Here is a 60,948-nt window from a genome sequence, read left to right as displayed (position 1 = left end):
CGCTAAACTCGAACCTGAGGGTGACGACGCCATCTCAAACTAAAACAACTTCTATCTACAAAGCTCCAGTGCAGAAGAGTTACTCTGACCGGGGTGGAGTATTTCAGTGTAGTACCTTCTGATCGGCGATCAGCCTGCCATCATGCAGCTCACCTTCCGTCACCATGTCCTCCTTCTCGGCTGCACGTTAAATGCAGTCAAATGTTCACGTTAAATGCAGAGCCTAAGGATCCTCCACTGAGCTCTCCACACCTACAGGAACACAGGTCTTTTAAACTCACGCACTTCGTTGTACATCTAAACCGTTATCCATGGACAGAACACACACTCTCCCCAAACAATATAAACACAGTAAAATAAAACTCAAGTGATCGAGTCACTGATGAATCGTTAGAGAAGGACGAGCGCATTGGAGCGGTTGTGCTGCACGCGGGGACGAACGACACCAGGCTGCGGCAGACGGAGGTTCTGAAGAGGGACTTCTCCAGCCTGATCGAGACGGTACGAGGCAGATCACCCACCCCGAAGATCATTAGTCTCTGGACCTCTTCCCACATACAGACGTGGAGCAGAAAAGTTCAGTAGACTTCTAGCATTAAATGATTGGTTAGTCTCTTGGTGTAATGAGCAGAATCTGGTGTTTGTCAATAACTGGGATCTGTTCTGGGAGCGTCCTAGGTTGTTTCGTCCTGATGGCCTGCACCCCAGCAGCCTCAGAGCGGAACTGCTTTCAGACAACATTTCCAAGACACTACACTCCAAGTGACTGTCTACCGTAAGTACATCTTCCAATAATAACAACATTCAGTAAAATCAATGTTCAACTAAAAATCCAGGAAAGGTAATACATACTATAGAGACTGTGTCTGTTCCCCGAGCTATACAAATATATAGAAAATCTCGGAAAGTCTATCTTCGTAACTTAATTAACATAAAATTAAATCATATTGAATGCACATCCAGCACTTTTGATCTGAAGCTAGGACTATTAAACATTAGATCTCTTGCGTCTAAGGCTCTTATTGTTAACGACATCATTACTGATCAGGAATGTAATTTAATGTGTTTAACGGAAACTTGGATTAAACCAAACGAGTACATAGCATTAAATGAAGCCAGTCCTCCTGGATACAGTTATGTACATCAGCCTCGTTCAACTGGTAGAGGACGAGGTGTTGGTCTCATCCATAGTCAAAATCTAGTCGTCACACAAAAACCTAGTCATAAATTTAATTCTTTTGAAATTCTTTATACCAGTATAAGTTATGTAGCCACAAAAATAAGTCAATTCCTCTAATTATTATTTACAGACCCCCAGGGCCATATACTGAATTTCTTAGTGAATTTACAGACTTTATCTCAAACCTGGTTGTGTCTGTAGATAAAGAATTAATCGTCGGAGACTTTAATATTCATTTTGATAACCTGGAAGACCCTCTAAGAATAGCGGTTGTGTCCATCTTAGATTCAGTAGGGATTAATCAGAACGTAATCGGGCCTACTCATAATGGTGGTCACACTCTTAACCTCATACTAACATACGGACTAAGTATAGAAAATATTATCATTTTTCCGCAGTCTGAAGTTGTCTCAGACCATTATCTTATCTCGTTCATAATACGTATTGATCATAATATTTCCACCTCGTCTCGCTACCGTGTAAAACGTACCTACACATCAGCTACTGCACCGAGCTTCATAAATAACCTCGCAGAAACATCAGTTAGATTTGGATCACCGTCAGATCACACAGAACTCGATCAGGCGACTGAAAGCTTGGAGTCAACACTCCGCTACACGCTAGATAGAGTGGCTCCACTCAAAAGGAAAATAATTAGAGAAAAAAAATTAGCACCCTGGTATAACAATCAAACGCGAACCTTAAAACAGACAACTCGACAATTAGAACGTAAATGGCGTCAAACCAAACTGGTGATATTTCAAACAGCATGGAAGGAGAGCCTACTGAAATATAGAAATCTCTTGGCGATGCTAGAAAAATCTATTTCTCCACCTTAATAGGAGACAACAAAAACAATTCTACATTCCTTTTCAACACAGTAGCAAAATTAACTAGGAATAAAACCACTACAGAAAGAAACACTCAATCATTACATAGCAGTGAAGATTTCATGACATTTTTCAATGATAAGGTTGAAAATATTAGACGTGAAATACAGGCCATTAAATTAAAACCGGACAGTACTGTAATAAACCCATTACATGACAATGTAGCAATATCAGATCAATGTTTAGAGTGTTTTGCTCCGTTTAGAGAGACCGAACTAGCTACATTAATCTCTTCAGCCAATTCATCAACTTGCATACTAGATCCCGTACCTACATGTTTGTTTAAACAGATTGGTCCAGTAGTAATTGAGCCACTTCTAAATATAATCAATTCTTCCCTAAGCACTGGCTATGTACCTAAATCACTTAAATTAGCAGTTATTAAACCCTTGATTAAAAAACCTGATCTTGACCCGTCTCAATTGTCCAGCTATAGACCAATATCAAATCTCCCCTTCATCTCTAAGATTTTAGAAAAGGTTGTAGCAAAGCAGTTATGCTCGTACTTGGATAGGAATAACATTCATGAAATGTATCAGTCAGGATTTAGACCTCATCATAGCACAGAGACAGCGTTAGTTAAAGTAGTAAATGACCTTCTACTGACTTACGATCAGGGTTGTGTCTCGCTGCTTGTGTTACTCGACCTTAGTGCAGCTTTTGATACTATAGATCACACTATTCTCCTTGATAGATTAGAAAATGTTGTTGGTATTAAGGGAACAGTCCTCTCCTGGCTCAGGTCTTATCTGACCGATCGTTATCAGTTCGTAGATGTAAATGGTGAATTCTCCATGTGTACTGAGGTTACTTTTGGAGTTCCACAGGGTTCTGTTTTAGGCCCACTGCTCTTTACTTTATATATGCTACCCCTAGGTCAAATTATTCGTAAACATGGAATTAGCTTCCACTGTTATGCTGATGATACACAGTTGTATGTTTCAGCGAAGCCAGAGGACAGACATAAGCTTAGTAAAGTTGAGGATTGTGTAAAGGACATTAGACATTGGATGTTAATTAACTTCCTTCTGCTTAATTCTGATAAAACAGAAATACTTTTATTAGGCCCATGTGTAGCTAGAAGTATCCTTTCTGATCACATGGTTACTCTGGATGGGCTTTCTGTTTCATCATGTGCAGCAGTTAAAGACCTTGGAGTGATTATTGACTCCAGCCTATCATTTGATGCTCATGTAGATAATATTACTAGGATAGCCTTCTTTCATCTCAGAAATATTTCTAAAATAAGAAACATATTGTCACTACATGATGCGGAAATACTAGTTCATGCATTCGTCACCTCTAGATTAGATTACTGTAATGCCTTACTGTCTGGATGTTCCAGTAGGAATATAAATAAGCTCCAATTAGTCCAGAATGCAGCTGCTAGAGTCCTAACTAGAACTAGAAGATACGACCATATCACACCGATATTATCAATACTGCATTGGCTCCCAGTAAAATCTCGCATTAATTATAAAATACTCTTATTAACCTATAAAGCACTAAACGGTCTCGCACCACAATATCTAAGCGACCTTTTGGTTTTATATGATCCGCCACGCCTACTTAGATCAAAAGATGCAGGCTATCTGACGTTACCTGGAATAGTGAAGGCTACAGCAGGGGGAAGAGCTTTCTCTTATAGAGCCCCACAGTTATGGAACAGTCTTCCTATTAGTGTTCGGGACTCAGACACAGTCTCAGTGTTTAAGTCTAAGCTTAAAACGTATTTGTTTACTCAAGCCTACCCTGACTAGATTCTGTTCTACTTTCTCCCTCTCTCCTTTCGCCGAGCCCCACACGAATTTATGGAGATACTAGAGATCCAGATCCTTTCTGCCTCTGGATGGAGCTCAAATCTTCTTTAATTCCAGACTGCTGGGACTACGGCTGCTCCTAACGCCATACAGATTTCATATAAATCCATAATGAACTTTTTCACAATATCTGTTGTTACCCAGATGAGGATGGGTTCCCTTCTGAGTCGGGTTCCTCTCAAGGTTTCTTCCTCTTAAAACATCTTAGGGAGTTTTTCCTCGCCACCGTCGCCACTCAGTGTCTTGCTCAGTTGGGATAAATTCACACCTTTAATATCTGTATACCATGTTGATATTTCTGTAAAGCTGCTTTGAGACAATGTCTATTGTAAAAAGCGCTATACAAATAAAATTGAATTGAATTGAATTGAATGTAAGGAATAAACATGCAGTTAAACGAGCTTCATTTTGGTAAAATGTTAATATGATCATGTGTTTGACCTTATATACAGCCACAATACCAACTGTAACAGTGTTGACAGGTTTTTATATCCTGAAAAGTAACAGTGTGTCATATGAGGTTTCCACTTGAGAGTGACATGTACAGTGTCCTCCACTAATATTGGCACCCTTGGTAAATATGAGCAAAGAAGAAAACCTTTTGTTCAAAAAAAATTCACAAAAATACTCTGCTCCCATGGATAAACAATTGCAAACACCACAAGTTTATAAAAAAATATTTGTTAAATGAGTGTACAACAATCATTGGCACCCCTATGAATCCATGAGAAATGTATTTGAAGTATATTCCTCTTGATATTTTACTTTTTTGTACACTTGGGAAACTAGGAACAGGACATTGTTCAACCATTACTTCCTGTTTCACAGGGATAGGTAACGCATAAGCCAAATTCTCTTACTCATTCAGAACAATAAGTGAGGCCAAGATATATTCAGTGGTGCTTGAAGGTTTATGAACCTTTCAGAATTTTATATATATATATATATATATATATATATATATATATATGAATAAAGATGACCCAAAACATCAGATTTTTACACAAGTCCTAAAAGTAGACCAAGAGATCCCAGTTAAACAAACGAGACAAAATGATAATATTTGATCACAGACAGATTGTGCACAAATGGAGGAAATTCAAGACCATCATTACCCTCCCCAGAAGATATCAACCAACAAAGATCACTCCAAGAGCAAGACAAGTAGTAGTCTGTGAGGTCATAAAGGAGCCAGGGTAACATCTATGCAACTAAAGGCCTCTCTCTCACTGTAGTGAAGGTACGGAAGGGGCTACGGAAATCATTTGTTGCCTCAGCTGGTAAATACAGTAGCAAATGTACCAGGTCATAAATTGGCTAACGTATTGGAGAGACAATCCGAGGTGTTCAAAGAAGAGTTGGGTCCACTGCTGGAGAGAGAACTCCAGAGGCTGGTGGAAGACAAGATCATTGAACCAATGCAGTTTGCAGAGTGGGCAGCTCCCATTGTTCCAGTCAGAAAACTGATGGTTCTACCCCAATTTGTAGGGATTATAAATTCGCAGTAAATCCAGCTCTAGTGTGGAGCAGTATCCAATTCCCAAGGTAGAAGAATTATTTGCTCAGTCGGCAGGAGGAAAGAATTTCCAAACAGGACATGACCCATGCGCATCAGAAGATAATGCTGCACAAAAATTCCAATAAGTATGTTACATTCAACATGCACAAGGGATTATGTACTTACAACAGGCCACCATTTGGAGTTGCTTCAAGTCCAGCGATCTTCCAGTGCACAATAGAAGGGATTCTGCAAGACATCACACGCGTCACAGTTTATCTGGATTGCATTCTAGTCTCAGGGGCTAATGAACATCTGCAGAACTTGGATGAGGTACTAAGTAGGATAGAAAAGAGTGGACTGAGGCAAAGAAGGAGCAAGTGCAAGTTCATGGGAGAAGTAGAGGTATTTTTAGGTCACAAAATTAATGCCACAGGATTACAGTCGAAAGACAGGTCCTATATTATGTTTGAGACAGCTGGCATTGTAGCCGTGAAATCAGCTAACATTATGCTCCATGTAATGTTTGCGATATCCAGTTATTTGTTAAACGCTAACGCATTGTAATGTTATAAACTACCTCCTAATGGACCACCATGCATCTCCATTCAGCCCGTGTCCTGTCAGCTAAATGTAGCCTAATGTCACTCATAATTATTCACATGTTCATGCTTTTAATAAATCTTTTTATCCTGACACCGTATCAGTGAATTTAAACTAATGCTTGCATTCAGAGTATAAGGGGTGTGTGTGCGCGTTTAGGAGTGCACCTTAGCACTTATTAGTCATGGTCAGACAGTGTTTGAACTAAAATATCCGTCTCTCTCTCTCTCTGCCAGTATCAGCCAGAGGAGGATGTCCTCCAGGAGTTTTTAATTTTATCATTTTTTTAAATTCTTTTTTAAAAAAAAATAAAAACCACACCATGGTACTGAGCATCGTGTACATTTGGTGGTATCGGTACCAACGACTAGATTTTTGGTATCGTGACATCCCGAATATGTAAGGAAATAGGATCAACTCTGCATATAGGGAAGCTTTGTTTTAAGGGGGACTCACGTAGTGGTTCCACATCCGCGGCGTGCGGCTCTTCTAAGACATCTACACGAAACCCATCCGGGAATTACCAGGATGAAAGGCCTGGTGCGTAGCTATATGTGGTTGCCACACTTGGATGCAGAGGTGGAAGCATTGGTCAAATCGTGTGCAGTCTGTCAGGAAAACAGAAACGCTCCGGCAAACGCGCCACTGCATGCGTGAGAGTTACCAGAGCAACCATGGAGAAGGATTCACATTGATTACGGTGCACCGTGGATGGGTAGAATGTTCTTGATCGTGGTAGAGGCATTCTCAAAATGGACAGAGGCTTATCTGTTAATCAAGTCTACATCCACAGTTACCATTCAGTGCTTAAGACAAACCTTTAGCCAACACAGGATACCAGAAGTAGTGATGTCAGACCATAGCAGTTTCTTTGTTTTTTACCAGTGCTGAATTCCAAGAGTTTATCAAAAGAAATGGAATCAAACACAAGCACAGCACCCTACCATGCATCTTCCAGAAAGTCTCCAAAACTACAATCTGAAGTCACCTACATCACCACAAGCTGTTTGGAAAGGTTTCAAGAAAAAAGCCTCTACTCTCATCCAAAAACACACTCCGGTGTCTTCAGTTTGCCGACACTACTGGAACTTCAAATGGGATCGGGTTCTATGGTCAGATGAAACCAAAATAGAGCTTTTTGGTAATAAACACAGAGGTGGTTTTGAAGCACACAGAGAGGTAGCCATATGGAAAAGTACCTCATGCCCACGGTTAAATATGGAGGTGGATCTTTAATGTTTTGGGAATGTTTTTCTGCCAGAGGACCTGGACATTTCATTAGGATACATGGCATCATGGACTCTACCAAAAATCAACAGATATTAAATAAAAACCTGACTGCCTCTGACAGAAAGATTAAAATGGGCCATGGTTGGATCTTCCAGCAGGACAGTGATCCAAAACATACATCAAAATCAACACAAAAACGGTTTATTGACCACAAAATCAAGTCATTTAACACTAATGATCAGTATTAAAAATATTAACATGGATATCTGAGTCTGATAATAAAATTAACTTCTACTTACAGTCAAATTTTGTAGTGTTTAGGACATTTAACACCCTTCCGTCCAAAAGAAACCAAAAGGGGGTACAAACTTTTACACTCCACAGTATTTGGTTGAAATTGCACTTATAGAACAACTGAACAGCAACGTTTCCATACAGGTTTTAGTGAAGTGTTTAACAATAGCAACTCGACTTGAAATGGATGATGTTTCATTAGCGTGGCCTGTGCCCAAATCCTGCACGACTGCGTATCTAGGTACACTACACACGGTCTGAACGAATGGAGTCTCTACCGCACCTAGTGCACTAGAAATAGAGGTTCCATACAAGGTGATTTGGGACGGAGCCAGTGCACAGAAACCGTTTCCCTGCGAGAGGCGCAGGTGGAGCTGGAGCTGTGTGACTGATTTGTGCACCTGTGACTACAGAACTACCTCAGGTCTCCACACGGAGCGCTGTTCAAGAGAAAAACACTCCTAAAGAACAAATCACTGCGCCAGCGAGACATCAACCCTTTAACTAGACGTTCATCCCAATTCCACACAAATACCGCGGAACTATTTAGGGCTGAGAGACAGTTCAAAAAGCACTGAAAATAAAGTGTTAGTAACGAGACTGCGTTGCTGGTCACGCGCGGTGTAGACGCGCTGGTACAGAGTGTAGCGCGAGTAAGATCTGTAATGTCTAATTCAAACATTATGATCAAAAGTAAAATCATGTCTAAAGACACCGAGATACAGAAACCACAAGGTGCAGTGAAAGTGAGATTTTATTATTCATTTAGGACTGGAGTTTAAATCTGTGCTTTTTGTGCATCCCATAAAAAATAATAATGCTATCTATCTAACTCTATTTATAAATGTTTATATATATTTATCTTATTTAGTTAGTTTACATTTATATTATATAAGTACTTATGCATTATTTTTTTTATGGATTCACAAAAAGCACCGAATTAAACTACAGTCCTAAATTAATTTTATATATATATATATATATATATATATATATATATATATATATATATATATATATATATATATATATATATATATATATATATATATATATATATATATGTGTGTATGTATGTATGTGTGTGTGTATATATGTATATGAATGTGTGTATATATATATATATATATATATATATATATATATATATATATGTATGTGTGTGTGTGTGTGTGTATTGGGTTCTTTTCTGTTTTGGACAAACATCTGTGTAAAGTTTTAGTCTGAATTTATATTTGTAACACTCAGTTTGTGGATTTTATTTTAAATAAACAAAAAAAGGCACTGAAAGTTTGCCCCGCCCCCATCAGATTAATCGAAAAAAAATAATCGATTGTGAAAATAATCGTTAGTTGCAGCTCTAATAATAAGCTGCATCATGAAATAGATTTTTTAACAAAAAAAAATCTTGATTATTTTCAAAAATAGAGTTGTCTTTGAGAAGAAGAATGGAGTGTAATGGAGTGTGAATCATAAAAATTCTATTTCATTTCTATTTGTTTACAGAAAGGCTTCAGCAATAAAAGCAGCATTTTGCTGTAGTTGTTAAGGGGCCGTTTACACCACAACGTTTTCAAATAAAAACCGAAAACTTCTGATGCGGTTTGGCTGTTCGTTTCCATGACGACGGCGTTTCGAGGTCTGAAAACTTTGGAAAACGGGTTTCAAAGGGCAAGTTTTTGAAAACGATGCCGTTATCATCTCCGGTAAATCATGTAAATTATTATCCAGGAAAACCACAGCTCCTCCGTTTACTTGTATTTGTTTACAGCGCGGTCTTTCCCTCATCAATATGGCGGAGATGTTGACGTGAATTCTTACGTGCGCATGCGCGTAGTATTTCTTTACAAAGTGACCTCGCCAGCTACACACACACACATTTTGTCCTTTTTGTGTTTATTGTTGAGAAATAGAAGCTCGAATTTGCAGTGAATGTCCAATACATTAAAAACATTACAGAAATTTAAAGTTATTTTAGCTGCTAAATGACAGCCACTTTTACACTCACTGTTGTTTTAGTTGCTATAAGCAGGGAGCAAACAATGGATTTTAGGATAAATAAGGTTATACTTAAATAGTGCCGCTAAAACAGAATAACAAATCTCTCCCCATGAGTTACATAGTGCACTACATAGGGTGTAGACTGTCATTATTTCATCCCTAATGTAGTGCACTTAAACCGGAAATGACATCGATTTGGGATTCGGCCACACAGCTTCCGTTTAACTTACCTCGGGTTTAAAAACAGAACGGAGTTTTAATTCCTCAAACACAGACAAAATAACCAGCTTTTACTTTTAAACTGGATCAAATCTAGCTGTAAAACTGTCAGAAATAATTAAATCTGGAGATGATTAGTTCGGTGTAATAACTCAACTGCTCAGGAGATACCCGCTGCAGCTTTTTCTTCTTCTGTGATTTCTACTGGTCGGAGACGCAGCTGTTAGGCGCGTTACCGCCACCGCGTGGACTGGAGGATATAGTTCCAGGTTGGTGGAAGTCTATCCTAACAAACGTACACCAGTAATTTCCACTCATGGTTTTATTAGATCCTATTTATTATTCCAGTGGAGTTTATGACTTCTTCATGAATGCCAGCAGTGAGTCGTTCACTGTGTCTTACCCAGATATACTGAGTGAACTACTGAGTCACCACAACCTCAATCTCTAAATGTTTAACAGCACCAAAGCTTTCGATTCTGGTGACTTTGGGAGTATTTATTGATCATATAATGAAACAAACATTAACATAAGCATGTGCTGCACAACATTTCATTAGTTTAATTTTACATTTTAATTTACTGTAAAGCGCTTTGCTAAATTTTGCTACGTAAACTTTTTAGGTATTAAAACTGGTTACTGTTTGATTGATGACAAACTCCATATTTTTATACCTTGGAGCTGTGTTACCATGGTAATTTATAAACAATTACTAACAACATTAACTTCATCAATGCACGTTTACATTTTATTTGATACATGGCCATTGTTACGTCCTCAGTTGTATTTCTGTTTGTACTATGTTCCATTCGTGTGTCTATGTCGGGGGAGGGATGGGTGTCTTGTCTCCTCCTCTTTTAAGCCCAGTCCACTGCAATGAGTCATGTTCCTGCTTGCCATTGGACGATCACATCTCGTACATGCCTGCTCCCGCCTCGTGCTTTGGGATGAGTTGGCTGTACATTTCCGGACGTGTACTTAAGCCTCGTCAGTCTCCATATCCGGGGCAGATCGGTGCCGTTGCTTTGTACAGCAGATATTTGGTTACGTGTGTTGATTTCTCCTGTGTACGACCTTCTGCCTGTTCTTGACTTTGTTTCTGCTCTGCCCCTTTAAGTTTAATGATTCAGCTCCCAAACTGCTGGAAATGTGGGACGGGTTCTAACTCTTCACCAAGACTGCTTTATCCTGGAGAAGAGGTTTGAGGTGAGACTCCTGTCATACGCCAGTGCTGGTGAGTTTATTACCCTTAATGCTGTAAGACAGAGAAGAACATCAGTGTAAACACACATCAGCATAAACACACACACACACACACACACACACACACACATTATTCAGTATGATACAGTAGAGTAAAGAGACAGTAAGTCAGTAACTCACTGTAGTGTCTCCAGGTTACAGTGTGGATCCTTCAGTAGATCAGAGAGCAGCTTCACTCCTGATTCTCCTGGATTATTACCCTTCAGATCCAGTTCTCTCAGGTGTGATGAGGAGTTTGACCTCAGAGCAGAAGCCAGAGCAGCACAGCCTTCATCTGTAATACTGCAGTAACACATCCTGCAAGAAAGAAAACCTTCTCACACTTAACACACTCAGTTTTAGCTCTGAAAACATCAACTACACAAAATCTTTATATACACAACATTTAGTCTCATCTCACACACACAACAATGACAATATCACATCACTACAATTACAATCACCACAGAGGGAAACTGTGTGTGAGTGAGTGAGTGAGTGAGTGAGTGAGTGAGTGTGAGAGAGTGTGTGTGTACCTCAGTGTCTCCAGTGTACAGTGTGTGTGTGTGTGTGTGTGTGTGTACCTCAGTGTCTCCAGTGTACAGTGAGTGTGTGTGTGTGTGTACCTCAGTATCTCCAGTGCACAGTGTGTGTGTGTGTGTGTACCTCAGTATCTCCAGTGCACAGTGTGTGTGTGTGTGTGTGTGTGTGTACCTCAGTATCTCCAGTGTACAGTGTGTGTGTGTGTGTGTGTGTGTGTGTGTGTGAGTGTGTGTGTGTACCTCAGTATCTCCAGTGTACAGTGTGTGTGTGTGTGTGTGTGTGTGTGTGTGTGTGTGTGTGTGTGTACCTCAGTATCTCCAGTGTACAGTGTGGATTCTCCAGTCCAGCAGAGAGCAGCTTCACTCCTGAATCCTGCAGGTTATTGACACTCAGGTTCAGTTCTCTCAGTCTGGAGGAGTTTGATCTGAGAACTGAGGACAGAACTCTACAGCTTTCCTCTGTCAGTTTACACACACGCAGACTGGAAGAGAAATGATGAAATATCAGAACACTGACCTCAAACACACACACAGCCATAATACACTTACTCTTTACCATGTAACAGAAATGTGAGTGTGTTTCTCTCACACACACAAATCAGAGGACAGAACACCACATCAGCAGCATTATTATTATTATTATTATTATTATTATTATTATTATTATTATTATTATTACTACTACTATTATTATTATTATTATTATTATTATTATTGAAATGAAAACAGAAGGGTTTTTGTTTGAATAAATACTTTATTATAACTGAAACCATTTTTAAGGGACGTACATGTAAAAAAAAAGTCTGTGTGTGTGAGAGAGAAAGAGAGAGAGTTTGTGTGTGTATGTACCTCAGTATCTCCAGTGTGTGTGTGTGTGTGTGTGTGTGTGTACCTCAGTATCTCCAGTGTGTGTGTGTGTGTGTGTGTATGTATGCATATGTGTGTATGTATGTATGTATGTGTGTGTGTGTGTGTGTGTGCGCGTGTGTACCTCAGTATCTCCAGTGTATAGTGTGTGTATGTGTGTGTGTGTGTGTGTGTGTGTTTGTACCTCAGTATCTCCAGTGTTTGTGTGTGTGTGAGTGTGTGTGCACCTCAGTGTCTCCAGTGTACAGTGTGGATTCTCCAGTCCAGCAGAGAGCAGCTTCACTCCTGAATCCTGCAGGTTATTGTGAGTCAGGTCCAGTTCTCTCAGTCTGGAGGAGTTTGATCTGAGAACTGAGGACAGAACTCTACAGCTTTCCTCTGTCAGTTTACACACACACAGACTGGAAGAGAAATGATGAAATATCAGAACACTGACCTCAAACACACACACAGCCATAACACACTTACTCTTTACCATGTAACAGAAATGTGAGTGTGTTTCTCTCACACACACAAATCAGAGGACAGGACACCACATCAGCATTATTATTATTACTATTATTATTATTATTATTATTGAAATAAAATCAGAAGGGTTTTTGTTTGAATAATGGAAACCATTTTTAAGGGAAGTACATGTAAAAAAAGTCTGTGTGTGTGTGAGAGAGAGAGACAGTGTGTGTGTGTGAGTATGTGTGTGTATATATACATGTAAAAAAAAAAAGTCTGTGTGTGTGAAAGTCTGTGTGTGTGTGAGTGTGTGTGTGTGAGTGAGTGTGTGTGAGAGAGTGTGTGTGAGAGAGAGTGTGTGAGAGAGTGTGTGTGAGAGAGTGTGTTTGTGTGTTTGTGAGTGTGTGTGTGGAGTAAGTTGACGAGTTAGTTTGCTAACTGGAAATCCGTCTCACACAGTGCATGCATTATGTATTTGTTTGTTTGTTTGTTTGTTTATGGTAAATATTCACACATTTTTTGTTGGGGATTAAAGTTATTAACAGGACGTATCCCTTGATCTGCACAGAGGGATTATGATGATGTTTTTGCTAACTGGAAATCCGTCCTCGAGGACAATCCTCTTTCATCCTGTAAACTAATCCCACACCAGATCCAATCTAAAGAGAAAGTCTGATCGGTCCAAACCAAACAAGGTCGGTGTGAAAGTGAAAAAGCACAGAAGAGTTTTAATCAAGTTCTATTGTAAGTGTGTAGTGAGCTAGAAGACGTCTATGTGTTACTGAACATCAGGTGTTTTTCTGCATCTCTGTATGTCCTGTGTAAACGGAGTTAGAAGAACCGTGTGTTTTGTCTAAAGCAGCTTTACTCTGGCAATAAATGAGCAATTAGACATTCACCAGAACTGTGTTTCCAATCAAAGCCCTTTAAGCTTCAATACCAGTGTCACAATAACAGATCAGACTTCCAGGATGAAGTGTACCTGGCTGGGACTAAAGCCAGAAGGTCATTAAGGTATAAGGGGGAAATCTGGGACGGGGTAAAAATCCTGTCCTGATGAAACCTTTCAGAAAATTCAACGCAAGGCGCATGCGCTGCAAAAAATGACCTTGTCCCAATAAAACCTTTAAGAAAATCCAACTCACAACGCATGCACCACAAATGTAAGGTATCATATAGATATGAATAATTCATGAAGGCGATGGAGATTGGTTTGTTTTTAGAAAGAAGAGGTTAATGCCCCCCTAGGGATAATTTTACTGCTTCAGAAAAGTATATAAAGACGTGTGTGTGTGTGTATAATTCAGACTTTCTGCAGACTGTCTCACTTTGTTGTTTCAATAAAGTTTGATGACCTTTGGCATCTACAAACCCTCTGTCTCTGAAGTGTTTAACTTAGGTTGGAAAGATTGTTTTCCACGACACTCTCACGTGTGTTCCTCAGTGCAGATTGAGTGGTGTGATACGCTGATACACATCATAGGACCAGAAAATAGAATAATCAGTCATGTCTATTGATAGATATTTTCCTATATCCTCTATAACACCAGTGTCACATGCTGTATTCATATTGTTCCCATGGTGACAGTGTTCTGTTTCTCTTCTCGTTTGTGAAGTTCTGTTCAGTGTCACTTTCAAATGAAAGGAGAAAAGAAAAAGTGCCTTTCACTGGTGTTTAGATCACAAAATGATCAGAAAGCAGTGATGAATACATGCAGTTATTCTGTAGAGATCATTTCTTCATCAGTTTTAGAGAAAAGGTAATAAATGGTGATAGGAGGTTTTGTCCACATGGCCCCGCCCTCAGTGCAGATGTAACGTGTTGGTGTAAAAAGTGAAACTCTTCTGGAACAGTACCAGAGGTTTGTTTAAAGATGATTAGAGTAATTATTAACCAGCATTAATCCAAACAGTGCAGTTCAGTGTTACATTAAAATAATTAACCATGCAGTGATACATTTATAAATAAAAATACTCACACAGCTCTTCTGGAGGCTTTGACCACTGGCAGCAGCTTCAGAAGACATTCCTCTGATGGGTCATATTTACTCAAATCAAACTCATCCAGCTCCTGATCTGAGTTCAGTAACACAAACACCAGAGCTGACCACTGAGCAGGAGAGAGTCTGGTTCCACTGAGACGACTGTGACCTCCTCTGTTCAGGTAAGTCTGTACTTCCTGCACTAGAGAATGATCATTCAGTTCATTCAGACAGTGGAAGAGATTGATGGATTTCTCTGGAGATGGATTCTCCCTGATCTTCTCCTTGATGTACTCGACTGTTTCCTGTTTGCTGTGAGAGCTGCTTCCTGTCTGGGGCATTAAACCTCGTAAGAGAGTCTGATTGGACTCCAGTGATAGACCCAGAAGGAAGCGGAGGAACAGGTCCAGGTGTCCGTTCTCACTCTGTAAGGCCTTGTCCACTGCACTCCTGAGGAGATCAGACATGTCTGACTTGTTGAGAAGATCAGACAGATCAGTGGTTGGTTGTTCTGTTACATTTCTGCTGATGAAGGAGAGAAATGCATATAAAGCAGCCAGAAACTCCTGAACACTCAGATGTACAAAGCTGAACACCTTCCCCAGGTGAAGCCCAAACTCCTCTCTGAAGATTTGGGTACACACTCCTGAGTACACTGACACTTCTCTCACATCAATGCCACACTCTCTCAGGTCTTCCTCATAGAAGATCAGGTTTCCTTTCTCCAGCTGTTGGAAAGCCAGTTTCCCCAGTGCCAGGATACTCTTTCTGGTCTGCTGAGGATCAGGGTCACATTTCTGATGGTACTTTTGGTCCTTGTGTTTGATCTGAAAGATCAGGAAGTGTGTGAACATTTGAGTCAGAGTCTTGGGGATCTGTCCACTCTCTGCTTCACCCAACATTCTCTCTAGAACAGTGGCTGAGATCCAGCAGAAGACTGGGATGTGGCACATGATGTAGAGGCTTCTTGAAGACTTCATGTGTGAGATGATTTTATTGGCCAGGCTCTGATCACTGATCCTCTTCCTGAAGTACTCCTCTTTCTGAGGATCACTGAACCCTCGTACCTCTGTTACCTGGTCTACACACTCAGGAGGGATCTGATTGGCTGCTCCTGCTCGAGAGGTGATCCAGAGGAGAGCAGAGGGAAGCAGATTCCCCTTGATGAGGTTCGTCAGCAGCACATCCACTGAGGCTGACTCTGTCACATCACACAGTCTCTCATTCTTCTGGAAATTTAGAGGAAGTCGACACTCATCCAGACCATCAAAGATCAACACCACTTTGTAGGAGTCTATTAACTGTAGTTTTCTCATTTCAGGGAAAAAGTGATGAAGAAGATCCATCAGACTGAGATGTTTCTGCTTCATCAGATTCAGCTCTCTAAAGGGAAGTGGAAACATGAAGGTGACGTCCTGATTTGCTTTTCCTTCAGTCCAGTCCAGAATGAACTTCTGCACAGAGACTGTTTTTCCAATTCCAGCAACTCCTTTAGTCAGCACTCTTCTGATGGACTCGTCTTTAAAGAGATCATTACATTTGATGGGTGTCTCCTGTGCTGCTGGTCTCCTGGACGCTGTCTCAATCTGTCTCACCTCATGTTCATTATTGACGTCTCCACTCCAACCCTCTGTGATGTAGAGCTCTGTGTAGATCTCATTCAGAAGTGCTGAGCTTCCATGCTGTGAGATTCCTTCATTAATTCTTTTAAACTTCTCTCTCAGGCTGGATTTCAGCTTTGTCTGATACACAGAGGCGAGTTCTAATAAACAAAGTAATAACATGTTTTAATGTAAAATCACTGAACACAGGATTAAATGTAAAATTCAAACGCTGCTGTTCATTCCTGATTCATGTAGTAAATATTCCTGAAGGAACAGGACCATTGTACAGAGTCACCACACGCTGGACCACGAACAGAACAGAAACGCAGCAGATGTACATGATACTAAACTCGAACTTCAAACTAAAAGTGTTCCTATCTAAAACTATTTCCTCTCTCTGAAGTGAACCTGATGGAATAAAGCCATGACTCAGAGCTCTTACTGTTGTGCAGTGTGTTAGCGAGATCTGTGTGGTTCATGTTCTTCAGGACGTGCAGTGTGATCTTCAGCGCTCCGTCTCTGACACTGTGCAGATCCTCCTCATCCTCCACCTCCCTCTCAGTGCATGCTGGGTAATCTGGACTCAGGAGCTTCCTAAACCTCTTCAGCTCATTCTTTATCAGACTGATGACTTTGTGTTCCAGCTCCTGGTTAGAAACACACAGGAACACATCTAAATATTATAATGTTACACACTGAGAGATGCTTTTATTTTATAAAAAGAATAAAAGTCTCTTTCTATTCCCGCAGTTACAGCTGAAATTCTGCCTGATTACCCATAATGCTGCTGCACATCAATACTTCTATAAATTGTAATGATCTTAAATAAAAAAAACCTTCACCCTGCTCACACACAAGTTACACACATTAAAAAGACACACACCTTGAATATGGAGTCCAACTGATTTCTGCTGAGGTCTGATTTCTTCTGTTGTGGTCTGTGAAGAAATAAAACACATGATGTAATATAGACTATATGTATTCATAGCTGCACAACACACACTAATACATACAGAGACAGATATTTAACACTATCCTCTTAACACAATACACTGATTTCAGGATTTCTCACTGACACTAACATGTTTATGAATAAAATAGTGATCTAGTCATTAATGTCCCAGGTGTAAATGTTGTTGTGTAGCACCACAGACCCTCCAGCTCAGGGACTGCAGGCTGAACTGAACTCTTAAAGCAGTTTTCCTCACTGCCAGTCCGAGAGCTTCAGCACTGCACAGTTTAGTGTTTTACTGCTTCAACACCTGATAAAGATCATGAAGGGCTTCAGAATGAGACCAGTGAGTTTGATCAGGTGGAACACTGCTGTAAAACACCTCACTGTTCTGACCTCACATCAGGAGAACTGGCTCCGTCTCTGAAGTAAATTGGACAATCCATTGACGCGTCACTCTTCATGGACACACAGCTGGGTTCTGGTGAGTCTGATCTCTTTCTCTTCATCATTCTAGAATTAAACAGAAATATCAGCAATAATTGATACTCTGCTGTCTCAGCACTGTTACACAATGTGTTCATCATTAAACACCAATAATTCCATCTTTTTAATTCAGCTCCAGTCTGCACACTTATTCAAACAGGAGACACGCCCCATACCTCAGGAATTACACTGATGTCAGGAGTCCCAATCACAGATAACTGACTCAGCTGGGTCTTAAAGCCTGTAGAGTTCACTGACTCAAAGCTACGCTGCTCTTCTCCTCCACATTACACAGTCCTTTTTACTCTTCTCTCAGTGAATGGTTTCTCTAAACTGTACTTATATCAGATCAGTGATATACTGCTATTAAACACCTTAAACCAAAGTCTAGTTCCTCTGTTAACTAGTGAGTGTTTAGAGATACAGATCTGTTCCATGAGACGGTGTGTGTTTATTGCTGGTGAATGGAAAAGTAACTCACCTCTCGTCTCTCTTTAAGTCCTGTTCTCCAGACACACTCATGTTGGAGGTCATGTCTCCTTCTCCAGATTACAGCAGGACACACGTTTACTTCACTCCAACATCGGTGTGTTAAATCAAACCCTGTATCAGCACAGAGTTCACTTACAGGAAATAGTCTCTGTATCAAGTCATAAAATAACCTGTGTACATTCAAACTTCAGTACAAACCCACAAAACTCTTCTGCATCTAGTGTACATTCAGTGTGTTTATATATTATAGCTTTAGATGTAGATACTCACTGTGTTTTTACTCCTGAAATGGTGTATTTTCCCCTCCACACAAAATGGAGACGACTTTCACTTTCACTTCCTAACCGTTTATTCTGCAGAGGGGGAGGGGCAGTGAGGTAGGGTAATACACACACACACACACACACACACACACACACACACACACACACACACACACAGAGATATGGTTTGTTATCAGACAGCTTTCTGATCCATCGAGCACAGGCCTGTAAATACTGAAAGTGTAAGCCTGAAAACGCTGCAAATCTGGAGAACAGAATTAAAAGTCTGGTAAAATCTACATCACACACATTATCATTTCATTACCTTCATTTATTATCTCGTGACTTCATTCAGCTGTGCACGAACAACTGTCAGAGCTCTATACAAATATATAAACTAAAATAAAATAACAGGAGCTAGAAACACTCAGCAGATCATTAGATAAAGAAGCAGAACTCATACACTGAGTAAGTTTACTTAAATATCTGCAGAAATGTATTTTTTCTGGTTTTCCCTTAATGAGAGCGAGTATCCTGATATTAGTGAGGATTGGTGTGTAAGTAGTTTTTGTGTGAATAATGAATGTTACTCAGAATAAAGGTGATGATGGAGAGTAAGTTAAACACATTGGTCAGACGAGTAACTAACCCAGTGTTTCCCAATCGAGGTTCTGTCTGATGAGAGCAGGGGTGCGTGTAAAAATCCTTCAAACATTTTCTAAAATGATAAAATGTGTAGAAAACATTTAATATAGATGAGAAACATCTGATGTCTGAAATAATAACACAGACACAGAAATAATAAGACAGATACACACACACACAACAATAATAATAATAATAATAATAATAATAATAAACTAGACCAGTACATTTCCTGAAGAAAATGTGTGCTGCTTGACATGGCAAAATTCAGATCAGGCGCCAATACTTTCGATAGCCGAAAGCGTAGCGTGCCAATACTTTTGACAGCCAGAAGAGTGGGGTGCCAATAATTTTGAGAGCTGACGGCGTAGGGTGCCAATTCTTTTGAGAGCTGGAGTCACAGGGTGCCAATACTTCTGAGAGCTGGCCGTGTAGTGCAGCTATACTTTTTAGAGCTGGCCGTGTAGGGCGGAAATACTATGGAGAGCCAGCCATGCGGGGTGCCAATACTTTTGAGAGTCGGCCAGATTGGGCGCCAATACTTTTTAGAGCCGGGCGTGTATGGAGGCAATTCTTTAAGAGCTGGTGGTGTAGAGCGCCAATTCTTTCGCAACTCAATGCAAGTCTATGGGAAATTTTCCGACTTTGAGCTTCCGTACCGGGAATGCCGACATTCCGATCACTTCCGTAATGCATAGCACACCTCTCCTCAATAAGCCAATCGATTTGACACCTCAACCGTCGATCTCCGACAAACGGTGCGGGACTTTCGCACCGAAAAAAAAAGTGGAAGAAGAATAATAATTATAATTATAATAAGTTTGCCAAATAACAATAATAGTACTTTTCAAGCACCATTAATAATAATAATAATAATAATAATAATAATAATAATAATACTAAGTTGGCCGAAGAACAATAGTAGTGCTTTTCAAGCACCATTAATTATAATAATAATAATAATAATAATAATAATAATAATAATAATAATAATAATAATACTAAGTTGGCCGAAGAACAATAGTAGTGCTTTTCAAGCACCATTAATTATAATAATAATAATAATAATAATACTAAGTAGGCCGAAGAACAATAGTAGTGCTTTTCAAGCACCATTAATTATAATAATAACTAGACCGGTACATTTCCTGAAGAAAATGTGGATGGTGCTCGCCATGGCAAAACAGGAATGGGGCGAAAATACTTTCGAGAGCCGGACAGATATGGCAGATAAGATGCAGGCTATTTGACGGTACCTCGAATTGTGAAGGCTACAGCAGGGGAAGAGCTTTCTCTTATAGAGCCCCACAGTTATGGAACAGTCTTCCTATTAGTGTTCGGGACTCAGACACAGTCTCAGTGTTTAAGTCTAGGCTTAAAACGTATTTGTTTACTCAAGCCTACCCTGACTAGATTCTGTTCTACTACTTCGCAGTCATAATTATCTTTTTTCTCCCTCTCTCCTTTCACCAAGCCCCACACGAATTTATGGAGATACTAGAGATCCTGATCCTTTCTGCCTCTGGATGGAGCTCAAATCTTCTTTAATTCCAGACTGCTGGGACTACGGCTGCTCCTAACGCCATACAGACTTCATATAAATCCATAATGAACTTTTTCACACTATCTGTTGTTACCCAGATGACGATGGGTTCCCTTCCGAGTCGGGATCCTCTCAAGGTTTCTTCCTCTTAAAACATCTTAGGGAGTTTTTCCTCACCACCGTCGCCACTCAGTGGCTTGCTCAGTTGGGATAAATTCGCACCTTTAATATCTGTACACCGTGTTGATATTTCTGTAAAGCTGCTTTGAGACAATGACTGCGTTTACATGGACAACAATAATCCACTCTTAATCTAATTAAGACCATAATTTGATTAAGAAACTACCATGTAAACAGCAACCTTAATCTAATTATGGTCATAATCTAATTAAGATCTAATCGAATTAAGACAGGTGGATTACTCCTGTTTTAATCGTATTATGGACGTGTATTACACACATGTAAACACCTTAATCACATTATGAACGTCGTGTGAGTTTTCACCACATTTTGCAACAGGACACGATCACACACGGCAGTTTTACGCTTTACGGCGAACAAGAGAGTTCGGCTGTGTCCCAAACTGCATATTTGCCTACTATAGGCCGGTAGTGGGAAAAATACATGCATCATGAATTGAATGTCTCTGTACATTGCTGCATTCATCTTTCCCTCGATCCTGACTAGTCTCCCAGTTCCTGCCGCTGAAAAACATCCCCACAGCATGATGCTGCTACCACCATGCTTCACTGTAGGGATGGTATTGGCCAGGTGATGACTGGTGCCTGGTTTCCTCCAGACATGACGCTTGCCATTCGGGCCAAAGAGTTCAATCTTTGTTTCATCATGGTCTGAGAGTCCTTCAGGTGCCTTTTGGCAAACTCCAGGTGATCTGTCATGTGCCTTTTACTGAGGAGTGGCTTCCGTCTGGCCACTCTACCATACAGGCCTGATTGGTGGAGTGCTGCAGAGATGGTTGTTCTTCTGGAAGGTTCTCCTCTCTCCACAGAGACACGCTGGAGCTCTGTCAGAGTGACCATCGGGTTTTTGGTCACCTCCCTGACTAAGGCCCTTCTCCCCCGATCACTCGGTTTGGCCGGGCGGCCAGCTCTAGGATGAGTCCTGCTGGTTCCAGACTTCTTCCATTTACGGATGATGGAGGCCACTGTGTTCATTGGGACCTTCAATGCTGCAGAAATGTTTCTGTACCCTTCCCCAGATCTGTGCCTCGATACAATCCTGTCTCAGAGGTCAGTTCCTTGGACTTCATGGCTTGGTTTGTGCTCTGACATGCATTGTTAACTGTGGGACCTTATATAGACAGGTGTGTGCCTTTCCAAATCATGTCCAATCAACTGAATTTACCACAGGTGGACTCCAATCACGTTGTAGAAACATCTGAAGGATGATCAGTGGAACCAGGATGCACCTGAGCTCAATTTTGAGTGTCATGGCAAAGGGTGTGAATACTTATGTACATGTGCTTTTTTTGTTTTTTATTTTTAATAAATTTGAAAAGATTTCAAACAAACATCTTTCACGTTGTCATTATGGGGTATTGTTAGTAGAATTTTGAGGAAAATAATGAATTTAATCCATTTGGAATAAAACTAACATAACAAAATGTGGAGAAAGTGAAGCGCTGTGAATACTTTCTGGATGCACTGTACATCACTACAATTACAATCACCACTGAGTGAGTGAGTGAGTGAGTGAGTGAGTGAGTGAGTGAGTGAGTGAGTGAGTGAGTGAGTGAGTGAGTGAGTGAGTGAGTGAGTGAGTGAGTGAGTGAGTGAGTGAGTGAGTGAGTGAGTGAGTGAGTGAGTGAGTGAGTGAGTGAGTGAGTGAGTGAGTGAGTGAGTGAGTGAGTGAGTGAGTGAGTGAGTGAGTGAGTGAGTGAGTGAGTGAGTGAGTGAGTGAGTGAGTGAGTGAGTGAGTGAGTGAGTGAGTGAGTGAGTGAGTGAGTGAGTGAGTGAGTGAGTGAGTGAGTGAGTGAGTGAGTGAGTGAGTGAGTGAGTGAGTGAGTGAGTGAGTGAGTGAGTGAGTGAGTGAGTGAGTGAGTGAGTGAGTGAGTGAGTGAGTGAGTGAGTGAGTGAGTGAGTGAGTGAGTGAGTGAGTGAGTGAGTGAGTGAGTGAGTGAGTGAGTGAGTGAGTGAGTGAGTGAGTGAGTGAGTGAGTGAGTGAGTGAGTGAGTGAGTGAGTGAGTGAGTGAGTGAGTGAGTGAGTGAGTGAGTGAGTGAGTGAGTGAGTGAGTGAGTGAGTGAGTGAGTGAGTGAGTGAGTGAGTGAGTGAGTGAGTGAGTGAGTGAGTGAGTGAGTGAGTGAGTGAGTGAGTGAGTGAGTGAGTGAGTGAGTGAGTGAGTATCTCCAGTGTACAGTGTGGATTCTCCAGTCTAGCAGAGAGCAGCTTCACTCCTGAATCCTGCAGGTTATTGTGACTCAGGTCCAGTTCTCTCAGTCTGGAGGAGTTTGATCTGAGAACTGAGGACAGAACTCTACAGCTTTCCTCTGTCAGATCACACACACACAGACTGGAAGAGAAATGAAGAAATATCAGAACACTGATCACTCTCACACACACACACACACACACACACACACACACACACACACACACACAGCCATAATACAGATAAAGTTTCCCATGTAACAGAAATGTGAGTGTGTTTCTCTCACACACAGAAATCAGAGGACAGGACACCACATCAGCATTATTATTATTATTATTATTATGAATAATAATAACATCATCAGTTACAATGATCCTTAAAGGACTGAAAACATTTTTGTTTGAACAAATGCTTCCTTATAATTGAAACATGAAGCCATTTGAAAAGACCCATGACACTTTGGAATGTTGAGACCATGCGCGATCAAAACGTCAATGAGCCTTGGAGTCACTCTTAAGCCTTGTCTCATTCTCCATCGCGGTTACGGCTGGTAAAGAAGGTTGGCACATTGAAACGATCAAAACATAAAACATCAGAACATAAATGAACCAAGGAAATGCACTTAAGTCTTGTCTCATGCTCCCTTCCTCTGATGGCCAAGAGAACATGGCACTGGACTTGGAATGCACTGGGGTCTCCCCTACGCAACTTGAAGCCTGCTCAAGGCATGTCAGCGGTCTGTGTCAACTAACTCGTGTGCACTATCTTCCCGACTGCAGAGAGAAAAGGGCACTGGACCTGAACTACACCGGGGTTTCACCTGCGCAACTTGAAGCCTGTTATGAAACTGTGTCGTAATGCAGAGAGAACTCTATTCAGATGAGCAAGAAAGCACCTTGGCATTCATCAAACATGCTTGTGTTTTATCCTAGAAAAATGCTTTGACGTAAAGTAAGTCGTCCGAATGTGTTCATGTAAACTAGTAAAGGCTCTAATTACTTGACTGAAGTAAATGGACTGAAGAGGGCGTCCACGTGCGGAAACCTGAGAATATAAACGAGACTGCAAAGTTGTTGTTGAAGAAGGGTCGAACACGGACAGACACGTCCGTCGGCTCCAGTAGAATAGCCTAGTGTTTCCTTAAATCACTTTGAGGCGTCGGACTCTAAATCCAACAGGGTTTTCTTGCGCAGGTATGAACCCTGCTTGCAGCTTTGTCAGCTGTAGGTGTCAAGTCACTGGTGCTCAATCTCCTGCTGTTTATTTAAACATAACATCCTCAGTTACAATGATCCTTAAAGGACTGAAAACATTTTTGTTTGAACAAATGCTTCATTATAATTGAAACATGAAGCCATTTTTTAAATAAAATTATTAAAAGGTCTCCTATTTAAAAATAAATAAAATAAATAAAATAAATAAGAAATCTCCCATTTGAACAAAAGATGAGATAAGATAATACTTTATTAATCCCAACGTGGAGAAATGAGGGAATTAGGAGGAAAAAGGAGCAGGACCTGCTGTGGCTTTGTTTGGAAATATTTTTGTTGGTGAAATAGAACAGAAACAGACAATATTGAGTGTAAAATGTACGTCAGGTAATATTATCTTATTGTTTACATGTTAGCATAGCATGTTAAATTAACTACTAAATAAAAATCACATCAGCTGTATGAGCTTTTAAATAACGTCCTATTATTATTATTATTAACATTTACTGTAGCTGCACAGCCAGACTGCTCCTGTACCTTTCACACACACACACACACACACACACACACACACACACACACACACACACACACACACTCTTGTAATTATAACATTCTGGGGTCAGTAGTCCCACCCATGTATTGTGGGGACACCACTTTCCTGAGGTCCTACAGATGTGAAAAAAATCAGGCATGTATAATTTAAGCCTGAGAACACATATCATCTCAAATTCTGGATTTAAATCACCAAATTTCTGTGCTTGGTTTTTTCATAAACAACATAACAAGAACTCATCATTAACGGGGACCTAATTTTCATACACAGCAAATTAACTGGTTTTCATGTTGTAGAGGGGACATCACTAGATAGTTAATCTGCATACACACAGATCAGGTCGTTTATATAACAACAATGGGACATGGTTTTAAAAAACAATGTTGTCAATTTAACTATAATTATTTATACAAAATTACAAACTAAGTATGTCTAATTTAGAGGGCTGTCTGTAAAGCAGATATGATGTGTATTTTCTCTATTTGAAGGTTTAAGCTTCTCATGAAATTATATTGAACAGTTGTTCTTAATTGTTTATACTAAGGACTCTTAAGCCTTATTTGTGAAATATGCAATCAGTGAAAGTTTGGTTATCAAAAAGCTCTCTTACAGAAATTTCAATATCTGCACGTAATAGATAACAGACTACATTTTTTTGGAGCTTTCTATTTCCAACAGAGGAACCCTTTGAGAAACCTAGGAACTTGTTAAGGAAGGTGTTACCAGTGCTATTATTAGTTTTGAGGCTATAATTCTAAGAAGCTTTTCATTTCCTGCTCCAAAGTATACAATTTTTTTTGTGGAATAGAAAGTAGAGGTGCTAGCTGTACTGAACCTCACTTATTTATCACAGGCATGCATCACAAATTAACACTATCCCCAGTCATTTTGGCAAGTCAAAATGACAAAGACACTCATCCTTTTGATATTTTAGCTACACAAAGTATTTGTTTATTGGTCTGGATCTCTAATCAAGTGAAAAATTGTCAGTAAGATGAAAAAACCCTGTCTATTCAACATTATAAAGACAACTTGAGTCTTGAGCTTCTTTACTGTAAAAGACAACAAATATTTGCCCATTAAAGTGCACAACTACTAAGCTCACATGTGCCATGAATGAACTTGGACTCATTTAAGTTTGACATAACACTTCTGCTTACTACATATAGCCAGCTCAAAGTTAAACATATTGAGAAAAATAAAGATACTAGCCAAACACAGACACACAACCAAATGTCATAAACACAATTTTTTTCTTTATTCTATATCCACTTAACTGACTAAGCTAAAAAGTGACAGTAACAACTTAATAATATATGTTGAGGTAGCTAATTTTGATTCCAGGCAGTCTAAACATGTAAATGGGTAGCACACTGAAGCTTTTATTGCCCAATAGGCTTACTCATGAACTTGTCAGTCACCTGCATAAGGACCCACTGGAAGAAGGCGGCCCAAACCAATTTGATCTAATTCAATATAACGGTGTAGGTAAAGATCCTAATGGATATTTTAAATGCCTGATTTGTTCCTGATTAGTTTATGATGAAGTAAATGCTGAGCGGTTCATTACAAAGTAAAAGGCTAGAGGTGTAATGTAACTTATTGTTAAAGCATTACTACAGATGTTATGATGTACAGTATCTGTAATATAGATGTAAAGTGTTACTATCAAAGTGTTATTTAATCTTTGTTTAAATCTCTCTTGTAAGCTACAGTGCAGTTGTTGACATAGAATTTGACACTTTGCCAGTCTCTATCTTTAAGATATAAAGACTCAGATCTAATGCAGTTTTCACAGACCAACTTCCCTGGGACACGACATGACATGATGAAGGTCTTCATATGTCTCTCCACTGCATGGACCTCATTTCCTTCCCGAGCCTTCCTCTTTTTCAGAGTAGATGTTTTACCTAAATGTAAGAATAAACATTAGTTACATAGCAAACACACACCTTTACACCCAACAGAAATCATTGTCTGGCAACTTACACACTGGAACTTAGATTTCACGTCTCAAGAATGAAAACTCTGACTGCAGTTTGTGCATATGTACCAAATAGTAACTAGGAGTACTCGGTTTTCTTGGAGAAGATGCAGTAGGGAACCTACTGAGTCCCAGGGGATGCTTATGTTGGAAATTATGGAGAGATGTGATTGAAAGGCAGGATTAAAAGTGACAGCAAACTACACAATTCTAATATTTATCATCCAGAAAAGGTGTAGACTGTGATGGCTGCTGTTTCTCCTGGCCATTGCTCTCAGCAGTGTCCTCCTCCATAATCTGCATATTTAAACAGGTTTAAGTGACCTATGGGGACACTGTTCTAAATTCACATATCTATTCAGCTATCACAAGACTCCCTCACACACCTGAATAAAACATGCTTTGTGGGGACTCCGTATAGTAACTATTAACAGACAAGATTATGTAACAGAAAGCAAACATGCTTTTCAATACGACAAAAACAATAATTATTTCACTATAGGAATTAAGTTTATTATTTCAGGGTTAGATATGGGATACTTTGGAAGACTTTGGGATAATTACGATGCATTCAGACACACACATGTTTTGTAGTTAATGCTTAAACGTGGCAGTAAAATACCTGAAGCAGATCAGATGAACAATAATGTCTAATTTTATTGTTGATGCACAAGCACAAAATTAGTTGTGCAACAAAAATGAATCGCAACACTGCCGGATAAGACAATGTTTATCTTTTAATAATTTTTAAATTGTGAAAACAGAGAGGGAGATACCCTGCATACCTTGCTACACCAAGGCCAGTCTCCTCCTCCGTAATTGTAGGTAATTCATCACCTTCTTTAAAGTCTGTTAAAGCAAACAGACCAAGATGTGGGCTTCCATCCACTTCAGTCTTCTGTATTCTGCCATTTGGGTGCTTGTGGTCATCATTAACCAGCCTACCAAAAGATCCGTCTTCTTTTGCAGCATCAATACTTAATACACAACGAGAGAAAGAGAGAAGTATTCAGTGACCGAATATTGCACATCAAATTCTACAAATATGATAGCTCTGCACAGAATTTTTATTGTTAACCGTCAGATGTCAATGTTTAAGTGGACAAATACTTTACAACAGCAATTTTCAAGTACAATGAAAGTACACTTTGAAGAAAAACTATGCAGACATTGTCATTTTTTATGCAGGTTAATTCTATGGATCATTTAATCAGTGGTGCTTCAAAAGCACTACTATTGTTCCCTTGCATACTTAATAATAATAATAATAATAATAATAATAATAATAATATTATTACTCTCCGGCCGGCGCTCAAAAGTATTGGGACCCCGCACGGCCAGCTCTCAAAAGTACTGGCGCCCTTGACAGTCGGCTCTAAAATGTATTGGCGCACTACACGGCTGGCTCTAACAGTGCTGGTGCCATATCTGTCCGGCTCTGGAAAGTATTGGCGCCCTACGCTGTCAGCTCTCGAAAGTATTGGCACCCGTCCCTGTTTCGCCAACGCAAGCACCACTCACATTTTCTTCAGGAAATGTACCGGTCTAGTTATTATTATTATTCTTCTTCCACGTTTTTTTTGGTGCGTAACTAGTCCCTCACTGTTTGTCGGAGATCGACAGGTGAGGTGTCGAATCGATCGGCTTATTGAGGAGATGTGTGCTATGACTTTTATAAGCGATCGGAATGCCGGAATTCCCACTACGGAAGCTCAAATTCAGAAAATTTCCCATAGACTGGCATTGAGTTTTGAAAGTATTGGCCCTCTAAGGAGAAAGCTGTAAAAAAATTTTCCTCCGTACACGTTCGGCTCTAAAATGTATTGGCACACGATCTGTTCGGCTCTCAGAAATATTGGCACACGATCTGGCCGGCTCTCAAAAGTATTGGCACCCTGCACAGCCAGCTCTCAAAAGTACTGGCGCCCTTGACGGTCGGCTCTAAAAAGTATTGGCGCACTACACAGCCGGCTCTAACAGTGCTGGTGCCATATCTGTCCAGCTCTCGAAAGTATAGGCACCCTACGCGGGCGGCTCTTGAATGTATTGGCGCCCTGTCCCGATTTCACCATGGCAAGCACCGCTCACATTTTCTTCAGGAAATGTACTGGTCTAGTTATAATTATTCTTCTTCCACCTTCGTGCCATTTTACCTCTAAAGAAAATGTTAATATATTGAGATTTTCAGTCCCTAGTGATGTTCTGAGTAAGAAAATAACCATACCCGTGCTTGCTAATAACTGTGCTGAGTGAGAACCTGTTCTACACACAGATCACAGCTCAGCTGCGGTGTTTAGAGACGCAGAATAAAAGGAGCGCGCTGTAGTTACAACATCGAAGCACATCACACCACCGCCCAGCGCTTTACAGATTCATAACAAACTAATAACTGGAACTAATGAGCTGGGCTCGGTCCAGACTACTGTCCACCCTGTCCTCGATTTCAGAGGCTTTAAACTCAATCCAGCGCTCAGATCGATAACTATTTAGGAAGCCTGACTCTGCTATTTATAACCGAACTATCCGTTACATGGTGAAGCTAGTTACAGAAGTCGCTTTAACACTAAATATTCACATGACATGACAACCACCAAAGCCTATTTAATATATTAACTTCATTTTATTAACTTATTGTACTTACTAATGTGCTGGATTGGTTAAAGTGTGTGCTAACTCTGGCTAGTAAAGTCCGCTATCATAACAATTACTTTAATATTGCGATTCAATTATAAATGATGTCTTAAAGCACGGAAATAAAATTACAAACTTATAAACTGCAAAAAATTATAATAATAACTTACCTTTCGTTGTATTTGGTCTCGTTGCCGCAGTAGAATCATTCCTTAAGGCAATGGAAAGCAGCTGGTGCTATTAGCCTGTGACAGCCAGGGCAGATGGGAAATGTAGTTCTTTTCCTACTTCCTGTGTCGTGTTTATGAACTATTAGTGCAGTCAAAAAAAACTACACTCCGCCATAACCCGACTTAAGGATTTCGTTTTACTGCTTAGAGATTTTTAAATAGTGTCATTTCACTGTGCAAAAATTTAAAAACTCAAACTTTAATTATTATTAAGACTTATAATTATTTGGAAAACATGATAACTATCTGTTCTAACTTATTAATGTTTATCTTATGCTAACAATCTAACCTTCTAACAGTCTAATTAGGCTTTTAACTTACCAGTCACTTTTTAATCCGCTAATAGGTAATAGAGCTAATGTGCATATGCAGATTAGCCACAGTCCTTTACTAAGTGGGTGGTACCATAATTTGCATAAATTAGACTTGCAGAGTGTGTGAAGTGGTTGGCCAAGCCCCTCCCCCAATAAATACCAGTTCCAGACTAAAGGGGGCGACATAGACCAAACCGATCACACACACAGTTTGTCCAGATCATGCGTTATATGCCAAAGATAAAAATTTGTGAGGCGTCTATTTACAGCCTCCTCAACACTTTTCAATGCATCACCCCTGTGAGGACGTGGATTTTTGCACCCATAATGTTTTTGGTCCCCATGAGGTTGCTGTGTAAACATGATGATGTCCCCATGAAGTGATAATTACAAACACACACACACACACACACACACACACACACACACACACACACACACACACACACAGACAGACAGACACTCTCTCTTTCTCTCTCTCTCTCTCGTGCGCATGGATTGAATGAGTGGGCGGAGTCAGAGCGGAAGTGAGTGAGTGGGCGGAGCGTGGCCGAGGTCGCTGCTCCAAGTTCGCTTGTTCATTTTTTCTGTCTATTTTTTCTTAAGAAATACGATTTCCTTTAGGTCTTTGGTTTCTGAGAGAGTTCAAATTACTATTGTTTGTTGTGTGTGTGCGCGCTCGCGTGTGTGTGTGTTTGTGTGTGTTTCTCGCTGGCCTGGGCGGCTGTTTCCGTGGTTGGGAAACATGGCTGCCTCAGGTATGGGGAAGTATGATTCCCTCACGCGGCGGCATGCTATTAAAGTAGCCACTACCGCCAGCGTTGAGGAGGTGTGTCTGGCCGTGGGGGAGAGTGTTGGACACGACAACATTCTGTCTGCGGTCCGGATGAATAGTGCCGTCGTGCTGTTTCTGAAAACGGTGGAGTTAGTAAACGACATGGTGGACAGTGGAGTTGTGATTGATGATGTGTTCCACTTAATGCTTCCCTTATCAACCCTGTGTAAAAAAGTCATCCTGTCGAATGTTCCTCCTTTTATTAAGGACGAGGTTCTGTCACAAACTCTATCCCGCTATGGTAAACCGGTCTCTCAGATCAAGAAGATCGCGACTACAAGTAAATCCCCTCGTGTAAAATATATCGTGTCTTTCAGACGGTGTGTGTACATGGTTCTGAAGGACAATAATGATCTGGATCTGACACTGAATGTAAAGGTGGAAGATTTTAATTATGTTATTTACGCTACTACTACTACAATGAAGTGTTGTGGGTGTGGTTTATCTGGTCATCTGGTGCGGGCCTGTCCGGAAAAACGGGTAAATCCCGAAAATAATGATAATGCTAACGAGGCCGCTGGTAACGAGGTTACTGCTGGAGAGGGTGTTGGGGTTAATGGGGCCCCCACACCGGGAGAGGGAACAGCAGCACCTTCTCAGGTGGAGACACCTGAAGCTGTTCCCTCTCACCAGGGTGTCGGTGCGAGACTGAGACTGAAGGCTGAGACTGAGCCGGATTTAGGTGATAAGGATACACAGGACAGTACGGTGTCACTAGATAGTGTGATCTGTCCCTTGTTGATGAAGTTGTGGATGATAGCTCTCATATGGACACGGAAGAGAATGTGTTCAAGGTGCCCCAGAGAAAGAGACGGAGAAATCGTCCTCATGCACAGGCTAAGAGGAAAGATGTTGCAGAGGAGCTGAATTCTGTGGAGGTAGAGAGTGAGAGCGAAGCCTCCGACTGTAGTATAACATGTAGTGTAAATTTGTGATTAACAACTAATACTAGTGTAAATCTAAGTGGCTTTTCGAGCCATGAATATAGCGTGGACGACATCAGGGCTTTTCTGAGAAAGACTAAACATGCTAGGAATGTGAGGATAGACGAGTTTTCCCAGATGTGGAACAGTTCATTAAAAAAAACACGTGGGTTTATGGGAGAAGGGGGTTTCACTGATCAGGAGGGATACCGTCTAAAGAAAATCCTTATAAAAGTCAATGTAATGTTAGACAATAACGATAGTGATAGTCAATCCTAGACATGTACGTAAATCTATTATTTTTCCTCATATTTATGAGTGAGTTTCGAGTTGCTTCGTTGAATTTAAATGGAGCAAGGGAAAGAAATAAAATATTTTTGTTGTTTGAAACGGTGAAGCAAAAGAAAATTGATGTAATCTTTGCTCAGGAAACCCACACAGACGCTAATAATGCTGCGGACTGGGCCAGGGAGTTTAAAGGGTTATCCTTTTTAAGTCATAAGACATCTACCAGTGGCGGAGTAGCTATTTTATTTTCCTATAATTTTATCCCCTGTTCTTATCAAGTTGATGAAATCATAAAGGGTCGACTGTTAAAGGTTAGAGCTCAATATGAGAATAGGTGGGTTGTTTTTGTGTGTGTTTATGCCCCGACTGCAGCCATTGAAAGAATGTTATTTTTACAAACCTTAGACAATGTCCTGAAGAACTGTGACTCTGATGATTTTTTTATTCTATGGGGGGATTTTAATTGTACAGAGCTGGGTATAGACAGGAATCATGTAGAGCCCCATATGCCATCACGTAGAAGGTTAGTCGAGTTAATGAAGTCCTGTGACCTTGTGGACATTTGGAGAAATTTTCACCACATGCAGAGACAGTATACCTGGGTGCACTCCTATAATAATATGCTCTCTATGGCCAGATTGGATAAATTTGATGCTTTTAAACACCAGTTAAGTGCTTTTAGAAGTTGTGTAATTATACCGGTAGGATTTACGGACCATTGTATGGTTCTCTACCATAGAGAAATTCGAAAGAGAGCAGTCGGTTTCTACAAGGAACTGTACAAGTGTGAAATCTACCTCCAGTGTCACTAGAGACACAACTCTCCGCATGAAATCCTTGGAGAACGAAATAATGGAGCTTCAAGAGTTAATGAAAAACACAGGATGGCAGGTATGCATAGAAAATTTAAGAACAAAAAAGGAGTTTATTGACTAAATTGCTAGACGATACCGCACAAGGAGCTCTGGTCAGGTCGCGATTTCAGAATGTGGAGTGTATGGATGCACCGTCGAAATTCTTTTTTAATTTGGAAAAAAAGAATGGTCAGAATTAGATGATACATGGCCTGTTTTCTGATGAGGGGACACTTTTAGTGGACCATAGAGAAATTCGAAAGAGAGCAGTCGGTTTCTACAAGGAACTGTACATGTGTGAAATCTCCGATGAGCAGGCCCATGATAACGTCTTCTTGAAGGATCTCCCTCAGGTGTCAAAGGAAACGCATGCAGACCTCGGAGGGGAGTTGACCCTAGAGGAACTGCTACGAGCCCTCCAGGGTATGGTGAGTGGCAAGGCACCAGGGATCGATGGTCTACCAGCTGACTTTTATAAGTCTTTTTGGCCTGACATGGGTGCAGACCTACTGGAGGTACTGGGTGACAGTTTAGTCACGGGGCGGCTGCCACTCAGTTGTCGCAGAGCAGTATTGACTCTGTTGCCCAAAAAAGGAGATCTACACGACATAAAATCATGGAGACCTGTTTCAGTTCTCTGAGTGGAATACCGACTGCTCTCTATGGTATTGGCAAACCGACTTAGTATAGTCATGGAAGAGGTGATCCATCCAGACCAGACCTACTGTGTGCCAGGTAGATTTATTCATGATAACATTTCATTCATTACGGATGTTGTAGAGGTCGGAAGGATTTTTAATTTGGAATGTGGTTTGGTTTTAATTGATCAGGAAAAGGCTTTCGACAGAGTTGAGCATACTTACCTGTGGAACGTCTTGACTGCTTTTGGTTTTAGTTGAAGGATCGTGTATCGTTTGAAAATATATGGTGTCTGGAAGGGGCATTATGTGTGGTTGCAGAAGAAAAGGTGAAATTTAATCAACTTCTACTATTGTGTTTTTTTTTTGCTTTTTATTTTTTTTATACTCCCTGTGGTTTTTCAGATGCATTTGGAAGTGGTGTTTATTTTTATCACCTACAGTGCTGATTTTGTATGTTTGCCCACTGACAAAGAAATGATCATTCTATAATTTTAATGGTTGTTGTATTTGAACAGTGAGAGACAGAATAAAAACAAAAAAATCCAGAAAAAAGCATGTCAAAAATGTTATAAATTAATTTGCATTTTAATGAGGGAAAAAAGTATTTGACCCCCTCTCAATCAGAAAGATTTCTGGCTCTCAGGCGTCTTTTATACAGGTAACGAGCTGAGATTAGGAGCACACTCTTAAAGGGAGTTCTCCTAATATCAGTTTGTTACCTGTATAAAAGACACCTGTCCACAGAAGCAATCAATCAATCAGATTCCAATCTCTCCACCATGGCCAAGACCAAAGAGCTCTCCAAGGATGTCAGGGACAAGACTGTAGACCTACACAAGTCTGGAATGGGCTACAAGACCATTGCCAAGCAGCTTGGTGAGAAGGGGACAACAGTTGGTGCGATTATTCGCAAATGGAAGAAGCACAAAAGAACTGTCAATCTCCCTCGGCCTGGGATACCATGCAAGATCTCACCTCGTGGAGTTGCATTGATCATGAGAACAGTGAGGAATCAGCCCAGAACTACACGGGAGGATCTTGTCAATGACCTCAAGACAGCTGGGACCATAGTCACCAAGAAAACAATTGGTAACACACTACGCCGTGAAGGACTGAAATCCTGCAGCGCGCGCAAGGTCCGCTGCTCAAGAAAGCACATATACATGCCCGTCTGAAGTTTGCCAATGAACATCTGAATGATTCAGAGGACAACTGGGTGAAAGTGTTGAGGTCAGATGAGACCAAAATGGAGCTCTTTGGCACCAACTCAACTCGCCATGTTTGGAGGAGGAGGAATGCTGCCTATGACCCCTGGAACACCATCCCCACCATCAAACATGGAGGTGGAAACATTGTGCTTTGGGGTTTTTTTTCTGCTAAGGGGACAGGACAACTTCACCGCATCAAAGGGACGATGGACGGGGCCATGTACCGTCAAATCTTGGGTGAAAACCTCCTTCCCTCAGACAGGGCATTGAAAATGGGTCGTGGATGGGTATTCCAGCATGACAATGACCCAAAACACACGGCCAAGGCAACAAAGGAGTGGCTCAAGAAGAAGCACATTAAGGTCCTGGAGTGACCTAGGCAGTCTCCAGACCTTAATCCCATAGAAAATCTGTGGAGGGAGCTGAAGGTTCGAGTTGCCAAACGTCAGCCTCGAAACCTTAATGACTTGGAGAAGATCTACAAAGAGGAGTGGGACAAAATCCCTCCTGAGATGTGTGCAAACCTGGTGGCCAACTACAAGAAACGTCTGACCTCTGTGATTGCCAACAAGGGTTTTTAAACCAAGTACTTAGTCATGTTTTGCAGAGGGGTCAAATACTTATTTTCCTCATTAAAATGCAAATCAACATTTTTGACGTGAGTTTTTCTGGATTTTTTTGTTGTTATTCTGTCTCTCACTGTTCAAATAAATCTACCATTAAAATTAGACGGATCATTTCTTTGTCAGTGGGCAAACGTACAAAATCAGCAGGGGATCAAATACTTTTTTCCCTCACTGTATGTACCTATCTGCCTCCCTGCCACGCCCTGCCCTGCCTATTTAGTTAGTGTTATTTGAAATGACTCTGTGGGACCGAAATAGGTCATTGTAGTTTTAAAATCATGTAAATAAAAAGGCTTTTGAAATTCAAATTCAATTCAAATCCCTCTCTCTCTCTCTCTGCCCACTCTCCCCCACTCTCTCTCTCTCCCTCTCCCCCCCACTCTCTCTCTCTCTATTTGTTAATGATGCTAACGCATTGCAGTGTTATAAACTACCTCTTAATGGGCCACCATGCATCTCCATTCAGCCCGTGTCCTGTCAGCTAAATGTAGCCTCATGTCACTAATAATTATTCACATGTTCATGCTTTTAATAAATCTTTTTATCCTGACACCGTATCAGTGAATTTAGACTAATGCTTGCATTCAGAGTATAAGGGGTGTGTGTGTGTGCACATTTAGGATAACTAAAATCTCTCTCTCTCTCTCTCTCTCTCTCTCTTTGCCAGTATCAGTGTCCTCCAGGAGTGTTTTTAATTAAATTCTTTTATTTTATTTTTATACCACACTGTGGTATCGACTTATATAATTAGTGTAATATAAACAGAAAATATATATAAGTCGATATAATATATATATATATACACACACAGTATAACGCTGTATTTCCAAACAGCATGAATAATTTCTTTTTCTCGAAACTCCACAACAGCACAATTTTCTATTTATTTTTTAACTTCATAAAGAAAAGTCCGGTTTCATAGAAATCCACGGACACTTAATTAGTGTCAGCGGCAGAACAGTTCCATATCTGAAGTGATACTCGACATACCTGCTTCTAGTGGCGATCGCTTTCAGCCTACAAAGTTACTTGAAAGTGCCAGCATGAAGCACAGAGCTGAAACCTGAAAATGACTGGATGATTTTAATAACGGACAAGAAAGCACTTCCAAGCATTATTCCTGTTTTACCTCAAGAATGACATGACTTTGCATATGATCAAATAAGGTTCTTAAGTTTCATTGATCTGTTTGCTTGTGCTCAGTGGCAGTTAGAACATTTAATTTTATTATTATTATTTTTTTAAACTTAAGAACACTTCTTTTTGCTTCAGCACAGTACAGGCTGAAGTATAGATCATGTACTGTTTCGATTATGAATATTATAATCCGTAGCATTTCAAGCCAGGAACATGCTTCAGCACAGTACAGGCTGAAGTATAGATCATGTACTGTTTCGATTATGAATATTATAATCCGTAGCATTTCAAGCCAGGAACAGCATGTGTGGTGCGTGCCGCACACGTATACCAATCTACCGAGGCTATAAAAAGTCTACACACTCCTGTTAAAATAGTGGCTTTTTGCGATGCAAGTGCAATCAAGATAACTTGTCAGATCTTTTTCTAGCCTTTTTCTTATACCCCTACTCCTTTACGAGAAGTGTCCTGGGATATTTAATGACCACAGCGAGTCAGGACCTCGGTTTAACGTCGCATCCAAAAGACTGTGCTGTTTTTACAGTATAGTGTCCCTCCTCACTATACCGGGGCATTAGGCCCCACACAGACCACAGGGTGAGCGCCCCCTGCTGGCCTCACTAATACCACTTCCAGCAGCAACCTTAGTTTTGCCCAGTAGGTCTCCCATCCAGGTACTGGCCAGGCTCAACCTTGCTTAACTTCAGTGGGAAACAGGCCAGAACTACAGGGAGAACTGCAAGGCAGCCAATATATTACAACTGAGGGAATTAAAAGCCACTAGGTGGTGGAGGTAGTATGTTTTGGAGGATTTATATAGAATCGTGACTGTACACAGAAGATGAACTGATATTAGATTTTAGAGTTGATCCAAACAAGGTCAAATGTCAGAAATAGTTTTTCTTCAATAGCTGTCTTGCTTTTTGAGGCATGTATTTTAAGGGTATTTGAGTTTGAGACATACAGATTAGTAATGAGACTAAAGGAATGGACTAGACTTCTTGGTGGTGGTGGAGGCAACCCTGAGTTCTTCTTATTCATTCTTAAAATAGTTCATTTGATCATTTCTTTTTTTTTGATAATAAAGAAAAACAACTAACAAAATGTTTCCCCCCATATCATTTATATTTCTTTGTTTTCGCTATTTTGTCCTATGCGTATGCAAACATTAGCACTCCGTATGTATGAATTCCTGTGTTTGAGAAGGTCTCTGCTCAACGTGAGCCCTAAATGGCATGGCTTGTAGGATTTTAATTTGCTCTGTGCCTGTCTAGCACATATTCTTATAGAAGAAGAATACATTTTTTTGGAATGTTTGATAAGTAGACAGAGCCTAAAATCTCTGATCTTGTCTGGCACGTTCTCTCTCTGCACCTGAGCTGTTTTATGTACACCCGCTGGATTGCATGGCTTAAAGAAGCTTATCTCTGCCTAACCACACTCGTGGCTATTAAGCACTAACCACAGTGGCAAGTGGCATCACATCCACTGCTGTGCACTGAGAGTGCACCAGAATTAATTTCGTATATCTATATATATTTTTGCCTACGAATGTAAACGTAGTGTCGATAAAGACGAATAGCAAGTTTGTCATTCTTAACCTCTTGTGAGTAGCAGCTGTGTTTTCTTGTTTAGGCCGAGGGATTATGATCATTTGTGGTGACACGGACCGATGAGGGTGGAAAACCCATGGAAGTTAGGTCACTGAGGGGAGGAGGGAGGGAGAGACGGAGACCGAGCAGGAGCACAGACACTCATGCACAAAGCCTCTAAATAAGTCCGGGTTTATACAAATCGAGTATAATCTGAGCCCTAATCTGACATTTTTTACTTGCTGGGTATCGCAGGTGAACTCTTCAGTTGAGTTTACTTACTTTGGCTTAACCTTCAGCTTTGGGAAAATATTTTGGGAATGGTGAGGTGAGACGTGATAGTGGAATGTGTCTGTGTGTGTATATGTAGGTTCTGATAACCTGCCACGCTATGGCGCTCTGGAGAGTCTCGTGAACGATGTGGCTGACGACACGTGGGACAACAGAGCCACGAATAGAATGAGCACCATCCGATTCCTCGATGATGACGATGAACAGGTGAGAGAATTGTGAAATGCTGGACTCTTATCACCTGATTGAGCTTCCGTGTGTGTGTGCGCGCACGTGCGTGTTAAACTGAAATAACAGCTCGGACTATTATTACTATTACTATTATCTTACTACTGCTACCATCCAATTTATAAGATTGGTTTTGATGCACGTGTTTACTGTATCATTAATTAAAATGCAAATGTGCAAACGCTTATGTCAGAGTGTCAGAATCCCGAGTTTGAGTGAGGAAACTTTCACGCCTGTGGATTTCGGACATTACGCTGTAGGTTGCCGAGTCAGGATTCTCAGAATTTTTGGAAACCCGACTAAATGAATGAAGTGCATTCAGTAAATAGCAAAATAACGAAGTATATAAACACAAAATCCAATGGCAAGAAATTCCTGACAGTTCACTTTTGTTAATACAGGGAGTGACCCTGGTGGTATGAACCACACTTGGGAACTAATAAAATTAGAATATAAAGCATGAGGTAGCCTTTGAGTACGATAGTTGTCACACGGGTCATGTTTGCTGCGGTCCAAATCAGAGTGCGATTGATCCCCCCGTTGGTCTGGGTTCAGACTCACTCGAACGCAGGTGCAACAGATATTATGCGCAGCAGTGGACCTCTTCTGTGTCCCACAAATTCCCCTGCTGCTCATGGTACAGGTGTGTTGTGGAGACTACGTCATAATGATGCCGTCCTCAGCTAAAATGCACGCGCAGGTTACTTTACTTCCTGAATAAGCGCGGAACGGAGTACGATTTCCGTTCATATTCACTGGAATCGTGGCTCGGTTCCAGAGCAACCGAACTAGGACCACCTCCTTCAGGTAGTCTCAGGTCTGGTACCGCGCTGTGCTTCCCGGTCCATGTGACAGCTTTCACATTACACACAAACCACGCTCAGACTGAGCTGCCAGTGTAAAAGCCCTCTAAGAGTCTGATTTTGGATCCGTAGTTAAAGCTATGACCTTGCTTTAGGGGCTTACTTCGCCTTCAGTCACTGTCGTTGATTATTTATCTGGAACAGCACACCTATGGTGTTTTATCCTGTACTTGGCATGGTACACTGAGAGTTGGGAGTAAAGTCATTCAAATGGCCTTGTTCTGTACACATAGCCCTGTCCTGTTCCGTGATGAATGAATCACTGTTGTAAGAAAAGAGTAGAGCAGAAACCTGTATTGCTATGTGACCGGGACCTGTGAGAATCGTTTAAATGGTTTTCTAATAGTACAGTACAGATTTATACACTCATTGGTATATCCCTGCTCATTCATGCAGTTATCCAATACATGAAATCATGTAGATAAAATGTGGCCGTCTTCTCAGGTTCGGCATGTTTTTTTTTTGTTTGTTTATTTTCCATTTTATGGTAGCCTTCTTCTCGGCTCGACCCAGTCTAGCTATCGAGCTCTCTTTTGATCTCGCTCATCAACAAGCCGTTTCCACTCTTAGTTCCGCCACTCGATGGTTTTTTGCACCATCTTGAATAAACTCAGGAGGCTGTGAAATTCCAAGCAGATCAGTAGCTTCTGAAATACGCAAATACCCGTCTGGCACCAACAACCATGCCACCGAGTCACCGAGAGCACATTTTCCCCCTATTCAGATGTTTGATGTGAACATTTCCTGAAGCCGTTGATGTATATCTGCATGATTTTATGTACTGTGCTGCTGCCACATGGTTGTCTGATTGGATAATTGCACAGCTGTGCAGCTGTACAGGTGTTTGTCTTAAAGTGGCCAGTGAGTGTATGTATAGTGATACTATAGGTTATAAATGCAGAATATGCACTAAGTTAGCCTTTCTGTTATTAAATACACGGACCTTGTGCCTACACTCATCATTTAGCTTTATTATTATTATTATTGTTATTATTATTATTATTATTATTATTATTATTGTTAGCGGAATGTAGTCCAGCTGTTGCCGTGCTAATCACATGACCCTGTCAGAATAATAACTTGACAACTCGGTGACTCCACAAAAAAAATTAAAGATAACACAGTACAAAACAGACCATAGACCAGCAAATATGTACGCTCAACTATTGCCAGGAATGAATGATTCATCAATAACCGAGTAACAGGACCAGCGTGGGAAAGGAGCCGTTTTATAACGGTGATGGATCGAATGTGATGAATAGCAATAACTAAGTGTCTATAACTATAGCTCGTGTATCTCCAATGATGGTCTTGTTTTCTTTATTTCTTTTCCTCTGTCATAGGGAACGCTGTTGCGACGGGCCACGCCGCACCCCGGAGAGCTGAGGAGCATGAAGAAGGTGGTGGAGAATCTCCACCACGGTCTGAACGCTGCCAAAGGCCTGGACTCCAACAAAAACGAGGTCAATAACACTGTGGACCGAGTGACTACATCAGTGTGACCGCTTTGTTTTCCTCCAAGATGACACAGTCCCCATCGTGTCTTCCCACAATGCACCTCATCCAGCCTTATCCCTGTGCTTTTTCTCCCTTGAATGTGACTCTCCTTTCTCTGTGCTGGGTCTGTTCTGTTCTCTCCTTCATCTCCTCAGATCCTGAATCAGGGAAAGACCACCATGATAGGTGTCTTCTTTTTTCTTTTTCTTGTTTATCTTCAGAGCAATAATCCATGGACTGCACAATTTCTTTTTTCTTTTTAAATTTTACAATCCAGCCCTTTTTCTTTTTTCTTTTTAAAGCTTTTTGATTTTTTCCAAACACATACCAAGTTAAAATAAGTAGGTGCACTACATTAAGTCTTATACTAATGCTGACAGAAGCTCCAGTTATATATTTACATTCTATTTTTAATTTTTTGTTTTTTAAACACTGGGTGGATGTTTCTTTTTTCTTTCTTTCTCATGAACATGAACTATAGCGTGGGACTGGGGGCGGAGAAACCAGCGTGAACTAAACTAATGAACCTAAACATGAAACATGACATGAACTATGACTATGAATTGAACCATGAAACTATAAACTGTGACTTTGGTTCTCTATCGTAAGGACACTCAACTAATCTACTACAACTCAATATTCCGCGCTGTGTGCTGGGAGGCGCGCGGTATATATACAAACATAATCAGCCTCGTAATGGCTGATGGCTGAGGGCGATTCAGACACACGTGAAACAACAACCAATGACAGAACGGGGAGGAGACATAACAGAAACATAACAAATGCACGTGTCGAAATGTCACGATTGTCAACAAGGGAAAAGCAGGTGCACCTGCTCGTGCACGCGCGCTCACATGCTCCACAGCGTGCTGCTTAAAGGGGAATTCATGACAGAACTTGGTCGGCCGTGTCGGTAGACTCGGGCTTGAGCAGAACTTGATCGGCCATATCAGTAGACTTGGGTGTGAGCAGAACTTGGTCGGCCGTGTCAGTAGACTTGGGCTTGAGCAGGGCTTGGTTGTCCTGGTTAACAGACACTTGGGACAGTAACTGGGCTTTGCAGTGGAAGAGCAGTAGAATGCTTCCTGGAGACCCAGTTTTTTGCAGGTAGGGCATTGTAGCTTGGTCTCCCTCCTGCAGCCCTCAGACATGCATGTCAGTGCCACCTCCTCCACATTGGCTGGAACCTGAAGCGGATCGGTGGAGGCTGACCTGTCAATCCACTCATAATAGAGCTTAAAGGGCAGGTCAGGCTGGGGCTGTCCATTGACTCTCCACCCCAGTAAATCCAGACCATGAAGCTGCCCTGGCTGCGTGAACTCCTCCATAAAAAGTTCTGCAAATTGAGTGACATCCTGGAGGGCAGAGGACTCTGCTCACCAGCTGCTTCGCCCAGTCACGGGCCGGTCCGCAAAACCTGGACACCAAGAACCCGATCCACTGTCTCTTAGTAGGCTTGGGATACGCCAGGCTGCAGAAATATTCCTGGCAGCTGAAGAGGAACTCCAGCGGGTAGCTGCTCAATCCCGCTGTCTCTGGCGGCAGTTCAACGGCGTACCGTTGAGGGAACTGCACGGACAAGAAATCTGAGGTCAGTAATCAGAACGTTTCCCGATAAGGTATTGTCCTGCTACTCCCATTGTAGCGTGATGTCTCCCTTGTCTTCCTGCTGCATCCATGTTACGGCAGAATATTCTGTCACATTTCGTGATGCAATGAAGATAAGGTAGGATGCAAGTGCAGTATGAACAGTTTTATTGAGAGACACACAGGCAGGTAAATCCAAACAGTAATCCACAAACATAATCCAGTAACATGCAAAGTTCAGAGGCCACGCCTCCTTCACTTTGACTGAGACACAGGACATGCCTCCTTCACTATGACTGAGACACAAAGGCCACACCTCCTTCACTGGGACTGTCTCATAAGCCACACCCCCTTCAATAGGAATGAGGGATGAACAGTGGTAAAGGAGACATATTTGATAATGTAAGTAGTAATAATCAGAACTCTGTGTGTGTGTGTGTGTATGTGTGTGTGTGTGTGTGTGTGTGTGTGTGTGTGTGTGTGTGTGTGTGTGTGTGTGTGTGTGTGCTGCCTGTGCTGTCTCTGCCTTGCTGTGTGAGGTGGCAGAATATGGAGGAGGAGAGATGGAGTTTGATGTTGCACTTGGTCAAGAGAAGCTGACTGAAACAAGCCTACAGCTTACACACCTACTGCCAGCTGGGTATATACCGGTGAGTCAGACCGGTAGCTCCAAAAGTACTGGCACCCATCGTGCAAATGCGCACCACTTATTAAATCATGTCATGATCTTAAACATATGGGGATTCTGTATAAAACAATATTTTTCTTAAGGAGTGCTTTATTTCCTGCAAACGTATTGGCTCTACTACAGATAACATTAGTCACCGCCTCCCCCACCACCAACAAATCAGGCCCAAAGCATCACTTTACAGATTTCACAATGGCTATCAGGTGCTTTTCCTTATATACAGTCCCCTTTCTTGATGATTTTCAAGGCTGAAAAGTTTAAACGGCCCACGTTGTACTCAATGCTGTTTTAAACTGCTAATATAGAGTTCCTTCTGAAACTATTAGAACAGACGATTCATTTGTTTGTGCTATACACCAAAAACATTTGCGTTTGAGATCAAACAATGAGATATGAGATGAAAGTTCAACTTTTATTTCCTGGAAAAAGGAAATGTATAGGAACAGACAAGTCTTGAAGTAAGTTAAAATAAATAACACTTAATATTTGATGCATATCCCTTGCTTGCAGTAACTGCATCAAGTGGTATGGCCTGTGTTTCTGCTCTCACAGTGTCTGAGACCTTCACCCCTACCCTGTGGAGGTTGTTGTTGATGTCACTAACTGTTGTTTTGTCGGGTTCCTTCATAGCTCTCACAATGTTTCTGTCATCAGCTGCTGTTGTCGTCCTTGGCCGATCCATTCGGTGTCTGCTGCTCAGTACACCAGTGCTTTCTTTCTTTTTCAGGATATTCCATATTGTTGTAGTGGCTATGCTCCAATGTTTGAACAATGCCTCTGATTCTTTTTCCCTCTTTTCCCAGCTTCAAAATGACTTGCTTTTCTCCCATAGACAGCTCTCTGATCTTCATGTTGGCTTATCCTTTTTAACAACAGATGCAGTCTTCACAGGTGAAACTGAAGGCTAAAACCAAAACTAAGAGTAGATGTTCAGCGCTATTTATTGTTTAAACAGTCAATCTAACAGGACACACCTGGGTAACAAGAAACACCTTTCAGTCACATGTTCCAATATTTTTACTCGCCTACAAAGTGGCTGGTGTGATACAAAACGTGCTATGTTCTATGTCGGTTATCACCTCTACATGTAAATACCAGGAAATAAAAGCTGAAACTCTCGTCTCATATTCATCTTTTGATCTCAAACTCAAATGTCTTCAGTCTACAGCAAAAGAAAAAGAATTGGTCTAGTCGTTCCAGTAGTTTCAGAGGGGACTGTATCTTTCTGTCCATATAAAAGTTGTTCGTTAATAAGAATCTTTCTCGTTCGAGCAATGGTAACAGTTCCTGTAGTTGTTGTGGCTGAAGTTTTCCCTGCTTCAGAAGTGGTGCTGTGATGGATGGATGATGTTTGTGTGTGTGTGGAAGATTTATATAAATATCTACTTATATAACTATCACGGACTTCCAACCCACAAGCAGACAAAACATTAGATCAGTTCAAAATAAGTCTGAGGCAAAGCAAACTAACAGACAGGCATCACTGCAGTGCGTGACGCTGTTTTGTCTCAGAGGTTTGTCAGAACCGCTGTGTTCCCCACAACGTTGTTCCCCAAAATGTTGACTAAATTACAGTCGTGTATACTGACGACTGAGTGTTCTTCAGACTGTTTTCCTCATTATTTAAGTGCATTTCCTAAGTATTCACCCCCCTTTCAACTTCTGACACCTATTGTGGATAAAAATGACATGAAATAAACATGAGGGAGACCTAGTATCCAGTAAAGGGGAGAAGAAGAAAAGACGGGCACCAAGACACACAGAAGCGGTGTGAGGCGGATATTGACTGATATTGAATATTGAATTGGATTCACACTTTACTTAGATCTTTAAGAGTAATACACTATGGTTTATTAGTCAAAAAGTCAAAAAGAAGTGTACGAGCTGAGGAGTGATAACACACACACACACACACATACACACACACACACACACACTCGTACAGTCAAGGGCGGGCAAGTAGACAACACACACACACACACACACACACTCTCTCTCACACATACTACAATAACTTTATAAGAATAATAAAAAGGAATATTAAGATATTATAAGGGTAATATCTTATTTTATATATATATATATATATATATATATATATATATATATATATATATATATATATATATATACTCTATAAAAAACAGAATAATAGGATATGTAGGACAGTAGAAGGGTAATATAATGATATGAAGTAGGAAGTACAGTAAACCGTTTTTCAAGCAGTATAACTATATATAAAATGGAGATATAGAGCAAATATGAAAATAAATTATAAACTAGAAATGCAGGCTCGCAAGGAAGGCCTTAATGTTAAGAGAGAACCATGAGGAGCCATTTATAAGGGTGGCTGAGTCAAGCTGCCCCCCCCCCCGTGAGATAATAGTAAGACCAAGGTCCCTCTAGATTGTTTTGTCTCTCCACTTTTGATTTTACGGGTTATTCAAATCCCTTGGTTTCGATTCTCTGGGTTACTGAAATCCCTTAGTTTTGAGTCTCTGGGTTATTGAAATCCCGTGGATTTGACTTTCTGGGTTATTAGAAATCCATGGGTTTTGATTCTATGTGTAATTTGAAAACCCCTGGTTTTGATTCTATGTGTAAGTGAAATAGCCCTTTTCTGGAACATAAGAGTAAGGTAGATGAGCTCTTTTTTAACCCTATTGGTATTGATATCATAGTCTTCTTGAAACATATGGGTTATCTAGTGTGTAAATACAGTATAAATACTGGAGCTTAAGCTCAGGGTATCAGATCACTTCTGAGAATTCTCATCGGTGTGGATCTCGTGTGGTGGAACGGAACCAATAAAGCTGGACCCTTGCTTCTTCTCACTCACGGCTGGTGTTTTTTTTTCTCCAACTGGGTTCAGAGGTAGATGTGAGTATTGGCTTCTAAGTTGAATTTTAAGTGTTTTTGGGTAATAGGCTAAATTTGAGCCAACACACCCCATCCCCTAACCCCACCCCACACACACACACACACATACACATTTTGTAGTGTTACCACCACCATGCTTCACAATGGGGATGTTGTCCTCAGGGTATTGGGTTTCTGCCAAATGGCAGACTCAGTCTCAGATAAGCTTTCCTCACACGTTTTCAGAGTCTCCGACATGTCTTCAAGTAAACTTCACACAGGATATCGTACAAGTGTGCCATAAATATGTTTATCCTGTGAACAGCTTCTTCCACGGTTCCATTTGCAATCGCAGAAACGAAAGCAGAATCGAGCAAACGCCGCAATATTCGGAACAGCTTGCAACGTTTTAAACTTACCGCAGATTTTCTGCAGATCTGGGCCAAGATTTCCTCTTCGATTCATGTCCGTCAACATGAGTAACAGCTAAAAGGTCTCGTTTACCAACAAACATCACCGCGGAAGAACGCGCAAAACAATTTTGTGTGAAAAACAACGTAAATTTGAAAAAAGCCACAGAAAAATCGAGCATTTTGGGCCGCAATAATCACAATATAAATAAATAAATGTATATAATGTATATAAATAATTATAAAAACCCTCCGAAATCCTGTACAGACTGGATTACAGTGTGTTTCTCTTGTACCAGGTGCTGATGGAGGACCGGCAGAGCGAGGCGGTGTACCTAGAGATCAGTCCTCTTTTCCTCCAGGCCGAGAACAAACACAAACTCTTCCAGTTCGTCTCGCAGTTCCTCTAAGGCTGACGCAGGAGAAACACACGTCTACACCGCTCTAGGTTTAGTTACAAAATATCAGTGTTTCTGGTAATTCGCTTGGAGCAAGATGTGTTCTTGAACGTGGACCTTTAAAAACTGCATTTGGTTTCTCTCTTTCTGAATGTAGTTAGGAAATGTTTGTTGTGGTTTTCAGTTTTGCACTGAAGCTATGAGCTTAATGTGCTGTAGCTAACAAGTGAAGCTTATATCTAGCGGTTTAGCATCATGAAACCTAAAGCATTATGCCTTTACTACTAGCAGCTAAAAATTCTTTATTTGTATAGATAGATTTCTAAACCAGTGTGTGATGATTTAAGCGTTCATTTTCCACACTGTTGACAGTTTAGAGCCTTGTAGCTCTAGTGCAAACTGAAGACTGAGCTCTGAGCTACATGTTGTGTGTTAAGTGTGTTAATGTCATTCGATATAATGCTGATGGTAGGCTTTGAGTGAGAATATTGGTAGGATTTTGAGTTGATCAGAGCTGTTAACCAATAAGAGAGCAGGATATTGGTCATTGTATTCAGTTTAATTAGTGAGTGTTTGACAATGTTGTATTGTTAGGAAGTTAACGAGTTCTTCTCTGGTTTCTGTTTGATGAAAATTGTTGCTTTATAACGTTGCTTTGTTTGATTTGGAGAGACGAATACAGATTTTGTTCTGCACCGTCACTCAATCCGGATATTTCTTTTACCACGTTCTCATACATGATGCTGTTAACGATGAGTGACGGAGCTTATGAACCACTGACCCTCCAATCAGCCCCTGATTATCCACTGGTAATGCCGCCAGCCCTCTTGGGACACCGTAGCAATCCCATAACCCCCTCTTTCACCCCACACAAGTACATATATAGACAGACTCCTTCCACATGCAGCACGGCGAGAGGGATGCTGACGGACAGGGCTGATTACTATAGTGCACCAGGTGCTGAGTAAGATCTCGAGACACACACACAGGTGAACTGCACAAGGACCTCCTGCACACTCACGGAGAAGGCGATCGATAATGTCGAGAGAGATTCGCAGGTTGGACAACCCACTAATACAGTAATAATAATCAACAGAGCTCTATCTCCTGGAAGATCACAGCACCTGCACTCTGGACCAATCATTTCTAGTGCACACAAATCTGATTGGGATTTCAGAAACGTCTAGACATTAAAGCATTTCAACGGTGAAAGGGATTTATTTTAATTTTTTCCATCTCCGTAGCTCAGATAAAAGTCAGCCAACCGTGCAGGAGTCACACCACTGTGTTTCGGATGAACCCGATCTCCTCGATCTGACACTCCACGATGTGTCCTTTCTGTATTCCTTCTGAATTATAAAGAATCCCCACCCCCACCCCCCGTAAGTAGCTGTCTGATGGGTCATGTTTTAGAAGCAGTACAAAGAACTAATCAAATTTAGCACTCAGGTGTAGTCATGAGGTTTGTTTTGATGGAACATTTCGTTCAAAAGCTAACTAATTAGAATTTTATGCAAAACATTCCTTTTTTTGTTGGCGGGGGGGGGGGGGGGGGGGGTTGCGAGTTTAAAAGAAATTAGCACTAAGGTGTGTTCAGTTGTTGGTTATAAAAGAAACACTTCAGCCGGCAAGATGCGTTTGCGATCTAAACTTGGACCCAAATTAACTCGAAACATAAGCACATGATTATGATTAACACATCAGTGTATACACCAACACACTGTAAACACTCGTGCAACACTGCAAGGCCACAGACCTTAAAATAAAAATATTTTCGATGTGGTGCGTTAACGATAACGTCTAATCAGAAAGCTTTCTGACTTCATATTAATTTTGAAGAACGCTGTACTTTGTGTTTCCTCTCTCCAAAAGTAATCTCAAAGGATACGTCTGTACAGCTGTTCCTGCCTCAGTAGGAGATAACTCCAGAGCTGTTTTCAGACTCATTTCTCTAATCGCTTAGTTCTGCACGGTCATCAAACAACAGACGTGATGAATGACTTTCTAAACCAGTCATCACCAAGGGCACCTCTTAACGTTTCTGAGGATTTCGGCTCACCAAAACTTATTGCGCCCCTGTCTTTTATGTTTATTTACTCAAGGGGATTAAATGAGCCACGGTGTTTCTCCATCACCATGACCAGGTCATATTAGTCTTATAGAGATTCACAAAATTGGAAAACGGAGAACAAGCCTACGCAGTGTAAGAAACTGGAAACTGAGCTCACCTTTAGAAAGATGGGTGGCTTTCTGAACACGCCCACTCCTGGAGGCGTGCCTGTTAGAAACACTTTGCCTGGGTACAGAGTCACAAACCTGCCTTCAAGACAAATGAACAAAGCTGTACAGAAGACACTAGGGATGCAGTAACAATACACCAATGTCTCAGTGCTCACTGATCTGAACTGCTCCCACGTGCAACAGTTTCTCTGCACGGTCACATTACTGCTTAATGTGCTGCACGATTCACTGAGCACAGTATCAGACCTATACCAGTACTGGTATCAATGCATCCCTAGAAGAGTCTGAACATTGAATCTGAACACTGCTGTAAGATCAGGTCAGTGAAATATGTTCACCACCATGCGCTGGATACTTACTGCGAGACCCACACCACCAGCTTCTCCGTCTTAAAGATCAGCTGACTGGTGTTGCTGTCCTGAACTACATCACCGTTTACCAGGCACCGGATCCCCAGATTGTGGACGTCTGATTTAAAAACAGCACATTACAGCTCTGACTCACAGCCTCAGGGTTTTTTTACGTTCACAACAATTTTTAGTTCAGGTTTCCATCTCACCGGCCCCCCACCTACCCTTCAGTGCTTCTGTGGTAACAAGAGCAGGCTCTAGTGGACAGAATGTGTCGAATGTTTTTCCCAGAAGCCACTGCTTGCCGTTCTTCATCTGCCAAACACGAGCGCTGATCTCACTGGCTACGGTGAAGCCGGCAACGTGACCGCGAGCGTCCTCCTCCTGAGAATAACAGGCATGAGCGTAAGACGCCTCTTTTTTATAGGAATGAATTTCTAATTTGGCATGATTTTGCTCCTCACACCAAACGTAGCCAAGATAAGTTTCATGTCTGCGGTTTGCTTCATTAGTTTTTGCACTGGAGCTGTGACAATAATGTAGCTAACAGATGGAACAAATAGGAAGTCTTTCTCATGCACATTTTAACAGCTAATATCGATCTTTAGACAACAGGACAATGTTTTATCATGTTTGAGTCATTTAGTTGTTAGTTATAGACTAAATTTAGTCAGCTGAACCTGATCTAAACCTTAAGGACTGAAAGCTGTTTTGGATATCAGCCAAAAGATTACATATAAGTGAGTCCATGAAGTCTGCCCCACCTCTGAGCACACTCTATGCCCTTCTCTCCCAGCTCCAAGAACTCTCTCATGGTGGCACGGTCTGATCCAACACCCTCAGGTCGACGACACCTTTCATGCTCTCCACACCGACCTTCACACTTCCCTCAGCTCCCTTTCCGGTTCAATCCAGGCATTGGCCAGGAATCAAACCTGGGTCAACTGCTTGGAAGGCAGCTATGCTCACCACTATACCACCAATGCCATGCTGGGCAATTCAACTCTGGTGAACAAAAGTTTAAGTATGTGCGTTTCTCATCAGCAGACCATAGGCAACAGCCAAAGATCTGCACTCATGGTTTCTGTAGTGTAGTGGCTATCACATTTGCTTCACATGCGAAAGGTCCCTGGTTTGAGACTGGGCAGAAACAAGCTGGAAGTTTTGAACTTTGCTTTAATAATTGACCGGTCGTCATCATGGTAGGATCAGGTCCTCTAGGAACAGCCAGAAAGCGAGACCTTGAACAGAGCAGATTTCCTTCTTCTGGGCTTTTGTAGCAAAGCAGATAACATTTGCTGACAAAATGAAAGGGAGTCTCTGGTTTTCCACAGAAAGTGGAAGCCTGGCTCTTTCGTTGCTCAATAAGACTCTGAACGTGACTGGAAAATTTTCCATAAAGTACTGGTCAGCAAGTTCACCTATCAGCAAGAGGTCTAGGCCTGAAAAAGGCTGGGAGCGGTTTCCCTTCCATTGAGCTTTTGTAGCAAGGCAGTTAACAGCTGCTTGCAAAATCACAGGCAGTCTCTTCTTTTCCACTGAATGTGGAAGCCTGGCTCTTTCCTTCATCAAGAAGACAAGAGTAATGATGCACGTGACTCGAGGTTGCAGCTTGTAATTTCCCACCTCCAAGCAGGAAAACGCAAAGAAAACGCACCCTCAACTTGAAATTGCCATTCGTCAACAGTGGGAAGTCTTCTCATCTAACAGTTCCTTCCCTGTTCATCGAGTGACGTCGAGTCAGCATGACAGATTCTGAACTAACAAAGTGGCACTTACCTTAGTGGTTATTTGCTTTGGATCAGGGTTGTCCAGTCTTATCCAGAACGGGCCAGTGTGGTTGCAGGTTTTCATTCTAACCAAGCAGACTTTAGTCTATTGAAAGCCAAGATCAGCAGATCAAACAATTGGAATCAGGTGTGGCTCCTGCTAGATTGGAACGAAAACCTGAAGATTGGACAACGCTGCTTAAGACCAATCAGCATATAGACATCTTTGCTTATTAAATATAAAACACTAACTATATAGATGGCTGATTGTGGAAAATGTACACCTCTCATCACAGTTTGCATGCTAGCTTGTCGCTAACAGAAGACAGACACGGAGAGACGGCATTTTCTTACATTTTCGCCCCTGTTCACGGGTCAAACGTGCCCTGGTGGATAATGATGTGTTTACAAACAGCAAAGAACCACTAACAACACAAGTGGGAAGCAGAAACAGTTCTAGGAGGCCTGCAGAGAATCCTATGGCACATTCTGTTGACTAATTTATTTTCAGGTAGGTGATCCCTTCCTTCTGTGCCAACTACCATAAAGTACCTCAAGTAGCTACCGGTTTCAATCCGTGCATTGGCCGGGAATCAAACCCAGATCTACTGCTTGGAAGGCAGCTTTTTTTTTTTTTTTGATTGATTGGGTCCCCTTCAAACCTGTATCCAATCTTTATCCCAAAAGAGGATGTTGTGCAGAGATCATGAAAACACTTATCCAAATAAAAAGCTTACAGCACCTAGTATCCCCATTCAGTCTCCCAAGCAAGTACTAACCAGGCCCAACTTTGCTTTGCTTCCGAGGTCAGATGAGATCGGGCTTTGTCAGAGTGGTATGGCCGTAAGCAATAGCTGCCACGAAATGGGGCCTATTTAAATAGTGTAAGCAAACATCTGACTGACTGACTGACTGATTGATTGATTGATTGGGTCCCCTTCAAACCTTACTGTGATTTCAGCTGTGTGGCAACAGTTCAGGGAAGATGCACATGTGGGTGTTATGGTCAGGCGTCCATATACTTTTGGTTACATAGTGTATTATGTTTATGCTGTAATGAAGATTCAGTGAACTGCAGGCTGGTGACTGATTTCAGCACCAAGGACAGCACCAGCTGAGGCCTGAGTCACTATGAGAGCCTGAGAGAAACAAGTCTCTCTCTCTCTATTTCTTTATCTCTTTCTGTCTGTCTTTCTGACTGTCTTTCCATCTCTCTTGATCGGTCTCTGTCTCACTCTCTCAGTGTATGTGTGTCTCACTGTCATCTCTATCTCTGTCTCTCACTTTCTGTCTGTCTGTCTGTCTGTCATTCTCTCTCACTTTCTGTCTGTCTGTTTTTCTCCCTCTCTCTTTCTGTCTGACTGCCTTTCTGTCTCTATTGATCTGTTTCTGTCTTTCTTTCTTTCTCTCTCTTGCTCACTTTCTCTGTGCAAGTATGTCTGACTGTATTTGTCTCTGTCTCTTTCTCTCACTTTCTTTCTGTCTGTCATGAATGAATGAATGCCTTTTATTGTCACTATACACATGTATAATGAAATTAAGAGCCTCTCCTTTTTTGTTCCGTGCCAACATGTACATAAAATAAACAAGAAGAATAAACAAGATAAATAAGATAAATAAACAAGATAAATAAACAGATAAATAAACAAGATAAATAAACAAGATATTGGGGTGGATGGGGGAGGTACTATGAAATGCACAGTTTTGAGACACCCTGTAACGTCTCCCTGAGGGCAACAGATTGAACAGATCAAAGCCAGGATGAGAACTGTCCTTAATGATAGTTTTTCCTCTGCTGAGGCAACGGGAAGTGTAAATATCCATCAGGGAGGGGAGAGGGCAGCCAATGATCTTCTGTGCTGCTCTTACTACTCTCTGATGCCTCTCCATGTCTGCCGCTGTGCAGCTACCGTACCACACCGTGATACAGTATGTCAGCAGGCTCTCGACAGACGAGCAGTAGAAGATCAGCAGCAGATTGGTGTCCAGATTGTACTTCCTGAGAACCCTCAGGAAGTGTAGCCGCGTTTGAGCCTTCTTGATAACCGCTGTGATGTTGTCCGTCCAGGAGATGTCTGCAGAGATTAGGACACCAAGAAACCGGACGGTGTGGACCCTCTCCACACACTCACCATTAATGAAGAGGGGGGCCAGCTCAGTGTTGTGCTTCCTGAAGTCTACAATGAGTTCCTTGGTTTTCTTGGTGTTTGGAGTCAGATTGTTCTTTGAACACCAGGCTGCCAAGTTTAGGACTTCCTCTCTGTAGGCTGCTCCTCTCCTTTTGAGATGAGTCCGACCACTGTGGTGTCGTCAGCAAACTTGATGATAAGATTGTTGTTGTGGACTGGACTACAGTCGTATGTGTAGAGACAGTACAGGAGGGGGCTCAGCACACAGCCCTGTGGAGAACCTGTGCTCAACGTGCGAGTGGAGGAGAGGTGGGGCCCGAGTCTCACTGTCTGAGACCGGTTGGTGAGAAAGTCCTTTATCCAGGCACACGTGAGGCGGGGGAGGCCAAGAGTGACCAATTTGGTGATGAGAATGTCCGGAATTATTGTATTAAAAGCCGAACTGTAATCCACAAAAAGCAGCCGGACGTAGCTCTGTTGCTGCTCTAGATGGCTCTACACGTAGTGGACAGCTACGGCGATAGCATCCTCGTCCCTAATATCCATAAGGTTCTGACTTGTATAGCGAATGTTCGTAGAACCGATAATGCACAAACAAGTAATAAAGAAATAATACAAAAACAACAAAAAAGAGCACTGAAAAGGAGAGCCGTGAGCCGCTGCAACTGTGTGCGCCGCCATCTTGCCTTCGCCATCTGTCTTTCTGTCTCTCTCTCGCTTGCTGTCTGTCTGTCTGTCTTTCTGTCTCTCTTCATACACCTCTCTCTCTCTCTCTCTCTCTCTCTCTCTCTCTCTCTCTCTCTCTCTCTCTCTCTCTCTGTGTATGTGTCTCACTGTCTTTGTCTCTGTCTTTGTCTCTCACTTTCTGTGTCTGTCTGTCTGTCTCTCTCTCTTTCTCTCTGTCACGCTCACCTTTACTCTGTCAGTCTGTCTCTATCTCTGTCTCTCGCACTCTGTATCTCTATTTATCTCTATCCATATCTCTGCCCATCTCTGTCTCTGTCTGTCTCTCCTCTTTTTCTGCATCACCCTCTCTTTCATTTTCTGTCTCTCTCTCTGTGTGTGTGTGTGTGTGTGTGTGTGTGTGTGTGCTCACTCTGTGTGCCAGATTTCCACTGTAACTCGATCAGCAGCTCCACTGCCGTCTCTCAGATCCAGTTACTGCACCCCATGGCCAGGTCCAGAAACTTGCAGAATCTTGTGTGTTTTTGAGAGAGAGAGAGAGAGAGAGAGAGAGAGAGAGAGAGAGAGAGAGAGAGAGAGAGAGAGATACTCAGTCATCTCGGTTATATTGAAACAGAGTGTGTGTGTGTGTGTGTGTGTGTGCGTGTGTGTGTGTGTGTGTGTGTGTGTGTGTGTGTGTGTGTGTGTGTGTGTGTGTGTGTGTGTGTGTGTGTGTGTGTGTGTGTGTGTGTGTGTGTGTGTGTTTGTAAGAGGAAGGCGAAGCTTATTGTTTATTGTCGGGAGGTGAGAGAGGACTATGAGAGAGCTGACTCTCCAGTACTGCTCCATATGTCTGTGGGAGAAGGTAAGAAAGACATAGATAGGTTTATGGAGAGAGAGAGAGAGAGAGAGAGAGAGTGAGAGAGAGAGAGAATTGTATATGCATTCTGCATCAAACAGTATTGAGTGTGTTTTTGTCGTATTAGTGTTAAGAGAGAGAGAATATAAACGCTGCTGAAGGAACAACTGGTTTTTCCATAAGTGATGTTTCACAGCATTAATGTAATTATAAATGGATATAAAGTACATTCATTAAAAAATAACTCGCCTGGTGTCAATGATATTTATCCAGATAACAAAATAGTGTTATTTTGTTCTAAACTGTTCAGCATGTACATGAACACATATTTGAGTTAAAAATATGATGGATAAATATGTGAAAAAGCGATTTGTGAGAGTGTGTGTGTGTGTGTGTGTGTGAGTGTGTGTGTGTGTGTGTGTGTGTGTGTGTGTGTGTGTGTGTGTGTGTGTGTGTGTATGGACACTATTCATAAGTAGTTAATGAAAACGGCATCTTGTAAAACCATTTTGTTTAAACATGTCTGCCTCTCTGGGAAAAATGAGGAGCTTTTATTGTTTTTATTCACTTCCTGCTTTTATATAGTGCAACTGTTTATTTTTCCAGGGCTGGGCCTCGCTTCATACCTGATACCTGATTCCCATCCGGTGCTGTTTTTTCAGAAGCTGCTGCTGTGAGGATGCGCTCGCACACGGTTTCCTCTTTTAGCTAGCACTAAGCTAATGTTCAGTTCATTAACGTTAAAGTCATTAACATTCATGTCAAATCTGTCAGGGTCTTCTCTCGTTGGTTTCGGTTACTTTGGGCTTGCTCTGTCTCTTCACCATTTTCCTACTCGTTTTGTAGGAATGATAGAAAGTGACATTTTCATTCCTGGGGTCTTGTTTCTGAACCGTATCCATGTAGAGAACGTGCAGCAGGATTGCTGCATCATTGTCAGTGACGTTCATAGATAGTTCGTAGACCTTTGGACACGCCCCGTGTCGTGTGTAACGAGCAGTACGAAGAGCCCGTTGCTTGGTGTTTTAATGGGAGGTTGTTTAGCGTATACGGTGATTTGGAAGGCGTTTTTTATGCAAATGAGTGTCTCTGTGTACAAGCGCATCAGTTTAATGCGTGGGATTTATCAGTGGGCGTGGTGTTCAGCTCCTCCTACACATGTGTGATAAAATCCATTTGCTTGGAGGGTCTTTTGCATAAATTTACAACTTTGATTGCACGCTTTGATAAACCTGGATTTGTTCTTGGATACAAGAATGAATCCAAACCTCTCGTCTATTATGACAAATGAGTTTTTATGGTTATTTTTGTCATTTGTACTGTTAAAAATGTCATGGACCTATACATACAGAGAGGTTTCAGTGAAGTAGGTGTAGCCTCTCTGTCTGTCTCAGTGAAGTGGGTGTGGCATCTCTGTCTGTCTCAGTGAAGTGGGTGTGGCCTCTCTGTCTGTCTCAGTGAAGTTGGTATGGCATCTCTGTCTGTCTCAGTGATGTAGGTATGGCATCTCTGTCTGTCTCAGTGATGTAGGTGTGGCATCTCTGTCTGTCTCAGTGAAGTTGGTGTGGCATCTCTGTCTGTCTCAGTGAAGTTGGTGTGGCATCTCTGTCTGTCTCAGTGAAGTTGGTGTGGCATCTCTGTCTGTCTCAGTGATGTAGGTGTGGCATCTCTGTCTGTCTCAGTGAAGTGGGTGTGGCATCTCTGTCTGTCTCAGTGAAGTTGGTGTGGCATCTCTGTCTGTCTCAGTGATGTAGGTGTGGCATCTCTGTCTGTCTCAGTGAAGTTGGTGTGGCATCTCTGTCTGTCTCAGTGAAGTTGGTGTGGCATCTCTGTCTGTCTCAGTGAAGTTGGTGTGGCATCTCTGTCTGTCTCAGTGAAGTTGGTGTGGCATCTCTGTCTGTCTCAGTGAAGTTGGTGTGGTCAGTTGCAGGAAAATAAAACTGTACTGCCACACTCTCTCTCTCTCTCTCTCTCTCTCTCTCTCTCTCTCTCTCCTTCTCTCTGTCTCTGATTGATGGTATTGATTGTATAGTTACATCAGGCGATGCTCTCTTTAAATAAACTGGATAAAATAGTGGAAGTCGTGTGGTCAAATGTATAATGAATGAAAAATTGCAGCCACACCAGTGTCTCTTACTATATATATACACTGTATGAGAGATGTAGCATGTTCATGTGAATCTGGCACCATACTACTGCAGTGCTTTGTGTGTGTGTGTGTGCGTGTGTGTGTGCGTGTGTGTGTGTGTGTAGGTGTGTGTGTGTGTGTGTGTGTGTGTGTGTGTGTATGTGTGTGTGGGTGGGTGTTTTTGAGCTATTGAAAATATCGAAAGCCAGTGTGTTAAATTTAGGATGTTGTCGGTAGTGAAGGAGGCGTGGCCTCTGTCTCTGTCCATCTCAGTGAAGGAGGTGTGGCCTCTGTCTCTGTCCATCTCAGTGAAGGAGGTGTGGCCTCTGTGTCTGTCCATCTCAGTGAAGGAGGTGTGGCCTCTGTGTCTGTCCATCTCAGTGAAGGAGGTGTGGCCTCTGTGTCTGTCCATCTCAGTGAAGGAGGTGTGGCCTCTCTCGCTCTCTGTTTCAATTTCATTAAATTGAATGTAATTCGGAGTGATTTATTGGTGTGACACAGCACAGTGTGCATTTGGTAAAACTTGAATTGAGTAAGTAAGTGATAACAGTAAAAATAAAAAGACAGACAGACAGACCTATTGGTTTGTGCTCTTTTATTAATAAATTAGCATAACCCAATTTTTTATTGTTATTCCACTGAATTTCACTTCACACACACACACTTGTGTGAGTGTATGTGTGTGTGTGTGTGTGTGTGTATGAGTGTGTGTCTGTGTGTGTGAGTGTGTGAGTGTGTGTGTGTGTGTCTGTGTGTGTCTGTGTGTGTGAATCTCTGAGTGTGAGTGTGTGTCTGTGTGTGAGTGTGTGTGTATGTGAGAGTGTGTGTCTGTGTGTATGTGTGAGAGAGAGAAGATAGTTTGTATATATTGTAACCGTAGTTTTGACAGGTATAGGTCAAAGGTCAAAAAGATACACATTCTAACTCTCTATATCTAGATCAAAGGTCATGATCATAAAAATATGAATAGTTATGTTAAATCTGGATCACATCCATTCGTGACCATATATGGTGCTGCCATGTGTGTTTTTCCGCCCCACACGTTGCACACACCTGGTACATCTTTTCACATAGAATATGAAACTCTCTGTGGTAGGACATAAAAATATATATAGTTTTGTTAAATCTGGTTCACATCCAAATCGTGACCATACCTGGTACGACCATTTGTTCCCCCCACCTCACCCCACCCCACTCCACACACACACAGACAGACACAAATTGCATAGTCATGTTTTCTCACACTCTGTGGTAGGTCATCGACCATGTGTCGTCGTCCCCCCCCCCCCCCCACACACACACACAGACAAAAGTTGCATAGTCATGTTTTTCCTCTTCACATAGAATATGAAGCTCTCTGTGGTAGGTCATAAGAATATATATAGTTTTGTTAAATCTGGTTCACATCCAAATCGTGACCATACCTGGTACGGCCATGTGTATCCCACATCCAAACAAAAATATGACGCACACAAACGCACTTTATTTTCACATTATTTAAAAGGAATTTAAGTGTTATGTACTAAATTACCATAATTATGAGCACAAGTTGTTAAGTTGACAATCATTTTTAAAATTATGTTTCTCCATTTAGATTGTCTGCAGTAGAATGCAGTCTTTTAAACCAGGAAAAATGACTGCCTTTAAGTTTTATAACAATAGTAAGTAAAATCCAGTGATTTACATTACAAATCTCATACGTAACATCTCTGCAGGATTTATAGACGTTAAAGCACTGAATGAAATGAGCAATATAGACAAAAAATAAACACTCTGTGTCTACTACTTTTATCTCTCATAGAACTATCCACAGTCCAAAGGCTGTGGAGCTAGAAGGCTACGTGTGCGAATGACAAAAGATTTTAAAAAATAAAATAAAAAATGTATCAATACATGAAATTAGATTACACAATGTAGTTGAGGTTTACATGAATAAGCAGGAATTTAATCATGCTTATCTTTCCTATAGCACAATTGAAAAGCCCTCTCTAGATGAACAGATTTGTCAAATGAAACTTTTTCCTTCTTTTCCACTGCTACGGTAAACTAAAGAGTGGATATTCAAATGACACTGCTAAATATGACTAGCATTAGCTACGTGTACTAGTGCAAAATAGTCCATCAAACGTATTAGCCGGTGTAGCCTATACACGAGTCCACTATCGGTCATATCGCAACTGAGAACATGCCCCAAATTCATTGCTTTAGTAGAATTTAATTGTAAGTGAAATGATAATCACATTGTAATGTCCTTAGTATTTGTTCAGTCTACAGGTCCTCTAACACTCTGTTAAATGAATAAATGTAAATGTACTACAACGTAAATTTTGTTTTAAATCAATTAACGCAGAAATTACACACAATGTTAAGTTGATGTAATTATCAACATTATTATGTCAACATAACTCATCAAAATAATGTGTACAACTTTAAATATTTAATTAATTCAATAAATTAGAATTTTTATCTTGCAACCACACATTAAATTTAGATTGTGGGGGTTTGTTTTGTATAGCTCCGCTGTTAGAAAATACACGATGGTTGAATGTGAACATAAATGAGCAGAATGTAAGCTTGTGAAATAAATTCAACTTTATTGATTGCACTTTTTGAGAAAATGGCATGACTTTGAATAAAACTTTACTGAAATAAATACTCTAAAACATTGATATACCCGAAGAAATGTAAAAAAGAAAAAATAAATAAATAAAAAATACTTTTTACATACCTTCTAAATAGGTCCCTTTAGGAGGTAAACGTTTTAAAGACGGTGTTTTATAAGAAACGCGCGTATTACATGCCTTCTAAACCTAACCCTTTAGGATGTAAAATGCTGCTTAAAAGAATCGAGAGTTTTGTTTAAACTAGAAGACACATTTTCCGGGGAATGTCTTGTAGGCCTATACACAGTGTCCTACACATCTGAGGTGTGTGTGTGTGTATGTGGGTGTGGGGGGTGTGCGTGCGTGTGTGTGGGTGTGTTAGAGAGAGAGAGAGAGAGAGAGAGAGAGAGAGAGAGTCGAGTGTTTCCTGGGGGTTTGCTGACCAGACTGCTTACAGTGTGTTTATGTTAATGAATTAAGGTACGAGTCGTGTGTTTTAGGGTTTAAGTGAATCTTTGTTTCTGAAATTACTTCTGTGGTAAATATCAGTTTGTGTAACTAATCTATCAGAAAATACTAGACCTGGTGACTGAATGTGGTAGATGTATTAGAATTTTGGACATGTTATGCATGTGTAGCTCCCTATGTGTATGATCTATGTGTAATCCTTCTGTCAAGAAATGAGCAGACTGAGGTTTGTGAAATAATTGAACTGTTTATTGGCTACGTTGTTGAGAAAAACACTGTGATGTGTAAAACATTTCTACAGTCCTTCAAGGCTGTATGATGTCGTTGTTCTCTTTTACTGAAAGAAAGGTCAAAACCATCGGTGTTATTCATTGGTGAATACACAGCAATCTTCTAAGGGTATTAGGATTTCTCGGAGCAGACATAGTAACAGATAGTTGCAGAGTTTCTTCTGTGTTTTAACTACGACGTCTTAACCACTATTTTAACACTGAGACACACGACTCCCTTTAATTCGTTAACAAACACATTTGTAAGAATTCTGGTCAGCAAAACCCCCGAAAGAACACCTGTGTGTCTCTCTCTCACACCCACCCCCCGCACACCCACATGGTCATCAGAGGTCATAAATGTACTGCTGGGACACGGGATGTCAAAGCATAGACGAAAGCTTATGTATTTAGCGACAGTTCTGT

General features: G+C 41.2%; 2 protein-coding genes, 1 long non-coding RNA gene, 1 other non-coding gene and 1 pseudogene across 7 annotated transcripts; all 5 read right to left on the bottom strand.

Annotated features, from left to right (window-relative positions):
- Positions 1 to 10,039: 10,039 nt before the first annotated feature.
- On the bottom strand, positions 10,040 to 19,598 carry LOC128634115 (NLR family CARD domain-containing protein 3-like). 4 transcript variants are annotated; one of them, XM_053684349.1, is made up of 12 exons: positions 19,488 to 19,598; positions 18,941 to 19,333; positions 18,623 to 18,705; positions 18,342 to 18,500; positions 17,771 to 17,887; positions 17,306 to 17,360; positions 16,865 to 17,069; positions 14,816 to 16,580; positions 12,614 to 12,787; positions 11,828 to 12,001; positions 11,119 to 11,295; positions 10,040 to 10,990 (listed from the first exon to the last, which is right to left on the bottom strand). In XM_053684349.1, the coding sequence occupies exons 4-12, from the start codon at positions 18,392 to 18,394 to the stop codon at positions 10,954 to 10,956; spliced, it is 2,757 nt and encodes a 918-aa protein (XP_053540324.1). In that variant the 5' UTR covers positions 18,395 to 18,500; positions 18,623 to 18,705; positions 18,941 to 19,333; positions 19,488 to 19,598; the 3' UTR covers positions 10,040 to 10,953. The 4 variants fall into 4 exon arrangements, with proteins under 4 accessions (XP_053540324.1, XP_053540323.1, XP_053540326.1 ...); XM_053684348.1 differs by lacking the exon at positions 19,488 to 19,598 and having other exon boundaries at positions 18,342 to 18,463; XM_053684351.1 differs by lacking the exons at positions 11,828 to 12,001; positions 19,488 to 19,598 and having other exon boundaries at positions 18,342 to 18,463; positions 18,941 to 19,325.
- Positions 19,599 to 23,172: 3,574 nt separating this feature from the next.
- Positions 23,173 to 29,855, bottom strand: LOC128634149 (uncharacterized). The gene is made up of 3 exons (XR_008397399.1): positions 29,745 to 29,855; positions 27,729 to 27,920; positions 23,173 to 26,869 (listed from the first exon to the last, which is right to left on the bottom strand). It is a non-coding gene; the product is annotated as an uncharacterized LOC128634149 (long non-coding RNA).
- An 18,198-nt stretch (positions 29,856 to 48,053) lies between these two features.
- LOC128634066 (fumarylacetoacetate hydrolase domain-containing protein 2-like) lies at positions 48,054 to 50,495 on the bottom strand. Its single transcript, XM_053684039.1, has 5 exons — positions 50,457 to 50,495; positions 49,859 to 50,177; positions 49,644 to 49,752; positions 49,272 to 49,359; positions 48,054 to 48,381 (listed from the first exon to the last, which is right to left on the bottom strand). Exons 1-5 carry the CDS (start codon positions 50,493 to 50,495, stop codon positions 48,319 to 48,321), a joined length of 618 nt encoding a protein of 205 aa, XP_053540014.1. The 3' UTR covers positions 48,054 to 48,318.
- A 53-nt stretch (positions 50,496 to 50,548) lies between these two features.
- Positions 50,549 to 50,620, bottom strand: trnag-ucc (transfer RNA glycine (anticodon UCC)). The gene has a single exon. It is a non-coding gene; the product is annotated as a tRNA-Gly (tRNA).
- A 1,513-nt stretch (positions 50,621 to 52,133) lies between these two features.
- Positions 52,134 to 52,252, bottom strand: LOC128634289 (uncharacterized; annotated as a pseudogene).
- Between the last annotated feature and the right edge of the window lie 8,696 nt (positions 52,253 to 60,948).

This window comes from Ictalurus punctatus, chromosome 12 (genome assembly GCF_001660625.3).
Source record: "Ictalurus punctatus breed USDA103 chromosome 12, Coco_2.0, whole genome shotgun sequence".
In the NCBI taxonomy this organism is placed as follows: Eukaryota; Metazoa; Chordata; class Actinopteri; order Siluriformes; family Ictaluridae; genus Ictalurus; species Ictalurus punctatus.
Note: the sequence above shows the minus strand (reverse complement) of the source record. Positions and strands in the feature narration are given on the sequence as shown.

Excerpts from the sequence above, each read along its gene's own strand:
- LOC128634066 (XM_053684039.1), bottom strand. The coding sequence starts at position 50,495 with ATGAAAGGTGTCGTCGACCTGAGGGTGTTGGATCAGACC. Across the intron at positions 49,360-49,643 it reads CTGGTGGTGTGGGTCTCGCA|GTTTGTGACTCTGTACCCAG; the intron begins GTAAGTATCCAG and ends TCTTGAAGGCAG. Across the intron at positions 48,382-49,271 it reads AGCCACCCATCTTTCTAAAG|AAAGGACACATCGTGGAGTG; the intron begins GTGAGCTCAGTT and ends GAAGGAATACAG.
- LOC128634115 (XM_053684349.1), bottom strand. The coding sequence starts at position 18,394 with ATGACCTCCAACATGAGTGTGTCTGGAGAACAGGACTTAAAGAGAGAC. Across the intron at positions 12,002-12,613 it reads TGTACACTGGAGACACTGAG|TCTGCGTGTGTGTAAACTGA; the intron begins GTGCACACACAC and ends TTTCTCTTCCAG. Across the intron at positions 10,991-11,118 it reads TGTAACCTGGAGACACTACA|CATTAAGGGTAATAAACTCA; the intron begins GTGAGTTACTGA and ends TCTGTCTTACAG.